Below are 60,948 nucleotides of genomic sequence, written 5' to 3'. Positions count from 1 at the left end.
TCAGCAGTGAAGGGAATAAAAATCAAGATTGTGCTGTAATTCCACTTGATTCTAAAAATCAAGTGCATTTGACATCAGTTTGAAACAGAACCTTTATCAAATTCCCCTTTTTAAGAAAAAAGTCAAGGAGAGATGATCAAGCACAAATGATCACTTCATGCATTTTATTGATAGTCTATATTTTAAATCTGCAGTATGACATCTTACATAGGGAAAAAGCTTCTTCCTAAAAGATAACTATTAATAATCAAACCAGCTTTAATATGACTAACCTTTCAAGGTCTTATTTTGCATTAAACAAGTTAATTTTTAGCAGGTGTAAAGCACTGTACAAAAAAAAAAAAATGAAACTGGGTACATTCTCAAATTTTAATACAGGGCTTCCCAAACAGGCGTCTGCTGGCTAGATACTGAAGAAGGGTGTTATGTTCATGTTTAAATTTAAAGAAAATGAGAAACCAGATAAAGCAAACTAACCAAAATAACTTCACTTTGTGCTCCTTTCTGCTTTTTTGTAAGTCTCTCTCTGAGGTCAGGAAGCCCTGGTGTAACAATCACTTTAGTCTTTACAGAACGTACATTTATGTGCTTCGTGTTCAAAGACGTAAAGGCAGCCTTTATTAGTATTCCCCCTGCAAGTCCCTTCAGGTTCTTAGACTTCAGAAAGCTTTCCAAGATTGCTGCCCAGTTCTTTATATGAACCTAAGTAAACATCTATAGCAAAGAAGCTCTTTCTGGGAGAAGATAAAACAGTCAGATACGTATCCAGGCCAATTGTGTACCTACTGAACTTGATACCTGATCACATAGCCCTACATATTTAAAAGCAGCACCAAGGACAAATGGACCTATCAAGAGGTAAAATCCAATCACTGAACAGTTAAAACACATATAAATCAATCAGTTAAAAGAATGTTAGCAGAGGGGCACTGAATGGAGTTAAGGCTGGGCAGCTGGTTCAATCATACATTGGTATTGGAATAAATCTGCAAGATGAGGAACTGATGGAGGAACCTTGAAATAATTAGGCACAGTGGTATTATGGGTTTGCTTTCACTACATGTATTTAAGATCTCACTCAATCCAAGTGACCATAAAGCAGCTTGTGGGTCTTTAGCAAAGAAATACTAATAAAAAACCAAACACCTCATTATAATTTTATTTGAGTGTTAGAGGGTATACCTATTTCCTTCAAATTTGAATTAAAACACCTATATAGAAATGAAAATAATCATAAAACTGATAAACTGTTATTATCCCTTGTCAAGTTCCAACACTTCAATAATAGCTCTATTATATGCTGTTTTAGAAATAAAATGGATTTACTTAAATCAAGTGAGATAATCACTTATTGGGAATATTAGGTATTATTTTAGAAATGTCCAGTTAAGAAATCAATTTCAAGATGCTAAAAAGTTTACAGCTGTTTTCATAGCTTTTTCTTAGTTGTTTATTAAAATCTGATTTAAAAATAAGTTAAATAATAATTCTTTGGACTTTGAACTTTAATTTTACTAATATGCATGTTATATTGATTTACATTTTCAAATGTTTTCAAAAGCATACAATTTACTAAGTTAACTCAATGAATTACAATACTATTATTGAATATAAAACATCCTGAAGAATTCTACTAAGGAAGAAAACGCCCGACACTTGAACATGTGCCTTTTCAATCTCTTGCATTACTAAGGTACAGAATACTTTAGAAAGTAGCAATGAGCATAGTCTTATAAGCCATGAATAAAAGTGCCCTGCAAACATGGTTTCTAAGTACTTAATGTTGGTAATACATTTGACAGGGAAGCCAGTAAGGTAAAACTTAAAAATTCAAATAAGGCAGATTACTTATAAAAGAACAAAAGAGAAGAAAGGGGAGGAGGGTAAAAACATAGTCCATCTTTAAAAGTATCAACAACTACGAGGTACCGCTGTATTCTAGCAAGCTGTAAAAATGGCCTTTTAGGAGGCATTTTGCAACATTCACCTCCCTATCACATGGGTATTTTGGGAACTGACTGAAGTCATGGCTGTCATGGACATTTGGGAAGCAGGTGGTTCAATACTAAGCATATTAAGTGACAATCCTTCATAAATAATTAGAGACACTGAATACTTGCCATGGAGAAGACATATTTTTCCCAGGGGGGAAAATTACCTGAGGTAACACTTATAATCAGTTTCCTAATCTTAAAGTTTGGATAAATTCCAATGATTATATTTTTAGATATTTCATATATATAAAATGGTGCTAAACATTTTTCTTGTTGTTAACTGCCCCATTATTCCCTACATTGCAACACTAATGTGAGCACGTTTCTCAGTTCCCACCTCCATTAACCACTAACACCACTGAGGTATGACTGATGTGTTCTTTTTAGAGCAAATCCTCAAAATTAACAACATGGTTCATCTAGTATTGCTACAAAGTCTGCAAACTTTAAGCCTAACTTGTTCAATCTTGTTTGTAGTAATAATAAACTGCAGCTTTATTAGCTGCTTGAAGTTAAACAATATAACACCTCAAATGCTTCAGACTAATAAGTGTATTTTTAAAAACATATGAAATATTCAAAGAAATTCAGATTTTAGTACTTTCCCCTATACTTTGAACAATGTAAACTCCCAACATTGTTTTATCTTGTTCCTATTACTGCATGAAGTTCCAGGACAGAATCTTTCTTTAATAAAGAAAAAGTGCAAAAATAAAAAATAAAATGTAAAGTCTTTTGCAAGAACATGCTCCCTTAAGGGAACAGGTGTTTGGATGCTGGTAGGAAAATAGATCTTTCTTCTCCACTGTACATCTGACACCTACAAATGACCTTGTCTTCAATGTCCACCAGTAAGTACATATTAGTCATGGGCCTTGCAAAAAAAAGCAAATTCTGTTAAATTTTTTTATCCATTCTACACAGTCTAATGGAAACCAATGAATGCTATTGAAAAAGGTGTCCACATGCACATGCCCAATATGTGCATTCTACTGAGGGCTATAAACTTAAAATTCTATTTCCAGTATTTATGAATAGGTTCAATATCTACCTTCATAACCAGAATTCAGCATGAGTTCTTACCTTAATACTTCACAAATGAGTAATAGAGTAATGCATCTTGGGAGATACCTGTTTTTAGTAACCTTTATGCTTAGAATGAGCTGTTGTTTTTAAAATATATAAAATTAACACCCCCATAATAATGGGACATTTTATACCAAGAAGAAAATGGGTTTGTTTTTAGCCAATCAGACTACCCTGCAGATCTGAAAACCAGATTACATACCCTTAGGAAAGGAGACAAGGAGGCTCACAAATATAAAGGAATTCTGACTTTTACATGGACAATTTTTTTTTAAAAGATAAAATGTATTATATAAGCGCCATAAACAGTAATTTCTGCTTATATTAAAAAAAATAAGTGAAGCTTTGTTTGAACATTATTTCCTTGCAAGAGCAGTACATATCCTTAGCAAACAACTACCACATTTACAAGTTAATTTCCTTGATACTTAGGTAGGATTGAAAGCAAGAGGAAAACATGAAAATATGAGCTTTGAAATCAGCTTTACAGCTAAATTGACAGCAGTTAAGGTAACTAGATAGTTCCTAAATGCAGACTTGTTTATTTTTTGAGTATCTGATTATGCCTGGGTAATCAGCTCACTTTGTTAAAGACCAAGGATGTGTTCAATTCCTCTTTGGACCCATTAGCTTTTTCCAAATAAACTAACAGTCTTCCACAATCAGACTAATCCAAACCCCAACCAGCCTCAAAAGAAAAATTTGGCATGAGTGCTGAGGTTCTTTTCACAAACCTATTGTTACTACTAAGGAAACAAACATAAAGTGCATGTCCCATGGATCATAAGTCAGTGGCCTCATCTTTAAATATGGGCAGCACAACAAATGTGAATTTCAAATAACCCAACATGACTCACTTTCAAAAAGAAAATCTCTTAACTACTCAACTGGTCTTTAAATGTGAAATATTAGGTTGTGTTAAACAGCAATGGAATACTAACAAGTGTGCACTGGTACCTTAAATGACAAATCTTGAAAACAATGCAAATTCGAGACTTTCTTATTAGTATACACATCTATACCAATTTTTATGTTAAAAGTGGTTTACAATCTCCTTCTTCTACCTCTTTTTTTTTTTTTTAGGAGACTTGTAAAAACAACAATGTAAATTGTACTAGGTCATAGTGGCTTGTTTTTTTTAAAGCAAAGCTCTGCCTATTCATTTGTTCATCTACTTCATCTGCTCAAGCAGAATACTGCGCCAAAGATCTCACCATACGAAACCAGTATGATTATACTGTCTTCATGAAAAAGTTTAAATTCTTCCAGAGTAGTAGTCTCCCCGTCTTTCATTTTCTGCCTAAATCCAAGTTAAAACACACAATTTCCATTGGTCTTCAATGTAGTTCAATTCTGCACTCTGACCTTTACTTTGCAATGTCACAGTAGCTGTTCACATACATTAAATAGTATAGATATGTTCTGCTCTTGACATGTACACACTTATAAAAGGAGCCTTGTACTTTGTTTGGTATGATTTTTTTTTTTACTATATTGGCTCAAAAAAGCAGTTGTTTTCATTTCTATGCATGGTACTTTACAATTTGTAATGCATTATTACAATAGTGCATTGGAAAAGTACTGAGCCTCTACAAAATAGCTTTACATTTTTAAACAAATGAATGTGATTTTTTTCACTTACACAAGCATAGGCTTTTTTAATATTTCCACAAGATAAACATCTTAATTAAACTATAAGCTCACTTCTACAGTGTGCCACAGTGATGGGCTTAGGAGACAGTTATACACTTAGAATATCTAACCTTAGGTGTTATTTACACTGACATGTCCAATATCACCTTGCCTAAAAGGTGAACAAATGATAGTCAGCATGTAGCTAAATTTGTGCCAACTAATAACTGGGAATGGTGAAGCTTTAAGCAATTACTTATAAAACATGTACTGTAACTTAGTCTAAACTGATAATTTCCTTAGCCCCTCTCTCCTATGGCATGGGAAACTTTAAAAATCAACATGAAACAGATAGCCACTGCTAAGACAGATCTTTTAAGATAACAAAGGAGAAACTAATAAACATATACAATAAATCATTAGTGTATCAATTACTGATACTGAAATTAGATTTTATGTCCTAAAACATTGCTTTTTAAATATTTCCTTTTATTCTGGAACAGAAATTGGAGACAGGACAATTATTCATTCAGAAAGCAATGACTCAATTCATGTTGCAACTTTACAAGCACCACTCAAAAAGTGGACATAAAGCAAGTGATTCCTGTTTGCCCATCACTATACCAGGTACATAGCTGAGAGCTCAGACCTTAATTACACAACGCTTTCTCTGTTACCAGAAGCTAAGACTGCCCTGCGACAAATAGGACAAGTAGAATTTTCAGATAACCAGCGATCGATGCAGTGGACATGATACTCATGGGAACAGGGTAGTTTACGAAGTTTGTTGCCTTCTGTATATTCTGTAATGCAAACACTACAGGTTTTTAATGCATCATTTTCACCAAAACTTCTCATTGCCAAATTGTCAATCTGTTCTTTGGTGAGTCCTCTAGGTTGGTCATCATCATCCTCATTTAAGAGGAAAAATTGAGCCAGACTAAGGAAGGGCAAAGAGCCGCTTTCATCAAATGTTACTGGGGCCCTGTGTCGAACCTCTCGCCTGCCACCTGATGAGCCTGATGATGAGCTTCCTTCATTACTACCTTCAAATACCTCTGAGCTAATCTCTGAACTTTCACCATTGGAACTAGAACTAGGACTGGAACTAGAACTCAAACTGGAACCAGAACTGGTACTACCACCAGAACCCCCTCTTCCATTCCGTGACTCCGCCCTTTCCATATTTTGACTTGAGATTGAGCCACTAGACTCTGAATCACTATCACTGTACATAAAGTAGCTTAATTCACCAAAACCTGTCATTATTTGCCTTAACATGGTCTGAATTGCTACAGATGTAGTCTCACTTAAACCAGTATTTAAGATTCTACGAATTGGAATTCTGATGGTACTGACATAGGTTCTCACACCTGCCCGCTCAGAACGTGAAAATGTACGCCTAAAACCTCCTCGTTCACTTTCATAAGTGACTGTGTTGTTTGGCGTCTGAGACCTTGACCGAGTTCTGCTAGCTATGCTATCTCTCTGCCGATATTCTCCAGGACGGACTCTTCTTACTTGAAGATCAAGGACTATGGTTGGAGGTCTCTGTCCTGATCCTGTAGATTCACCATTACCAGTTGTGTCTGAAGAACCTGCTCCCTGTGAGGCATTTCTTATTCCGGAAGTTGCAAAAAGACCTCTACTTAGCAAGTCAGGTCCACTTATTTGCTGTCTTAGTGTCACATGGTGCCGGGTTCTAGAACTTCCTTCAGTCTCATTTACCAAAGGATGCTCAAAAGTCTGAGATGAGATACTATGATGAGACCTTCGTGGAATTTCACTCATTGGATGCAGAGGTGACCTACTTCTTTCAGCTCTTGCTCGTGTTCTCCGGTGGTCGGGGCTTCTGCTTCTTGCTCTTCTTTGACCTCTAGTAGATAGGACTTCTGTTAATGCTTCAGTTGAATTGCGTTCTGATCTAGATGGCCCTGCAGATGTTGATTCAGATCGTGGATTTCCCACTTGCCTTTGGCTGTTATCCATGTTTTCTCCATTAGAACGTCTTGCAGATGGCTCATTTTCATTCTCTGGGTTTTGACTCCCATTATTACGGTTTACATTGATCTCTAAGCTGAATCTGAAATCACCACTGTTTGGATTAGTCCGGCTCACTGCTCGCCAAGATTGGTTTCCTCTCTGACCACTTCTTGTTGTATTTCCAGTTTGTCTGACAGAGTTAAGCCAGTCTATTATAGAGTCACCATTAGACACATCATCTGAAGATTCTCCACCTGTTTTTAAAAGAGGGAGAAGAGGAGAAAAGGAACTACTAAAATTAGGAGAATCATGTAATAGTGCTCAGAAACTTTGTATTAGAAAAAGAAAAGAACAGCTTCTGAACAGATTTCAAATTTATAGATTTTTGTAAGCTGTACTACATAGACTTGCAAGTAAAGGCAGGGACATTTCAATTTCATTTTGAAAGAGCAAGCTAATCCAAACAAAATCTAGAGAACTTTCTTAAAGGGAATCTGGAGAAAGTCTATTATATACAGAGCCACTGTGGACTGTCAGAAAACAATATTTTTCAGTTCACTGTCAAGACACTCTTATAATCAAACAAGGTACATACTAGTTAAGGTATAGGGCTAGAATTTTAGTTCAAATTACATTTCTGTCAAATTTTCATTAGCCTGTAACATTTCTTCTAGGCTTTTGATTTAAGTGACTTTGATGAGACATTTTAAAATACAAGACTACTGTAGCCATTGTAAAAATGTAACATAAACAAGGTTTATAGGTTTGAAAATGTATGAATATTTCTTCATGTTACCAAGATTCTTAATTAACGTGAAATTGGACATCAGACCAAATGAATAGTCTGAACCTAGCACAATACATATAATGGCACATTCAAGACCAGACTGTTATCATAGCCTCTTTGGTTAGATAGTGAAATTCTCTACTTCACATTGAGAAAAAAACATCAGGATGTTAGGATGTTTATCCATATCCCTAGCTTCCACCCACTAGATGCTGATAACAAACTCGCAGTATTGACAAACAAAAAATGTCTCCAGGCATGGCCAATGTCCCATAAGGGGCAAAATTAAACCCTATTGAGAACCACCAGGTTAGAAAACACAGCATTTCTTTCTGCTAGTTAGGAACTCATGTTTATAAAAAAGGAATAATTCAGTAGATAGAAGGAAATTTCAATGGATGTGGAAAATCAAGAAAATACTACATTTAAATATGCCACTTCTCACAATGCTCCAATTAATATAAACAAACCAAAGATGAAGCAGAAAAAGACACCCTATGTTCACATTCTTACCAAATATCAAGACAATGCCATTTCTCTTTTTATGAGCAGTTAACTTAGCACCAAATTAATTTATGCCATTTCTGGATAATCTTTAGCTGACATTTACTGTTATGTTTTTTATCCATTCCATCCTCTACCCACCCCCTACAAAGTAAAATATACCTCTATTTTCATCTGAGTTTTGTGGTGGTGGGCCCTCTTTAATTTGTTGTAATCTTCTCAGCAACTCTTCCTCAGTACTTTCACCTGAAAATAGTTTTAAAATGTTTGCCAAATTACAAATAAAAACCAATGACTCTTACCCATCTGAGATGAAAACCAAGGAGTAGGAAACCTGGGTAAAATTCATTTCTTTGGGAGCATGACATTACAATTTATATTTGTACAAATTTCTTGTAGTTTACCGAATGCTTTTGTCTGTATTACCTCATTCATTACAATTGCAAGTCTGGGAGCTAGATATTACTATCTGTATTTTAAAACAAGAAAACTGAGACTGAGTGAGAGACTGACAGCCTAACAAATGGCAGGACCAGAAGCCCAACTTAGATATTCTGAATGAAACCTGGTACTGATGATTCAAAATGTACTTCCTTTCACTAACACCTGACCTTTTAAAATTTAAGCAATCACTCAAAGATTAGAAAAATTAAATAGAGATAAGAACTATGGGAAATAATGAATTTTAACTATGATCAAATAGGACCTAATAGCCAAGCACAAAGTTCTGAATAACTGGTAATTTTACCGAAGGCTAACTCGAGGATTATGATTGGGATATATTCAGGGAATCAGAAATAACAAAACAGAGTAAGTTTGTCCTAGGAACTAAAATTCCCATTAGCTCTTCCATAATTAGACTCATGCCTAGAAGTTAAATAAGCCAACAAAAATATGGTTCAGCCCAGCCAGCATGGCTTAATGGTTGATCAGCGACCTATGAACCAGTCAGGGCACATGCCCAGGTTGTGGGCTCAGGTTGTGGGCTTGATCCCTAGTGTGAGGTGTGCAGGAGGCAGCTAATCAATGATTCTCTCTTTTTTGATGTTTCTATCTTTCTCTCCCTTCCTCTCTGAAATCAATAAAAATAATTTTTTAAAAAAATTGTTCAGCTCCACTGTTACCTTTTTTTTTTAAAGCACATTTTAAAAATATATTTTATTGAATTTTTACAGAGAGGGAGAGGGATAGAGAGTTAGAAACATCGATGAGAGAGAAACATCAATCAGCTGCCTCTTGCACACTCCCCACTGGGTATGTGCCTGCAACCAAGGTACATGCCCTTGACTGGAATCGAACCTGGGACCCTCGAGTCCACAGGCCGATGCTCTATCCACTTAGCCAAACCAGTTTTGGCAGCTCCACTGTTTTCAAATCAGCTCACTATAAATTCATAATATAACTCATAACTAAAAATATTATATAGGATAATTCCAAATATAAGTGAACAGAATCAAGTAATAAATATAGTGAATGTCATTCTATATACCTTGCATTAAAATCATACTTCTTAATGGCTAAAGAAACTGATTTTCAAAACAGGCTATTTTTTAAAAGACCAACAAATTACATATATGAATTCTTAAACCACATATCGCTTACCTGGGGTGCCTAGCAAATTGTTATCCCTCATCAGCCTATAATCATCTTCACTCAGGTTATTCACAAATTGATAGAAAGCTTCTTCCCGATCCAATCGGTCCATCTGACTTCTGCGCTGTGCTGCAGACTGATCACCACTTCCTTTATCGTTAGAATCTGAGCTTTCCATCTTGATGAACAAGTGGAAATTTATCTAAAAGGAGAAAGGAAATCAATCTTGAAAACAGAAGTATGTGTTCTATAAAACATTTTCAACTATGTGAAAATCCAGAATATAGGTCAAGACGTAAATTTTAAGACCTCATCTGAATGAAATTTCATAATAGAAAAACTCCCCAAAGGCCCTATTTTACTAGGAAAAGACTAGGTCAGGGATTGGCTAACTATGGCCCAAGGGCCAAATTAAGCTCTGGTGCCCATTTTTTCTTGTTGAGACCCACAAATGGTTTTTACACTTTTAAATGTTTATTTTGAAGGAATTTTTTATGATGTGTGAGTTATATGAAATTCAAATTTCAGTGTTTATTTTATTGAAATAGTCATATAGGTTCATTTACATATTATCCATGGCTTTTATGATATAATGACAAATTTAATAGTTGTGACAGACTAAATGTGGCACTCTTCACTGCTTTACAATGGTGATCTGGGCATTGTTAAGTTGTAGTGATGCAATTATAATTTGACAGCATTTCAAGTGCCATGTACATCACCATACTGTGACATTTTTGAAGTTACAGGTGCACACTCATCAAATCAAGAAGGTGGACTTAAAATGCCACCCTTAAAGGCAAAGAATATGGATTATTTTATCAGATTAGATGTAAAGATTGTTTATTATGCAACATGCAACGGCACGATAACTGTGCTTAAGTAATGAAATATATGTTGATATTATCAGACTAATGATATTATCATTCCTAATTCACAGGGAAGCTACAGTGTAAAAATTAGAAAACTTAAGATAAAAAAGCTACTCACAAAATATTTCTTCACAAAATTAAAAAATAAGACTTCAACCAAAGTAAGTTTCCAGTGGCTCATTTGCTGGCTAAGCAAGGAAAATCATTTATTGATGTTGAGTTAGTTTGCATTTGATGGCAGAAGCTAAAGAAATGTGTACAGAGAAAATACACTTGTTTAAAATTATTAGTGTTTTGATGCCTACAGTTGCTCAGAAATTTGAATATATTGGGACACATCAATAAACAATTGAAAAACAAGGCAGCAAATGATTTTGAGTGGTTTTTCTTGGCTCATTATAAGTCCACAACTGTAAGTGATACTATTCACTGTTTATTCTAGGAGTCAAGTGCTGATTATTCAAGGAGTTTGAGATGTAGAAGTAGCCTCTATAAATCTGCATGGAACCACTACCGGTGATAATGTTTTCAAAGAAGTTGAGAAAACACTAATGCAGCACAACCTGAAGTGGAATTTGCTAAGATGTATTACAACTGAAATAGTGGTAAAATGTGTAAAACAGAAAAACACCTGGTTAGATAAATTTACAAACCTTGTGAAAATGTAAGATATTTAAGTCTATGGTTATTCACGATATTATTCATCAGCAGGGAGTTTGCAGAAAATATTTAAATCCATCATATTATTGAACCAATAGTGTGAATGGCGAGCTTCATTATTGTGGACTTAACCATCATCATCAGTTCCATGAATTTTTGCCAGAAACAGAAACTAAGTATCTTACTTCATCACTTGTTCATTTTGATGGCTTAGCATTGGTAAAATTTTATTGTGATTTGTTGTACCCAGGCCCAAGATCGAAATTTTTTCCCAATGAGACCACCCTCAATTACCATTACAAAACAACAGTGTGGGAATTTAGCTTTTGCTAAAGAATTCGTAATGTTCTTAATGAATCCAACCTAAAATAACCAGGCAGCCCAGTCTGTGTGGCTCAGTGATTGAGCATCACCCTATGAACCAGGAGGTCTAGGTTCCATTCCTGGTCAGGGCAAATGCCCCAGATTGCGGGCTTGATCGCTGGTACAGGGTGTGCAAAAGGAGGCAGCCGATGGATGATTCTCTCTTATCATTGATGTTTCTATCTCTTTATCCCTCTCCCTTCCTTTCTGAAATCAATAAAAAAAAATTAAAATTTCAAGGCAAAATAGTGCTTATATGTAAACTTATCCTGCAGTAAGTCATTTCAATAACACTGGAATCACAAAGTCAAGCTGCTTTATATGCACTTCTTTGTGCTATCAAATAAATGAGAGCTGCATTCCCATACAAATTAGTAGATATATTTTATGAGCACAAACTATAGTTCCAGAAGTATTTTTTTAGACCTTAGTACAGGGGTCCTCAAACTTTTTAAACAGGGGGCCAGTTCACTGTCCCTCAGACCGTTGGAGGGACGGACTATAGTTTAAAAAGAACTATGAACAAATTCCTATGCACACTGCACATATCTTATTTTGAAGTAAAAAAACAAAATGGCAAAAACACCCGCATGTGGCCCGTGGGCCATAGTTTGAGGACGCCTGCCTAAGTGCAAATAAAAATAAAATTTCCTTATTTCAAAATCCATTTAACTAGGTCTACCAGTTAATAATGCAGATTTTTTTCAATAGATGGAGTTACACATATGTTGATATATAGGCAATTTGATATGTATGCTATTTTGTTGTATCGACAGCAAGCTTCAAAACTTCATGTCAAATCTGCTGAAGGTGTTAACATCATAGATATTTTTACACTTAAAAATGTAGAATTTCGTGCCAAAAAGGAAGAGCATTTGCGGGAAGTTTTAATTCATTACTTTATTTTGAAGAAAAAGTTATCGTATACTTTGGGAAGCTTATGGTGAACATGCTCATCTCAAGATACTTGTGAAAGCTGGTTTAAATGCTTTAAAAATGATTATTTCGATGTGAAAGACAAAGAACGTCCAGGTCAACCAAAAAAGTTTGAAGACCAACAATTACAAGCATTATTGGATGAAGATGCGTGTCAAACTCAAAAACAACTTGCAGAAAAATTACATGTTGCTCAGCAAACAATTTCCCATCATTTACAAGCAATGGGAAAGATTTTAAAGGAAGGAAAATGGGTGCCACATCAACTGAACGAAAGACAAATGGAAAACCGAAAAGTCATCAGTAAAATGTTGCTTCAATGGCATGAAAGAGTCTTTTTTTTTTTGCATAGAATTGTGACTGGCGATGAAAAGTGGATTTATTTTGAGAATCCCAAATGCACAAAATCATAGGTTGATCCAGGCCAACCATGAACATCGATCGACTGCAAGGCCCAATCTCTTCGGAAAGAAGACAATGCTCTGTGTTTGGTAGGATCAGGAAGCTATGGTGTATTATGAGCTTCTAAAACCAGGTGAAACCATTAATACTGATTGCTACCGACAACAAATAAATAATTTGAACTATGCTTTGATCGTGAAATGACCAGAATGTGCCAGAAGACACGGAAAAGTAATTTTGCTTCATGATGACACACCATCACACACTTCAAAACCAGTTAAAGACACGTTAAAAGATCTTGCCTAGGAAGTATTAATCTACCCGCTGTGTTCACCAGACCTTGCTCCTTCAGATTACCACTTGTTCCGATCGATGGCACACACACTTTCTGAGCAGCACTTCAAAATGTATAAAGAAGTGGAAAATTGGGTCTCTGAATGGTTTGTCTCAAAACAAGAAAAGTTCTATTGGGATGGTATCCACAAATTACCTAAAGATGGGGGAAATGTGTAGCTAGTGATCGACATTACTTGGAATAAAACACTTTTGATGTTTCTCTTGAAATTATCGTGTTTTCTTTGATTACAAAATCCGCATTATTAACTGGTACGCCTAGTAAGTGTGCAACTGAGGAGCTTCCACCTAACCTTCAATTGAAAGTGATAACTGCAGTGTAATGATATGTTAAAAGGTAAAGATGAAGAGAAGAGTCTAACAGAATTCTATAAATACTTTCTAAGGGATGAGTATGCTTCATTAAAATTATATGCTTCTGGCCCAGCCGGCTTAGCTATGAACCAGGAGGTCACAGTTCAATTCCCGGTCGGGGCACAGGCCCAGGTTGTGAGCTCCATCCCCAATATGGGGCTAGCAGGAGGCAGCCCATCAATGATTCTCTCTTATCATTATCTTTCTCTCTCTCCTTTCCTTTCTGAAATCAATAAAAACATATTTTTTAAAAAAACTATATACATCCGGATTGATTACATAGCAATACCTATATTGTGAAAGGACATTTTAAAGATAAAATATGGAAAATCTCATTTTATGTCAGGAGCACTAGATGAATACCTGCACATGATTTTGATGATAAGGAATATGTTTAACCCCAATTAAGAAAATGTTAACCCCAAAGAGAATGCCATTTTTAAAATTAGTAGACTTATATTACAAAATATTGTACTTGATTATTATTACACTAGAGGCCCAGTGCATGATTGAATCATGCACGTGTAGGGTCCCCTACATGCTTTCGCTTTCGATCACGGGGGAGCTGGGTGCCTGTCCGCTGGTGCACCAGGCGCCAGAGGCTTCTGAAAGGCCTGCTGCCTGAGCGGACAGGCACCCAGCTCCCCCGCTTTTGATGGTCCGCTTTTGATGGTCCGCGGCGGGACGTGAGCTCGCTGTCCCAGAGGCCCCGTCCCTTCTGTGCCGCAGCACAGCCATGGCGCAGACGCTGAGCTCGTGCTGCCGCTGGCGACGCAGCTCAGCGTCCCGCCGGCCCAACCAGCCACCCAGCCACCCCTAGTCCCGCCCCCCCCGCACCTCCTGGCCAATCATGGGCATAGCGAAGGTATGGTCAATTTGCATACTTGTCTATTATTAGGTAGGATTTTGAGTTCTTAATTTTTTTGGAAGTGATGGATAGGTTTATATCCTTGATTGTGGTGATAGTATCACAGGTATTTGCTTATGTCCAAACGCATCAAATTGAATTCATTAAACATGCAATATTTTGGTATATTAATTATACATAAATAAAACTCTTAAGAAATGTAATGAAATCACACATTTCCTCAAAAGTTCACATCCAACAAGCTATAAAACATCTACATAATTCCTAGAGTTGATTAACTGTTCTGCCTTCTTACTGGAACCTGTGATCTTGGAGAGATTGTTTTTAATTTTTTTTATGGGGAACCCTTCACAAAGGCAGGGCTGTTTAGTCCTTGAAATCCTTGTTGGGATCCAATCCTTCATCATTCTAATTTCTGAAGCATGTTACTATGGATGTGAAACTCATTTATCTGCCCATCTCCTTCCTGTAATTCAACATCATTTATACTGCTCTTAAAAATCGATGTCTTCTTATTTATTTCTAAGTTGCCTCTAGAAAGGGTATGAACTATTGCTTTTGTTGATTAGAAAAATAATTTTTCAGAATTCTGTATACCATGCTTCCCAAAATCTGACTTATTTGGGGGAAAATATGCACTATGAAACATCTCTACTAACATTTATTATTACTATAAACTCAGCATTAAAACTGCATTTTACTTTGTTTTTTACATTTTAAGTTTTATCAAGAAAAACTTGGTGGAAATTTGGCTTCTCTCTTTATATATCAATAACTACATAATATGCTCCAATTTTACTTTTTTTTATCAGCAACGCAAAAAAATTACTACCTGGCCTTTTACAGAAAGTTTGATAACCTCTGCTCTAGATACTACATAAAACTGGCCCAAATTCTTAATTATCATTCACTACTTATATGGCCTTAGGAAATACTAGCAGATTTCCACACACTCTAAATTAACTGGTGGTAAACAATCTAAAATTCCATCCAACTTCAGCTGGATCTTTTTAAGTTCACAATGACAAAATAAAAGTTAATCCCATGAGCATATGATAATCTGATTTGTAGAAAAAAAAGGAAATCTATACATAATGGTACCAGGATTTAATGTCACACACAACACATGAAATTATCTGGATGTTCGTAAGTCAATACTAAAGAGAAAAATAACAACAAACCTTGCAGATATAAAAAATAAAAACCCTAGTCTCTACCTGTCTGCTGAACCTAAACAAATTTTAGTTCAGACATGGGGGCACATCTAGATTTCCATCTTCCCTTAGATAATTATTCTTAGAACTATCCTATCATTGTTTAAACAAATGAGATGAACACATCAAGGAAGGGGTAGGAAGGATAACCTTAACATTTTTTGAAAAAGCTTTCTAATCTCATGACTAACAATCCATAATTTTGGTAAGACTAAACTATAGACATTTCTGAAAGATGTTGTTTTTATAGTAACTTGAAACTTTAAGATGACTAGAAATCAACAGCTTAAATAAAACATTCATAAAAGTTACATGGGCCAGCCAATAGAAAAATTAACAAAAGGAAACCACATTTTTCCATATGTAGCTAACTAATATTATTTGGTATTGATAATAGTAAGCAGCTAATTTTTTTTAAATATAGAAAAGCACAAAGGAAAAAGTACTTTAGCTGCAATTCCTCAAATCAAAGAAAACCACATAAACATCTGGCTACTGTACTTAAGCAGTTACTATTTTGAATGCTAATAATATGAAAGTTATGAAGTAAGTCCATTTGTGAAGGACCAATGAGTTCTGAAATTCAACAGTAGAGTTGAAAGGCTTTAAAAATATAAATCTTTCAAATAAGGCAAAAATGTCTGATTAAGTTCTGACATTTTAAGGACATGAACCAAAAAAACAAACAAACATTAAACTCATGTACCAAGCACTGTTATGGGACAGATTTTTAAAATGGTTTTGAAAAAGAGTACCTAAAACAAGAAAGGGGTCTTGTACTGAGTATGTGGGAGAGTTGGTATAATAACAAGATGTAAGATAGAGGCACTCAAGTTCTATTTTGTTTCTATTTGATTCAATAAGAAAAATCACCTTCCAACTGGAAATAGTGGCAAAAACAAACTTTTCAAAGAGAGAGTTAAGAGCCTAAATTTCAAAACTTCTAATGATAATCTTTGAGAAATAATAGAGAACAGGAGATACTAAAATACTAGACTTTAAAAATATCTAATCTTCAAAGAAAGTGACATGTATAGACTATAGCATAGCAAAATCTGACAATAAACCCAAGGGAAAATTCTTCAAACATGTACAAGAATATGTGTTCACCAGAAGTAGGGATCATTGCCAAATTAACCTCATTTTCTTCACATAGGGGTGTTTCTCAACCTTGGTTTGCACATGAGAATCACCTGAGGAGCTTTCTCTGGGGTTGACCAGACAGCAATATTTTTACAATTTCACAGTTAATTATATTGTGCAATCAGGGCTGAGAACCATTAAGACAATACTGCTGACTAGTCTGATTTGGTTTCTATACAGAGACCAAAAAGGTTTTTCATGCTATCTTTATGAAGAAATGTGGGCTAGAGCAGTGCTTCTCAAACATCAGCAAACAAACTGAATCACCTGAAAATCTTGTTAAAATGCAGATTCTAATTTGGTAGATTGGAAGTGCAGCTTAGAACCTGCATTTTATTTGTAATTTTAAATTTTTTTTATATTTTTATTAATTTCAGAAAGGGAGAAAGATAGAAACATCAATGATGAGAGAGAATCAATTGGCTGCCTCCTGCATGCCCCACACTAGGATTGAGCCTGCAGCCTGGACATGTGCCCTGACCAGGAATCAAACCATGACCTCCCAGTTCATAGGTCCATGCTCAACCACTGAGCCATACAACCTGGGCAGAACCCGCATTTTAAATAAGTCTCCAAGTAATGTTATCGCTTTTGATGCTAGAATCAGTTTGAGCAACAAGGACCTTGAGGACAATATAGTTTAAGAGATTCACATTGAATACCACCCTCAAAGATTATGGACCAATGTTACCTTGAACATTTTACTAAGAGTTATACAGCTAAAATAACTCATAGTAAGAGTACTACAGAGAAAGGGAAAAACCTGTCTGGGCAGTTCACATGAAGATAACCTGGCATTTTTAGTTAACAAAAGTTAAATAAAAAGCCTGGCTGAAACCGGTTTGGCTCAGTGGATAGAGCGTCGGCCTGCAGACTGAAAGGTCCCAGGTTCGATTCCAGTCAGGGGCATGTACCTTGGTTGCAGGCACGTCCCCGGTGGGGGGTGTGCAGGAGGCAGCTGATCGATGTTTCTAGCTTTCTATCCCTCTCCCTTCCTCTCTGTAAAACATCAATAAAATATATTAAAAAATAAAATAAAATAAAGTGTATCTCCCCAAAATGAGAATTAAAAAAATAAATAATAAAAAGCCTGTTTGACCTGCCTGCCTATGAAATCTAACATAGTCCTACACTGCTTTCACAGACCAGTGTTCAATAAAGGTATATAACTGTCTCACTGCAACCTTCTGTTCACACTATATGTGGACTATCTGAAACATTTTAAATACCTGCAGAAGAAAAAGGGACAAACAGAAGAAAGTATCTAGAGTAACCAAGATGATGACAAGCCAGGGAACATCATAAAAGAAATGGTAAAATAACCTGGAGATGTCTAGTGTGAAGACAAAAACGGGCACGATTACTGTCTTCAAATATTTAGTTATAACATGAAAAAGTGACAAAATATAGGGTCAAACTAGAGCCAATAGTTGAAGAAACATAGAAGCATATAATTCATTGTTTTAATACAATAACCTAACAAGTAAAATTGTCCCAAAGTAACCTCCTGAAGCAAGCAAACTACCCATTTCTGGAAATATTCAAGCAGAGGCTTTATATTAAAGAGGGGAATCCTTATCAGGTAAGAATTTGAATATACTGATTTCAAAAGACCCTTTGGACTAAAATGTCATTAAGTCAAATGGATTAAGTATCTTGGTTTTCTCTTCTGGGCTTACAGGTCATATTTATTTTTCCCCTTTTTATTGAATATTTTAGGGTGACACTGGTTAACAAAATTGTACAGGTTTCAGGTACACAATTCCACAACACATCATCTGTACACTATATTGTGTTCACCACCCAACTCTCCTGCCATCACCATGTATCCCCACTATACCCTCTTACATCTCCTCCCCACCCACCAATCACCACACTGCTGTCCCAGTCCATGAGTTTTTTTCTCTTTTCCTTTTTTGCTCAATCCCTCCACCCCTTCATATCCTCCAACAGCTGTCAGCCTGCTCTCTATCTATGAGTCCGTCTCTATTTTGCCTGTTCATTTTGTTCATGAGATTCCACACGAGTGAAATCATGACACTTTCTTGACAAACCAATTAACTTAGGTTGCCCCATCCCAGCCCTCCTACCATCACACTTCTACTAATGCTGTTCCCTCAGCCCTTTTTTAAGTTCTCCCCATTTCATTCACCCTTCAATGTTCCATGAAATCCTATCTAAGTAATTATTACTATTTCACCTAGCAATTTTTTGCATTCATCTCTGCCCACAGCATTTGTCTGTGCCATCAAAGTGGCACTTTGTGCCTGATATGGTCTTTTATATATTTAATATATAGCTTACTTATCCAACATAAAGAAATCATTTCAAAATGTTATCAACATAAAATCAGTGAAGTGTTTTACATTCTTTTTTTATAACAAGTCTCTGAAATCTGGTGTATATGTTATACTCACAGCACATCTCCAACTGGATGCTAAATTAGCAATTGTTCAATAAAAACAAACATAAAAATAATAAATTAGCAATGGTTCAACTGAAATGCAGTTCTATCAAAACAACAGCTTGTTTTATGAAAAAATATTTTACACTGCTTTAGTTTTTTATTTAACTTTATGAAAATTAAAGAAAATTTAAAGTTCAGTTCCTCAGCTACCCTAGTGACATTTCAAGTGTCCAGTAGCTACATGTGCATTTTGAAAAAGGAAATCCTGAAAGTAAGCAATATTCTAAAATGCCTTGTAAAATAATCTTACACATACCCAATGAGCCTGGTCTCATTTTAAACAGTTCCTTCACCACTTAAGTGGCATATACTGGAAAATGTAATAAATATAAACCACAAGTTCAGCCCCTGGAAGATGTAATGGCACTGTTTGTTAAGTGAAAACGAAAGGTTAAAGATCCAAGCCATAGATGTCAGAGGACCACAGTCCAAATGATCAAATACATCTCTTTCCATTTTGCTGTGAAAATATTAGTGAAGAATTATGTTAAAAAATTGTAGTACATTTCCAATTTAACTACTAAGAGGAAAAAAAAGAATCCCTACACACCCCTGGGCTCCTTCTATCATCATAAAAGAGAAGAACTTCAATCTATTATCTTACTGTCAGTTATAATATTCATGTGCATAAATCAGAAATTTTGGATTGAGTATACAATTAGCATCAGCCACTTTTAAACTTAAATCCTATCCTATATAATAAAATCCTATTATGCAAATTGACCAGCCAGAGGAACCACCGGTCGCTATGTTGCACACTGACCACCAGGGGGCAGACACTCAACACAGGAGGTGCCCTCTGGTGGTCAGTGTGCTCCCACAGGGGGAGTGCCGCTCAGCCAGAAGCCAGGCTCATGGCTGGTGAGTGCAGTGGAGGTGGCGGGAGCCTCTCCTGCCTCCAACTCCAGGGCAGCACTAAGGACCCCAAGGGGGATGTCCACCTGCTGGCTTAGGCCTGCTCCCCAGAGGCCTCTAGTATTTCTATGAAAAACTTACCAATAGAACAATTTAAGAGAAAAAAAATACATAAATGTTCTTAAATCACTTAGCTCTCCCCCTAACTATAAGCAATACCCACCACTCTATATTTACACAGTCCTTTCACCTATATTTCATTTAATCCTTACAACAGTTGTATGAAGAACACCTCACTACCTCTATTTTACAGATATAAGAAACAGAAGCACAGAGAGAGGAAGTGATTACCAAAGGCTATGTGGCTAGTAAGCAGAAAGAGACAGTACTTAAATCCAGGTCTTCTGATCCATATTCAGTCAACTTTCCACTAAATGGACAACTGCCTCCCAATATATTCCAAGACTATATATTTTAAAATACATTCTATCAATCCCAATAGACATATTTCAAGTGTTCAATGTCTCTATGAGCTTTGTATACTAGGTTGATTCCTCATTTAAAAATTTCCAAAGTGATAAAACACCTTTATAAGTACTATACACCCAGCAGGACTTAACTTTTGAATCAGTCAACTGTTAGTGTATCTGTTTTAAATACAGTTGTCCCCTAGATAAACAGCATATTTTATTAACCTTATCTATCTCGGCATACTGTGTACCAATGTATCCAAATCCATTCCTGGAAACAAACGGCCAAATTAGAAATTTTGCCCAGTCATTTCAAAAATTACTCACAATGTATGACAGTGCCGGGTAAATTTAATTCTGAGGAGAAAAATCCAACAAGAAAACCAAACCTGAGATTTATTAACTGTAATTAGAGAATTTAGAACAGATTATATTTACCTTGAGAATTTTAAAGCATTGTTAGTCATTAACATATATTAATATAAATTACGCAGACTACTATGTTTCTGACCACTGCTAAAAGCATTTCATTTAATCATCCTAATCCATTTACTCCAATGCTTAAATATGTAATTTTTATGGGGTGAAAAGTCACTTAAGACATTTTGATCAGTACTAATAGGTTGGACACGTGGTGCTAAGTATAAGTACACACATTATATTCAATGGACATACTGCATCTTGGTACCCAATTATGGAGACTTAAGGGAACAAAATGTACTGTTAACAAAATGACAGTCTTTACTAAACTGAATTCTGAAATTCAAATGCTTTTTTGAGTATCAATTTAAAAATAAGCCACACTTACTAAGTCTGGAAGAAATACCATCTTTTTCAAAACAAAAAGGGAGGGAGGAATCAAGGTAACCTAATATCAACCAACTACTAAAGTAGTATCTTGAGTATTTTCATGTGTTCATACAAACTCCAAACTAAAAAGTGTTCTAAAGTAGAACATGCTGATTAAAAAAAAAAACAAAAAAAACCCGACATAGGTATCAACATACAAATGTGTCATTGAAAAGAGAAGGGCAGATATCATTCTGTTTGCAACAGAGATTCATTAAAACTTCAGAATAGATGTAAATTAATGGCATACTATCTGTGTCAATAAAGAAAATGTTAGATCATTAATACCGTCACCAGAAAAAAATATAATGCAGTTAAAAAAAATCAAGTCACAAAGAACTATCACATATGTAGTCACCAAAAGTGTTGGGAATTCTTCATATATAGAATGTTTAATTAAAATGTTATGGCATTTGGCCCTAGCTGGTTTGGCTCAGTGGATAGAGCATCAGCCTGTGGACTGAAGGGTCCCGGGTTCAATTCCGGTCAAGGGCACATGCCTGGATTGTGGGCTCGATCCCCAGTAGGGGGTGTGCAGGAGGCAGACGATCAATTATTCTCTCTCATCATTGATGTTTCTATCTCCCTCTTCCTTCCTCTCTGAAATCAATCAAAAAATACATTTTTTAAATGTTATGGCATTTGTAACAGACAAATGAAAGGTTGATAACACCCAGGATGGCTTTTTTTTATTCCATGTACTTCATGGTCTTCAGCTGTGTAAAAGAACAAACAAACAAAAAAACAGGAATACTGGGTTCTTGTCTTAGCTGTAACATTAACTATTACTAGATGTGTTAATTTGGCCAATTCAGTTAACCACTTGTGCCTCAGGTTCTCCATCAATATTAGAGTATTGGATTATTAAAGTATAAAGTACTTTCCAGTTCTATGAATTCATGACTATGAATAAGACTAGAGGCCCAGTGCACGAAATTCATGCACGGGGAGGGGGTTGTCCCTCAGCCCAGCTTGCACCCTTTCCAATCTGGGACATCCCTCTCACAATCCAGGACTGCTGGCTCCCAACCACTCGCCTGCCTGCCCAATTGCCCCTAACCACTTCTGCCTGCCAGCCTGATCACCCCTAACCACTCCCCTGCCAGCCTGATTGATGCTTAATTTCTCCTCTGCCAGCCCGATTACCCCTAACTGCCCTCTCTTGCCAAACTGGTCACTCCTAACTGCCCTCCCTGCTGGCCTGGTCCCCCCCAACTGCCCTCCCCTACAGGCCTGGTCCCCCCAACTGCCCTCACCTGCAGGCCTGGTTCCCCCAACTGCCCTCCCCTGCTGGCCTGGTCACCCCTAACTGCCCTCCCCTGCTGGCCTGGTCACCCCAAACTGCCCTACCCTGCTGGCCGGGTCCCCCCTAACTGCCCTCCCCTGCAGGCCTGGTCCTCCCCCAACTGCCCTCCCCGCTTGGTCCCTGCGACCCCTGGCCGGGCGACAGGCCCAAGCACTCCAGCCTCGCTGCTCAGCCCTAGACATCCCAGAGGCAGCAGAGCAGCGAGGCTTGACCCGCTACCCGAGTGGGCAGATCCCGCCTCTCCACTTGGTCCCCATGACCGCTGGCCGGGCCAACAGGCCCAAGCACTCCAGCGGCGGGGCTGAGGGGACTGGGTGCCACCATCTTGTGGCTATGGGTGCCGCCATCTTTGTGAAGGAGCGACAGTTAATTTGCATATTACTCTTTTATTGGATAGGATATAACCAAGGTCACATTACAGTATTAAGACAGAAAAAAATAAACCATAAGAAACATAAAAAACTAGGACGTAAGATAAAAAGCTATGATTTTCTCACTCATGTATTTCAATCTCCCTTTTGGTCACTTATCTGTTTGAAAATAAAGCACTCCCCTTTTAAAAGCAGGGGGAAGCTGATGCTTCACTGCCTTTACTTATTTATTGTATGATACCTCTCACCACCCACACAATTTGTTGATTATTTCCAGCATTGGCCTATCAGAGGATGCTACCCAGGGCTCCACCACTGCTGATACTATTGCAATATGAGATTATAAAATATTATTTGTATGGCAATGTTAGCTTAGCCTCACTTATATTCTATTTCTACCACTTGAAAAGGACAACAACAAAAATACACAAAAGGATTCAGAAATGTCCTTCGTATGTCTAATCTCTTTACAAGTCTACTGACTTGCAGCTCACAATTTTGACTATTACTCTAAAACAGTAAGATCAAAAGAAAGTCAACAAATCAAAGACAGAGATCAAGCCAAATGCTGCCAATTCATAGGAGCAAGTTAGTTTTCAAAGGAAGCCATTATGACATTTCAATTCACTCAAGTACTTGAGATGGAATTTCATCTTCTTCGATTACCCATTTCACTGAGGTGCCTCACTACATTAGAATTTGGTCTTATCCACACAAACTCCATTCTGACTTGCTTTTCATTATTCCCAAGAAGTAAAAAAATTACTCAAAACCCAGAAGTGTCATGTATTTATAAAAAAGTTACTAAAGTAAAATTACTGATTACTAGCAATTTTGGTGATAATTGGTAAATAAAATACTATTTTTGAGGACACGAGTTTTCCATCAAAAATTAACTTTTTAAGCCCTAGCTAGTTTGGCTCAGTGGATAGAGCAGCAGCCTTTGGACTGAAGGGTCCCGGATTCCAGTCGAGGGCACATGCCCAGGTTTCGGTCCCCAGTAGGGGGTGTGTAGGAGGCAGCTTGATCAATGATTCTCTCTCATCATTGATGTTTCTATCTCTCTCCTTCTCCCTTCCTCTCTGAAGCCAATAAAAATATTAAATAAATAAATAAGAGTGAAGCCAATGTTTAAAATTAGCCCTGGCCGGGTGGCTCAATTGGTTGGAGAGCCTCTTCCTGTACACCAAAAGGTTTCAGATTTGATTCCCAGTCAGGGCACATAACTAGGTTGCAGGTTCGATCCCCAGAGTCAGGGTTATGGAAGGCAACCAACTGATGTTTCTCTCTCCCTTCCTCTCTCTCTCTATCTAAAAAAAAAAAAAAAAAAAAAATCAATAAAAACATATCCTCGGTGAGGATAAATAAAAATACATTTAAAATCACTTGACTAAAAAAATAAATTATCTACATAAATGACTTGTTATATTATTTGAAGAAATCAATTTTGTGTTACAGAACCAAACATGCTGACAACTGTGATTCCTGAACCTGTGTTTCTAAATAGAAATGATGACAAAGGTGACTATATATCCCGTTTGTACAGTAGCAGTCTATACCTGTTGTCCTATAGTACTTAATAGGAACCCGGTCCTCTTTCATTCTCAAAACCCAGTTTGAATAAATTATATGGCTACTTAGATGTAACTGACGGTAACTTTAGGGAATAAAAAATGAAAATTGTAATTAAGAGTTAACTCCGTCCTACAAGCAAGTGGAAGAGCAAAAGGAAAGAGACTTTTCATTCCAGAAAAGATTATTGAACACAATATTCCCCCCCACACACAATAAGTTCATCACCATGCAAATGTTATAACAGAAGCCCAACCTGTAGTCATGAAATTATTGCAGAAGGTCCACGAATCTATATACACACCACACACTGTCTACAGCTATTTGTCTCAACATATGTAGGTGCTATTATGACTAAAGAAATTAAAATATTGGGTTGGAGCACTAAAATACAAGAAAATGGACAATAAAATATTGACTATATGTATTCCAAACAAAACCACAAGTTCATAAGTATATTCCCAAATCGTTCAAAATTGCCAAGATTTTTTTTTTAAATCTAATAGATATTTCTTTTGATAAAAGGTAATATGAACTGCTTGACTTTCTGGGAAACTTCCATATTCAAGGTTGAGAAAAATAGATACAGAAGTACTATTGCTTTCTTATATTGGTTGTCAAAACCTCAAGGGATTAAGTAAACTGGCTACTTTTTAAATCTTTTGTGTTACACAGAAATGTTAAGGAATTAGACAAACAAAAAAGAAAAACACATCCCAGCCCAAGGCCATGGCCCAAAATTCTAGCACCTAATTGATCTGGGTTTGCCAGGACTTTTCACATTGTAATTGGTTTCATATTGTAAGTTGTAAATTAAGGGGGCTGGTCCATGACTAGGGCTGTGGAAAAAGTAATATACACATTATACTTCCATGAATGCAGATGCACCTTTGACCTACTGTGTTACTTAAGGCTTCATTACATATTCACTAACCTGAAAGAATATATCCAACCAGCCTAATATTTGTAGATGTTATTTCATAATTAAGCCATTTCACAAAACCATTTCTGATTTTAAATTATCAAATTATACAGTAATAGCTGAAACAGGGGAAAAAAGGAGGGGGGTAATTGCTAAATAAGTCTCACCTGCTCCACAAAGCAGATTCTCTTTAAGCTTTTGATGCAATATAACCTATAGATTTTTTATTACAACCTTCATTTCTTTGCATTTCTGATCTAAACAGAGCAATTAAGTCTAGAGGCAAAAAAGTTTAGTGACTTCAGGCATTAGACGGACCTGGGTTAAAATGGGGGCTCTGCCACTTATTAGCTATTTAATTGAGGACAAATTATTTAATAACCTCTTCCCGGAGTCTCAGTTACCTCAGTAAAATAGATAACATCCTCATGAAGCTTTGCTGTGATGATTATAAAATCATTCATGTAATAGCACAGGACCTAGCACATAAGCACTCAATACAAGTTAGTTATGAATTTAGGCTAACTACCCATCCCAGTTTGCTTGAGACAATCTTGTTTGTGCCTGTTGTCCAAACATAATTATTAATAATGTCCCTTTTGCTCTTAAAAGCAACCCAGCTAGGGCAATAAATTATGTGGTTACTTTAACGATGATGATTAAAAGAGTTAATACCAATTAAAGTATTTTATATCAATTACTTTTTGAATCTTGAAGGAGAAAAAAATAGAACACAAAATAATGTAAGATCATGTTCCTGTAATCAAGTCTACTGATATTTTTAGCTATTCAATGAACATATAAACAGTATTTATTTATACCCATCTTGTTCATTCTGTTCTGCACAAGTACTAGTAAACTTCAGACATTATTTTAAAACAAGAAAATTCACAGATAAAGCACTAATGAGTTCCAGCTACTTAGGAACACTACCCTTTGAATTACCAGTATAAACATCCATTCTCATCATGAAGTATGCCCAACACCAACTAACATGTATCAAATAAGCCCATCCAATTACAGGGTCTGCAAAACTGAATATTTTAAAACATGCAATCTATACATAAATAATCAGGAGACGCAACAAAAAAATAAATTACCTGACTGTTATGACATAGTATTGTAATACAATAAACTGGATTTTAGTTTTCTTCACACTCTGCTCTAGAAAAAAAAAGAATCCATTATTCTTCCTCTTTTATATTTTCTTTGAAATACACATTTTAAAAAATACACATCATATATATTGTAGTCTCTCTCACACACACAACACACACACACACAAACGCACAACTATCCAATCTAATTCAATATTAAGATATTTGGGGAGACTGAGGTTAGAAGGAACCAGGAATCTTATATTCTAGATATAAGATTTCCAATCTATCGTTTAATATAAGCTTGCTTAAAATAGGCCTTACTTTATCAGACCAGTAATTACTTTCATATTTTGATACTTTTGAGGACTTACTGGGAACTTTACAGTTACCTCTGTAAAGTAGTCCTAGCAGTGGCCTAGGCCTAAGGCAGAAACTAAAAAAGTATGAAAGAACATCAGGATGAAACATTTTTCAGTAAGAAAAGTGTGTCCTAAAATCATATTTTAAAAAGTATTTAGATTGGTCTTCCTGAGTACTTTATTTTTACAATTTAGAAAAACGAGTTTTTTGGGGGGCGGGGAGAGGGAAACTAAAATTGTGCCTGCCTGTTCTCAAGTAATCCTGGATGAACATAATGTACCTGATGGGATGATATGAGTAGTTATTTTGTCTTTAATCATGGAGAATGAAATAAATGATTAGTAGTTAGTAGTACGTTTATTTCTTCCTTCCTTCAATCACCCAAAGATATTGTGGTTAATTCTCATTCAGGACGTGCAGGCTCCTTATTTCCAGCAAAAATTATTGTGGGGCAAAAGGTGGATGACAACCCTATATAAATGCTTCCCCTTGCCCCCAAACGATAGAATGACCTAGATAATAAACCTGCTAGGCCTCAGATTCGAGGACTAACCTGTGGAATAAGTATGGTGAAACTGTCTAGGGAAGGAACGTGGCTGTCTCCTCCATCTTGAAATTAATCAGCATAAGGGAAAAAGGGACTGAGTATTCAGGAAGCAGAAGCCCAACCGGTTAATACTAGTTGCTAAAGCTATGGCGTACGTGGCAGGTACCGCCCGCAGAAGCCAAGACCCTTAGGCTTTTTTTTTAGGGGGCGGGGGTTGGCTGATTGAACGGAAATTAACTTGAAAATCATCTGGCCAAATTCCTCCCTTTACAAGGGTAAAACAACACGCAATTGCTCTTCCCTCCTTTTTTTGGGGGGGGGAGGGGAGGAGGGAAGGGTGGGTATCCTTACTGTGATATCTGGCAAAGGATATTCCAGGGTTATTCAAGCGAGGGAGTAAACCACATTTGCCTCAGATCCTCAGGGAAGATGTCATCATGGCCCCAGGGGGCGCCTAATTGATAGTGCCCTGCATGAGTGCTCAAAATGAGGTTTTGCAAATCCTGTGAAGTCTCAAGGCCCAAGAATTCCCAGCATCTGACTTACAGCAGCCAGATTCCCCCCCCCGCCCCCAATCCCAAACCCCAGCCCACCGAGTTAAAGGGGCGGAGAGAGGCAAAGAAAGTCTCCAAAGAACCAAGGAGAGAAAACCCTGAAAAGATTAAAAGATTCTCACGCCTGAGGCCAAACTTGAAAATCCCCTCCCCCAAATTCTCAAGAATGCAGGGTCCCGGCTGCGGGTAGCGCGGCCACAAAAAAGAAATATTTCCCCAGCACCATCCCCTTCGGAAAGCTGTCGACTATACACCCAACTAAAATGGCAGCGGCGACTACGCCACGCAGCCCCCCGCAGCAACCAGCGCCTGGGGTCCGGAAGCGGCGCCTAGCCTCCTCCACCACAGGCCACTCAGGCCATTTTGAGAAAAAGCGGCAGCCGCAACTCCGCTGTCTTCCTCTCGCTCTCCATCCATTTCTCAGAGGACCCCCAAAGCTTCACTTACTCGGTTTTAGTTGTTGGAATCCGAGTTGGTTGGTAAGGCCGCCGCCGCTGAGGCTCCTGCGAGCCTCTCTTTTCGCCGCTCTCAGACCCGCCTCCGATGAGTCGCTGGTTGAGACCCGCCTCTAGCCCAGCGCCCGCTCGGAAACGTTGCTCAGGCAGCCATTATCTCCCCCATTGTTACCAAGCAGCGGCAGGAAACGACTGCCCACAACAGGAAGTGATGATGCCTTATCCAGGGCCTCAACCTCCCCCCCCCCCGCCCCTCAGCCTATTAGCCAATCCCAGGCGATTCCTCGAAAAGGCTTGGCGGGAGGAGGGAGGACCGCCGACAAGACTACGCGGCAAGGCGGGCTCCGGGCTGGAAAAGGAAAGCTGCTTGTGATGCCCACAGTGTGACAAGCCCCACCTTCCTCCGCCATTTTGAATTGTGGCGAGAAATTAGCGTTCTGAGAATTGTGGGAACCTTTGCTTTCCCATTTTGAAAACTGAAGCACGTCACCTTCTAATGGCTTAAAGCCGTTTTTTCAGAGAGCTAAAAATGTGATATTAGTTTAACTTGAGGTCGCTTCACACAATTAATCCAGACTAGTTCATACACCATCCTACCTTTTATTCAATGTATATATTTATTAAGCGCCAACTGTATGTTAAACACTGTTGTACACGTTGGGAATACAGCGGAAATAAAAACAGACCAAAATACGAGTTCTCATAGACAGAGAGAGAGAGAGAGAGAGAGAGAGAATAAAAGTGAGAGAGAGGGGTGAGAAAGAGCTACGAATTGCAATTTCAAAAAAAGAGTGGTCAGAGATGGGCTCTCAGATGGTAACTCCTGAACTACTTGAAAAGGGGCGGTGATTGTAAACGGGTGGGAAAATCTGATAACGTTGGAATTTGTGAAGGGCAGTTAAGGAAGGTCTTCTTAGGAAGTAATGCCTATAGGAAATTCCAGAATAAGCCACACAGAATCTAACTCCCAGTTTCACAGTTAAAGAAAAACAACATTACCCAAGTTTTTAGGATGTTTCCATGTTTTCCCATTTTTCTGTGTTTTTTTTTTTTTTCAAGTAACACTCGAGCAATATTGGCTTTTCTTCCGATTTTTTTCGACAAACCCAACCTCTTCCCACCTATACCATTTTACATAGGCTGGAATATTTTTCTTCTTATCTTTCATCTCATCATACAAGCCTCTTCTCAATTGTGGTTTTCCCAGAGAAGACGTCCCTAACCACCCTATTTAACATATCAATTTCTCCATCTCCTTACCTGCTTAATTTTCTTTAAAGCACTTAATCTTAAAATGTATTATTTGTGTACCTCAACTCTTAAGAGCAGTGAACCTCTTTTTTTTTGTTGTTCACTGTCACATCCCCAGTCAGCTCATAGTAGGCCCTCACATAATTTTTGAGAGAACGCTTCCTCAGCATGAAGGCCATTTTATCAGCCTGGGATATAAGTATTTTACTCCAAGCAGTTCCCCAATATCCCTCATAAGCTCCTCCTCCACCAGCTTTCCAGCAGGCTTGATCTTGTCATTTTAGACAGTACGAGAATATGATTTAAGTGCTGTGTGTCTACTCAGTTTTTGTCTTATATTACATAATCACATACTAGAACTTTTACCTAGAATGTGTAAAAGGAATTCTTCAGTATCTTGCAATGTTATTAAGCCTGACATTGAGCTTATGGTAATAACATTACCAACTCCTTAACACATTCTTAAGGCAAACATGGCTTACCATAAAATATCATAAAAGAAGTAGAAGAAAATGTAAGCGAATATGTGTATAACCTTGAGGATGTAGAACTTTCTAAATATGACACAAGATCCATAAGTGGAAATACTACTAAATATGACTTCATAAATAAAAGTAAAGCTTCTGAATGTCAAAATGTAAGGTTAGTAAAGTTAAGAGACAAATAGTAAACTGGAAAAAAAAATTTCAACATGACATATGACAGGTATGGGGTAATACTAGTTTATGATAAAATTAAAAGACAGCATAATTGACAAAAAATGCTAAATATGTGATAAACATATCTGGCTAATATCACTAGTCCCTAAAGAGCTATTATAAATTGATTTAAAAATAAATACCACAATTTAAAAATGTGAGAAGGACATGGATAGGCAATTCAAATGTTCAACCTCACTAGTAATCAGAAATAAAAATTAAAATAGGATTTCTCTTTTTGTCCCTCAGAATATCAAAGAATAAAATTCTGATAATATTGTTGATGAAAAGTCTATGAAATGGGCACACTTGTATGCTGCTGTTACAAATTGATATAATATTTTTGAGGCAATTTGTCAATACGTGTCAAAAGCCTCAAATATCCATACTGTTTGACCGACAAGACACATACAGAAATGTATTTTAAGGAAAAGAAGTGGACAAAGATGTATGTAATGTTAATCATTGAAATAACAGTCCTAGCCAGTGTGGCTCTGTGGATAAAGCATCAGTCCTTGGACTGAAGGGTCCCAAATTGGATTCTGATCAAGGACATGTACCTCATTGCAGGCTCAATCCCTGGCCCTGGTTGTGGTGCATGCTGGAGGCAACCAATAGATGTGTCTCTCTCTGGCACATCTACTTTTCTCTCTCTGTGTCCCTCCCCCTCCCTTCAATTCTCTCTAAAGGAAAAAAAGCAATGGAAAAATATCTTCAGCTGAGGATTAACAACAAAAAGGAGAAGAAGAAGAAGAAGAAGAAGAAGAAGAAGAAGAAGAAGAAGAAGAAGAAGAACTACTACTACTACTAAAATATAACTATTCAAAAGTAATTACTTAATTACTTTAAAGTACATCTGCATAACAAACTCCTACACAGCCATTGAAAATTAGTAGCTAGGTCTAAATATGTCCAGGTATGTTATTAAACTAGAGGCCTGGTGCACGAGATATGTGCACTGGGGGGTGATGTCCCTCAGCCCAGCCTGCTCCCTAAGCCAGCAGTCAGACATCCCTCTTGCAGTCCGGGGCTCTCGCAGTCCGGGACCCCTTGCTCCTTACTGCCTGCCTGCAGAGGAGGTGGGAGAGGCTTCCACCACTGCCGCTGCACTCGCCAGCCATGAGCCCGGCTTCTGGCTGAGCGGTGCTCCCCCTGTGAGAGTGCACTGACCACCAGGGGGCAGCTCCTGTGTTGAGCATCTGCCCCCCACCCACCATGGTCAGTGCCTGCCATAGCAACTGGTTGTTCCACCGTTCGATCAATTTGCATATTACACTTTTATTATATAGGATGAAAACAAGCAATGTATGAAATTACATGCATGTAAGCAATGGACGCAGACAACAGGGGGTGAGGGTGAGGGAAGAATTGGGGGGTGGGGGGGACAATGTGGGGATAAGGACACATTTGTAATACCTTAATCAATGATGGGGAAATTTTTTAAAAATGAAAAAATAAATTACATGCATGTATTTTTATATTAAAACTAGAGACCTGGTGCATGAAAATTCATGCACTCAGGGGGATCCCTCAGCCCCGCCTGCACCTTCTTGCAGTCTGGGACCCCTCAGGGGATGTAGACCTGCTGGCTTAGGCCCGCTCCCCGTGGGATTGGACCAAAGCTGTCAGTCAGACATCCCTCTGGCAGCCCAGCTGCCACCTACAATGACACCTACAATATGTATATTTATTTAGTTTAGAAACTACTTCTAATGTCTAAGTAGCTTTTTAAAATCTTTTGAATAAGTATCACTGGCTCAAATCAATTTAATTGGAAAACAAATGTCTGTCTCTTAGTGCTTCCATTTTGTCTCAGTTAGATTCTTTAGGAGTTCACAATAATATTCAAGATATAAATGAATCATAAATGTTTTCTTCGGTTTCCCTGAGGAAGGGGATAAAAGGATGGGAAAAGACAAGTGAAAGGTAATCAGTAATTCATTTTATTCAGTTAAGTCATTCATTCAACAATATGTATTGTGTGCTATGGCACTGTGGTAGACCTTGGGGCTGTCAATATAAAAGATATAGTCTCTGTCTTGAGGAAGTTCACAATTCAGAAAAAGAGAGGTATCCTACAAGGATATAGTTCATCTACAGTCATTTTGTAAAGATATGTGGAACCCAAAGCTGATGTGTTGGTTCTACTGTAGGGGCCCAGGCAACACTTTTAAGGAAGTCACCCACAAGCTTGTATTTATAGAATGTCAGAGGTTTTAAAAATAAGTGAAAGATTAGAGAGTGAAGCACATAGTGTAAGAGTAAAGCCCTTCTATTCCTTACCATATTTAGAAAACTTAAAAAAAACCAACATCATATATTCATCGTAGACTGGTAGAAAAGATTACAAATGCTTTCATTACTCACACCTCAATGCCATATTTGTGTTTGCATTGTTATTGAAAACCTAGTTGCTTTAGAACTCAGTTTATCTCTTTGAAAAATGTATATAGTGATATCTATTGTTCATCCCACAAATGACTTGTAAGTTAATTAATGTGGTTGTTCTCCAATAACATATACTCTAGAAATAGAAAGTATTATTGAAAATATTTAAATATAGTAGAAATAAAATATGTATTTATGTCTAGTTAATTAAATGAGTAGTAGGGGAACTCAGTATATTTACTGTCATGCCTTTTTTCTAGCGATTATAGACACAATGAAAGGTGTCTCTTTACATTATATGATTTCTGGGAATATAAAAATAACCTGTCTAGTGAAGTAATGTCAAGCACCTTATGTTTCAAAACATGAATGTTTTAGATGCTCTAGTTAGAAAACAAAGGACAATTTTCCAACTCATGCCAAACAACTAGAAAGTAATCTTCCTGTAACAACTTGAGTGTACTATTGCAGGGAGAAGAGGCTTTTCAATTTAGAGAAGCCTTATCGTATCTCCAATTAGTAATCTATTTATTTAATTATTTAAACTGTGAAAATAAAATGTTGACTATGCACTGTCCCTGGCATCAAACAACTATGTAACAAATTTCTCTTTGAAGACAGAATGACTCTGTCCATGCTTTTTATCTCCATCCTCCTCAGTCACCTTAAAAACCTCAAGCCCATCTGGTCCTATACCCACCTAAATTTTCATTTCCATACAGGTCAGCTATAAATCCACTTCCATCTCCACCTGCACTGTTTTGTACCCTCTCAACATTTTCTGAACTCTTTGGACCTTGCATTCAAACCTAACACACTCCCGGCTTCCCTAGTCTCTTCATAGAAAGGTCTCTCCTCAGCACCCTGACTGAAAAGCTCCAGCTTCCAAAAGACCTCCATTCCCCCAAAACTCACTGAGAAAATAAACAAACAAAAAACCCAAGTGCAGACTTTTTTTTCCTCGAAAAGCTTTCATATCTCAAACTCAGATGAGGAGATGGGTGAGGCCTTTAAATAAAGTGCAGACGCCTAGGCCTCATCCTAGGATTCTGATTCAGACATTTTAAGAACTTAGGAATCTACATTTTAAATAAACTCTCCAGAAGGTTCAGATGCAGGTTATCTGTAGAGAAGTGTTTGAAAGATGGACTTTAGTAAAAACAATAATAGTTACCCTTCTATGTGTCTCTACTATGTGCCAAGAACATTATGTACATTATATCATTTAACTCTCATTAAAAAAAAAAACAACATTGAAAAATGTTATGAGCATTTTATAGTTGAGGAAAATGAAACTCAAAGCAGCAAAACCAAAATATACATGAGATCACACAACTAGGAATTAATGGAGATAGGTTTGTATTATAAGTGCATGCTGCTCCTAACAACCCAGATCTCCTAGCTCCTAAACCAGGGCTTAAGTAAATAATACATGAAAATAATATTTTCTTAAAGATGATTAAAAGATAGAAAGCCCAGCTTAGCTGGAAATTTTATTCATTAGATGTTCTGTATATCTTACAATACTAAAGATCTTGAATGGGCATGGTCTTTTCTAATACATTCTCTCTCTCGTTCGCTCGCTCTCACACTAGATTAATTCTTTTTTTTTTTTTTTCCTTTTTGGCAAGACAAAAAGTACTTGGAAATACCTAGGGGCAAAATACAATCTCTGACTTCAGGAAAGCCTGGGCAGTGCTTATCTGCTTCTAAGAACTCAAGATGATCTAGCTGTGATAAAATGCCTATCAGTCTTCCATAGCTCTATATGTCAAGGAGAAATAGAATTCTGTTTTAAAGTATGCCTTACTACCTACATATAGAAGTAGAAAATAAAATTAATATTTATTGGGGGCTTAAAATGTTGTGCTTATGTAGGCAGCACATATACTAAAATGTGCCAGGCTCTGTATTACCACTAAACAGTCCTCTTATTTCAGGCTCACAAGAAGCATGTGACGTAGGTATTAGTATACCCATATTAAAGTTGGGAAAATTAAAATTTAAAGTAACTCTATCAAGCAATACAGCTAGTAAGTGAAGGAGCCTTGGATATGTACTGAGTCTGTTACTTTAGAGTCCAGGTCAGGTGCTTAATCCCTCAATTAAACCTATACAACAAGCATGTCAAACATGTGGCTCGCGGGCCACATGTGGTCCACAACTAATATTTTTGTGGCCCAGGGATTATAACAGTATGTAAGAAACGTTTTAATAAAAATTTCATAACTTAATTTTTACAATATCTGTTATACATAATTATTAACAATGAACTACAACATTCGCTAATGACTGATTACTATAATCATGTTGTATTCATTTCCCTTACTCACCTTACGCACAGGCACACCATTTCTCTCCACTAATACTAGCAGTGAATATTTTAGTAGCCGATGGCCACATCATTAGTCTTGTACTGACTTGCTTGGTGTGTGCAACAGGAAATATTTTGCTTTCGGAGAACAAGGAAAATAAGTTTATTTGCGTTATACTTATTAATTTGTGCAGTTATTCAGTGTCTAGTACTAGTAGGTTAATGTTCAAGAAAAAATATTAATTTTTATTAAAATGTTCTATTATTTTGTTATGATTACTCATTTATTTCAGCCCTTTGTATTCAGCATGTCTCTATCAAAATAAACTTATGTTCCTATGAAAATTGAAGCTTTTGTTTTTTTTGTGGCCCACATAAACTTAAACCTTGTTTCTTTAGCCCATGTTAGCCTTTGAGTTTGACATGCTTGCTATACAAACTAACCTTTCAGACAAATAGTACCCTTTAGACAGAAAAATAACTGCAAGTGGGTTATTAAAGAGACAATTCCACATGATTCAGAATAGGGAGTGGAAGAGAGTATTTTTTTATGACATACATCTTTACATTTTTTTATTTTTCACTTTTTTATTGTTTAAGGTATTACATATGTGTCCATATTCCCCATTGCCCCCCACCCTACTCCCATACATGCCCTCACCCCTCCGCTGTCTCTGTCTATTAGTTATGCTTATATGCATGCATATAAGTCTTTTGGTTGATCTCTCCCCCTTATCCCAACTCTCCCCTACCTTCCCTCTGAGGTTTGAGCATCTGATAAATGCTTCTCTGTCTCTGGATCTGTTTTTGTTCATCAGTTTATGTAAGGGAGTATTTTTATTTGGATGCTTTTGCTTTCTCCATGGAGCACAGGGCTAGCAAATTCATCCATTTCTCACACATGAAGGACACACTACCCTTATAGCCATTTCACATTGAGTGGTAGCTGACCTGCACTAGTTTGAACTCTAAGCAAAGAGAAGCAAATACCTCGCTCTCTTTTTTACTCAGTGCACTATCTTCTCCATCATGGTCTCTCAGCTACTCCCATACTGGAAAACACACTTGCACTTTTGAAGGAGCGCCTATTATGTGAATCTGCCTACAAACCCTCATTATTGACAAGGATTCTAGATGCCAGAGTCTTGGGTTTTTTTGTTCTGTTTTGAAGTAAATCTTCTACAAAAACGATACACAGTGACAAAAATATCATAATACTAAGACACAACTAGATTTCCTACCTTCTTCTTTGACTCAGAACTTGATTCAGCAAGAAGCCTAAAGTCATCAATAGAATATCAGACAGGCAGCAGTGTAGCTGGACTGGTCAATTTCCATTAGTTAAAATTATGCAGTTTGACTGACTTTTAAATAAATAAGCTCAAAGCCAACACAAGATAAGGTGAGGAATCTAAGTGACACAAATGTAGTTAGTATTAATTAGGTCTTACCCTGAGCAAAGTTGCCAGAGAGACAAAGTTTATTTTGGTTGTCCCTTCAGAATTTCTGCCCCAACTAAATTTCCAAGCATCTACCTCAGGAATCTCACTATCAGTATTTAGCCAACTCTAGTTAATTTCTAACCATATTCAAAAGTTTTGTTATATCCCCTTGTTGTCAGTAATTTTCCCTTTAAATTGACTCACCTTTTAAAATATAAATATGACTTGAAAAACTACAGGACTTGAAAAAAGACATAGAAGAAGATATAAACCAATGGAAGAATATACTGTGTTCATGGATTGGTAGAATCAACATCATTTAAATGTTAATACTACCCAAAGCAATCTATAGATTCAATGCACTCCCCATTAAACTACCAACGTCATATTTCACAGACCTAGAACAAACTCTCCAAAAATTTATATGGAATTTAAAAAGACCCCAAATAGCCACAGCAATCCTGAGAAAGAAGAATAAATTTGGAGGGATCACAATACCAGATATCAAGCTATATTACAAAGCCACAGTTCTCAAAACTGCTTGGTACTGGCACAAGAACAGACATATAGACCAATGGAACAGAACAGAGAACCCAGAAATTGACCCAACTCATTATGCTCCATTGACAAAGGAAGCAAGAGCATACAATGGAGTCAAGACAGTCTCTTCAATAAATGGTGTTGGGAAAATTGGACAGATACATGCAAAAAATAAAACTAGACCACCAACTTACACCATACACAAAAATAAACTCAAGATGGATAAAGAACTTAAATGTAAGATGGGAAACCATAAAAATCTTGAAGAATCCATAGGCAGCAAAATACTAGACATATATCGTAGCAATATCTTTACCAATAGAGCTCCTAGGACAATGGAACATAAGAATATAAACAAATGGGACTACATCAAAATAAAAAGCTTCTGCACAGCAAAATCCATCAAAAAAGAACAAGAAAGCCTACTGTATGGGAGAACATATTTGCTAAAATTATATCCAATAAGGATTAATCTCCAAAATTTATAGGGAACTCATACATCTTAACAAAAAGAAGATAATTCAATCAAGAACTGGGCAAAGGACCTAAATAGACACTTCTCAAAAGCTGACATACAGAAGGCCAAGAGACATGAAAACATGCTCAAAGTCACTCATCATTAGAGACATGCAAATCAAAATGACAGTGAGGTACCATCTCACATCTGTCAGAATGGCTATCATCAACAAATCAACAAACAAGTGCTGGAGAGGATGTGAAGAAAAAGGAACCCTCATGCACTGCTGGTGGGAATGCAGACTGGTGAAGCCACTGTGGAAAACAGTATGGAGTTTCCTCAAAAAATTAAAAAAGGAACTCCCATTTGACCCAGTAATCCCACTTCTAGGAATAAATCCTAAGAAATCAGAAATACCAATCAGAAAGGATATATGCATCCCTATGTTCATAGCAGCACAATTTACAATAGTTAAGTTTTGGAAACAGGCTAAGTGCCCATCAGCAGATGAGTGGATTAGAAAACTGTGGCACATCTACACAATGGAATACTATGCTGCTATAAAAAAGAAGGTACTCTTACCATTTGCAACAGCATGGATGGAACTGGAGAGCATTATGCTAATCGAAATAAGCCAGTCAGAGAAAGATGAGTATCACATGATCTCACTCGTTTTTGGAATATTATGAACAACATAAACTGATGAACAAAAATAGACTCAGAGACATAGAAGATCGAACAGATCATCCAACCTCAGAAGGAAGGCAGGGGAATGGCGGGGGGGGGGGGGGTGAGATCAATCAAAGGACTTGTAAGCATGCATATAAGAATAACCCATGGACACAGACAGTAGGTGGGTGAGGGTATGTGCTGGGGGGGGTGGGAGTGGCCAGGGAGAATTCAATGGGAGAAAAAGGAGACATATGTAATACTTTAAACAATAAATAATTTTTTGAATTTATTTTTATGTTTTTATTGTTTAAAGTATTAAATGTAGTAGTACATATATTTCCTTTTTTCCCCCAATTATCTTCCCCCAGCCTCCATTACCCCCCCTATCGTGTGTCCTCATCCCACCCCCAGTGTCTTGTGTCCATTAGTTGTGCTTATATGCATGCATACAAGTCCTTTGGTTGATCTCTTTCCCCCCCTCCCCAACACTCCCCATCCTTCCAACTGTAATTTGACAGTATGTTCAGTGCTTTACTGTCTCTGTATCTATCTTTTGGTTCATCAGGTTATAATGGTCTTTATTTTCCATAAATGAGTGAGATCATGTGGTATTTTTCTTTCATTGACTGGCTTATTTCACTTAACATAATGCTCTCCAGTTCCATCCATGCTGCTTCAAATCGTAAGAATTCCTTCTTTTTTATAGCAGCGTAGTATTCCAGTGTGTAGATATACCACAGTTTTCTAATCCACTCATCTGCTCATGGGCACCTAGGCTGTTTCCAAAACTTAGCTATTGTGAATTGTGCTGCTATGAACATAGGGGTGCATATATCCTTTCTGATTGGTGTTTCTAGTTTCTTGGGATATATTCCTAGAAGTGGGATTACTGGGTCAAATGGGAGTTCTATTTTTAGTTTTTTGAGGAAACTCCATACTGTTCTCCACAGTGGCTGCACCAATCTGCATTCCCACCAGCAGTACATGAGGATTCCTTTTTCTCGGCATCCTCAACAGCACTTGTCTTTTGTTGATCTGTTGATGATTGCCATTCTGACAGGTGTGAGATATTACTGCATTGGCATTTTGATTTGCATCTCTCAGATAATTAGTGACTTTGAGCATGTTTTCATATGTCTCTTGGCCTTCCTTCTCTCTTCTTCTGAAAAGATTCTATTTAGGTCCGTTGCCCATTTTTTTATTGGATCATTTATCTTCCTTTTATTAAGTTGTATAAGTTCCCTGTAGATGTTGGAGATTAAACCTTTATCAGTGATAACATTTGCAAATATGTTCTCCCATACAGTGGGCATTCTTGTTTTGTTGATGGTTTCTTTTGCTGTATAAAAGCTTTTTATTTTGATGTAGTCCCATTTGTGTATTTTCTCTTTACTTTCATTGCCATAGGAGTGGTATCTGTGAAGAAATTGCTTCAGCATATGTCTGAGATTTCTCTGCCTATGGATTCCTCTAGTATTTTTATGGTTTCCCATCTTATGTTTAAGTCCCTGATGCATTTTTAGTTTATTTTTGTGTATGGTGTAAGTTGGTGATCTGGTTTCATTTTTTTGCATGTATCTGTCCAATTTTCCCAACACCATTTATTGAAGAGACTGTCTTGACTCCATTGTATGTTCATGCCTCCTTTGTCAAATATTAATTGAGCATAGTGGTTTGGGTCAATATCTGGGTTCTTTATTCTATTCCATTGGTCTATATGTCTGTTCTTATGCCAGTACCAGACTGTTTTGAGAACAGTGGCTTTGTAATACAGCTTGAAATCTGGTATTGAAATCCAACCTACTTTGTTGTTCTTTCTCAGGATTTCTGAGGCTATTCAGAGTCTTTTTTTTTATTCCAGATGAATTTTTAGAGAGTTCTTTCTAGGTCTGTGAAATATGCCATTGGTATTTTAATGGGGAGTGCATGAGATCTATAGATTGCTTTGGGTATTATGGACATTTTAATGATGTTCTGTAAGTTCACTATTGGTGTATAGAAATGCTGTAGATTTCTTGGCATTAATTTGGTATCCAGCTATGTTGCAAAATTCATTTATTAAATCTAATAGTTTTTGGATGGAGTCTCTAGGGTTTTTTTATGTACAACCCCGTGTCATCTGAGAATAAGGACAGTTTTACTTATTCTTTTCCAATTTGGATGCCTTTTATTTCTTCTTCTTGTCTGATAGCAATGGCTAGTACTTCCAGTACTATGTCAAACAGGAGTGGTGAGAGTGGGCATCCCTGTCCTGTTCCTATTCTTAGGGGAAATGGTTTTAGTTTTTGTCCATTGAGTATGATGTTGACTGTGGTTTGTCATATATGGCTTTTATTATGTTGAGGTATGATCCTTCTATTCCCACCTTGCTGAGAGTTTTTATCAAAAATGGATGTTGGATTTTGTCGAGTGCTTTTTCTGCATCAATTGATATGACTATGTGGTTTTTATCTCTCAATTTGTTTATGTGATGTATCACGTTTATTGATTTGCGGATATTGTACCATCCTTGCATTCCTGGGATAAATCCTACTTGGTCATGGTGTATGATCTTTCTGATGTACTGCTGGATCCGATTTGCTAGAATTTTGTTGAGTATTTTGGCATCTATATTCATAAGGGATATTGGCCTGTAATTCTCTTTCATTGTGTTGTCTTTATCTGGTTTTGCTATTAGGGTGATGCTGGCTTCATAGAAGGAGTTTGGAAGTGTTCCTTCCTCTTGAATTTTTTGGAATAGTTTGAGGAGGATAGGTTTTACTTCTTCCTTGAATGTTTGGTAAAACTCCCCTGTGAAGCTGTCTGGCCCGGAGCTTTTGTTCGCTGGTGGCTTTTTGATGACTGCTTCAATTTCTTCCATAGTCATTGGCCTATTGAGATGTTTAGATTCTTCCTGATTGAGTTTTGGAAGGTTTTATTTTTCTAGGAATATGTCCAGTTTGTTGGAATAAAATTGTCCATAAAAATCCTTTGTATATGGGTGGGGTCTGATGTTATTTCTCCTCTTTCATTTCTGATTTTGTTTATTTGGGTCCTCTCTCTTTGCTTCTTGGTGAGCCTGGCTAGAGGTTCATCAATCTTGTTATCCTTTCAAAGAACCAGCTCTTGGTTTTGTTGATCTTTGGTATTGTTTTTTTGGTCTCTATGTCGTTTATCTCCACTCTGATCTTTATTATTTCCTTCCTTCTGCTTACACTGGGCTTTTTTGTTGCTCTCTTTCTAACTCTTTGAGTTGTAGGGTTAGGTAATTTATTACCATTGTTTCTTGTTTTTTGCAGTAGGCTTGTAGAGCTATGAACTTCCCTCTCAAGACTGCTTTCACTGTGTCCCATAGATTTTGGATTGTTTTGTTTTCATTGTCATTTGTTGCCATGATGATTTTTATTTCTTCTTTGATCTCTCTGGTAACCCAGTCATTGTTTAATAGCATGCTGTGTGGTCTACATGTGTTTCTGGATTTTTTAAATTGTAGTTGATTTCCAGTTTTATGCCACTGTGATCTGAGAAGATGCTTGATATTATGTCTATCTTCTTGAATTTGAAGAGACTTTGCCTGTGACTCAATATGTGGTCTATCTTTGAAAATGACCCATGTGCACTTGAGAAGAATGTATATTCTGTGGCTTTGGGGTGAAATGTTTTGAAGATGTCAATTAATTCCATGTGGTCTATTGAGTCATTTAGGATTGATGTTTCTTTGCTGATTTTTTGTTTAGAGGATTTGTCCAATGGTGATAGTGCGGTATCAAAGTCCCCTGCTATGATTGTATTGCTGTCAATCTCTCCCGTGATATCCTCCAGAAGTTTTTTTTTTTTTTTTTTAATGTATTTGGGTGTTCCTGTATTGGGTGCGTATATATTTACCAGTTATTTCTTCTTGTTGGATGGCTCCCTTTAGTATTATGAAGTGGCCTTCCTTATCTCTTGTTATGTCCTTCATTTTGAGATCTAATTTGTCAGATATAAATACTGCTACCCCAGCTTTTTTTTCATTTCCATTTTCCTGAAAAACCCTTTTCCATCCCTTCACCCTCAGTCTGTGTGCGTCTTTTTTTTCTGTGGTGAGTTTCTTGTAGACAGCAGATATATGGGTCATGTTTTCTTATCCAATCCGTTACCCTATGTCTTTTGATTGGGGCATTTAATCCATTTACATGTAAAGTTATTATTGATAGGTACTTGTTTGTCACCATTTTTATTCTTTACCCCTTTGTTCCTTCTTTACTTCCAATTTCTTTCTTTCTTTCTTTCTTTCTTTCTTTCTTTCTTTCTTTCTTTCTTTCTTTCTTTCTTTCTTTCTTTCTTCTTTCTTTCTTTTTTGCAGCAGACCATTTAGCATTTCTTGCATTGCTGGTTTGGTGGTAATAAACTCCCTAAGTCCTTTTTTGTCTGTGAAGCTCCTGATTTCACCCTCAATTTTGATTGATAGCCTTGCTGGGTACAGTATTCTTGGATTCAGACCCTTCCTTTGCATGACTTTGTATATTTCATTCCATTCCCTTCTGGCCTGATGTGTTTCTGTTGAGAAATTGGTCACTAGTCTGATAGGGGATCCTTTGTAGGTAACTTTCTGTCTCTCTCTGGCCACTTTTAAGATTATTACTTTATCGTTGGTGTTTGCCAATTTAATTATAATGTGCCTTGGTGTTGGTCTGTTGGGGTTCATTTTGTTTGGGACTCTGTGAGCTTCTTGGATTTTTGTGGGTTTTTTCTTCCCTATATCAGGGAAGTTTTCTGTCATTATTTCTTCAAACCGGTTTTCTATTTCTTACCCAGTTTCCTCTCCTTCTGTCACCCCTATTATGTGGATGTTGTTTTGTTTTGTGTTGTCCCAAAGTTCCTTTAGGCTCTCCTCATGCTTTTTAATTTTTTTTGTAGAAGCTGCTCTACTTGGGTATTTTTTCCTACCTTGTCTTCTAGCTCACTGATGCAGTCCTCTGCTTCTTCTAGTCTACTCTTGATGCTTTCTATTGAGTTCTTTACAGCAGCAATGTCATTTTTCATTTCTTCTTGGTTCTTCTTCATTTCTTCTTGGTTCTTACACATATTGTTGAATTTGTCTTCCATTATTTTCATCCATGTTATGACCATTTCTCTGAATTCTTTCTCTGACAGGTTGCTTGCCTCCATTTCCTTTACTTCCTTTTCTGGTGATGCCTGCTTTTCTTTCATATGTGGGCTGTTTCTTTGTCTCCCCATGGTCTCTCTTCTCCGTGTGTCTGGTTATGTAGTTTTCTCTCTTCTTTCCATGAGGGAGTGTAGAGCTTCTCTGAATCTGCATGCTTGCACCAATTGGAGACCAGTGTTTTTGGGTTCGCAGCTGTTCAGTGGGTGCTGTAGTTGTAGATCCCCCGGGCTTTTCAGGCTCCCGATAACATCCACTTTCCCCTTCAAGATGGCGTGGTGTCCGTGCCAAGCCGGTCAATCCAGGAGGGAACCCAGCAGCAGTGTGGGCTGCCTGGTCATGGGAGTCCCGTGCAGCAGTCCCCCACAGTCTCCTGGAGTATAGCTGTCCCTCAACTCACCAGCAAACACTCCCCGTGCGACCACACACTCTACCTTTGTTTTCTCACTCACACACTATCTTGCAGTCTGCCTTCCTGTCGGCAGCCATCTTCTCTCTCTGACCAATAAATAATTTTAAAAATTATAAAATAAAGTGTAAATATGTTTATTAAAAATTATTTTCCATCACTAGTATAAATGGAAAACCTGTATCATGCTATAAATGGAGGACAATGAGAAAAATCAATACATAATTAGTAAAATACATAATGTACATCTGAATATCACCTAAGATCATGCTGAATACACTTAACATGCTAATTAACATACACCTTGTTTATGGATTGGTCTTCCTGGCCTTTAGGCCAATGCTGTGCAGAGATCACTGCATTACATTAATTTCTTTCCAAAATAAGCCAATTGTATAGTTTTTCCTCTTAGTGCTCAAGCCTCCTTGGTGGCCTATTCCAAAGTGACAATTAGTTCAAATTGAATAAGCTAACATCCAGTTTAGGAGAAAGGACTGAAAGATTGTGCCAGGTAATAAATACAGATTTTAACTTTTGCTTTCTTGAGATAATTTGCTGCTTTTTTTCTTGAAACCAGTGATCTCCAAACATCTAAATCACTGATGCCAGAGCCTAACCTGGCAAGTCTGATTCACTAGGACTCAGGTGGGATCCAGATATCTGTATTTAAAAACAAACAAACACACCTCCCAAAATAATTGAATGTGCAACCTGTTTGAGAACTTTGGTATAACCAAAAGAGAGGTCTTTTGGGGGAGCCAAATCAGATTGTTGGGAAAGATATTTTCAGGTGGGAATACTTAATGGCATTTGTCAAATCACCCTGTAGGCAGTTACTACAGGCAAGGCTAATTCTGTAGATTTGAATACCTAAAGAAGAATTTAATTGGGAGCTAACATGGTTTGTTATTTTAAGAGAATTTCAGAGAGAGAGAGAGAGAGAGAGAGAGAGAGAGAGAGAGAGAGAGAATTTTGAAGAAGTAGTGCCACTTAGAAGAATGGGAAATAAAAAGCCCAAATTATACACAAATATTCCAATAAAGATGGAATAGTTGATAATGTGGCACTTGCAAATCAATTGAATCATAAATTACTTTTTCATCAGTGATTTTGAGACAAGGAGTTACCTTTGAATAAAATAGTACAAAAATAACATCCATATATATGAAGCTCCTACAATTAGTGAAAATGTACATTGGTCCAAACTTTTGAAGTAAAATTTAGCATTATAGCCCAAAAGCCTTAAAAATATGTGTGTTTTTTTTTTTTCTCTGACCAGATCCCTTCAGGACCCATTTTACTGCTTCTTCTCTTTCTTCTTCTTCTTTTTTTTTTTTTTTTGAGTTAGTTTTGTTTAATTTTCAAATTTTTATTTTCTCTGTGTGTTCTTTTTTTAAAAAAAATATATTTTTTATTGATTTTTTACAGAGAGGAAGAGAGAGGGATAGAGGGTTAGAAACATCGATCAGCTGCCTCTTGCACACCCCCTACTGGGGATGTGCCCACAACCAAGGTACATGCCCTTGACCGGAATCGAACCTGGGACCTTTCAGTCCGCAGGCTGATGCTCTATCCACTGAGCCAAACTGGTTTCGGCTCTCTGTGTGTTCTTTAATTTAGTAATTCTACAATTAGGAATTGATCTTGAGGAAATAATTATATAAGTGCACAAAGCTTTATATATAAGACTACTCATCAAAACATTGTTGTTAATAACAATGCAAAATAGAAACAATCTAAATATTCAGAAATATAGTATTGGTTATATAACTTATAGTACAACTGTACAGTGAAATGTATTTCAGAAATTCAATGTGATTATGTCTGCCTATATTTATTGGTATTGAGAGATATTTATGATATGTTATAATATGAAAATCCTGGTGACAAATATAGTATGCTCCTTTTTTAAAATTTTATTTAGAGAGTGAAGAAGAGAGAGAGAGAGAGAGAGAGAGAGAGAGAGAGAGAGAGAGAGAGAGATCTATTGGTTGCCCTGAACAGAAATCGAACACACCACTTTTTAAAAAATATATTTTATTGCTTTTTTACAGAGAGGAAGGGAGAGGGATAGAGAGTTAGACACATTGATGAGAGAGAAACATCGATCAGCTGCCTTCTGCACACCTCCTACTGTGGATGTGCCCGCAACCAAGGTACATACCCTTGACTGGAATCGAACCTGGGACCTTTCAGTTTGCAGGCCGACACTGAGCCAAACCGGTTAGGGCCGAACCCACCAGTTTTTGTTGTACAGGCCGATGCTCCAACCAACTGAGAGACACATTGGCCAGGGCTAGTGGGCACCTTTTAAAATATGTATAATAATATCTACAAAAACATCTGGCTATAGAGTCACCAAAATATTAATAGTGTTTATTTCTGGATGGTGGAATTAAAGGTAACTTTTGTTTTCTTATTTATATCTTATGTATTTGACACTTTAGAAAAACTTAAGTATATGAACTTTGTTGTGAATTAGGGTATTTGTTAATAAATTATGGCATAATTCAGGATGGAATATTATAGCACCATTAAATGGTTTATTTTAGTTTAATGACATGGAAAATGTTTATGACATATTGTCAATCAAGAAAAATCAGTTTATTAGATGATATACATAATATGATTTTAATTTTGTTTTATGATTCTAATTTTATTTTAAAGACATATTTTGTAAGTATGGGTAAAACAAATCTGGAAAAGTATATATTTAAATATTAACATATATTTCTAAATACTGGCATTATGGGTTATTATTCCCTAAAGTTTTTGCAAGAAACATGCATTAGTTTTGCACACAGAATAAAAATAAATAAATGTTATGGAAGAGAAAGAGATTTTTATCTCTACAGCAATCAATTTTTACCTTTCTGTGTATCACAAATTGTCCATTAGACTGTAAGTATTATGTGTGCAGAGATTAGGTGTTTTTTTAATTTTAAAAATATATTTTATTGTGTTTTTTTTTTTACAGAGAGAAAGGGAGAGGGATAGCGAGTTAGAAACATCGATGAGAGAAACATCGATTAGCTGCCTCCTGCACACCCCCTACTGGGGATGTGCCCACAACCAAAGTACATGCCCTTGACTGGAATCGAACCTGGGACCCTTCAGTCTACAGACTGACGCTCTATCCAATGAGCCAAGCTGATTAGGGCTAGGTGTGGTTTTTTTTTAATTGCCCTTGGTACTTATTTCCTGCCACATAGTATTCTGCGTTCAATAAATGTTGACACTGCATTTGGGCATGTGCATATATATATATATATATATATATATATATATATATATACCTATGTGAGTATGCATATTTAAATATACCAATCTCTTTTGTATCACTAGTGAGAAAAAAGTGAAAGGGAAATTTTTGAAAAGTGCTATAGGTCTACAGGTCTTTTGCCATTTTGGGGCTAGGAAAGCACTTGCCAAGGCTAAGAGTACAAAGTTACCATTAAAGATTTGGGGGCTCATATTAGTCAAGTGTTAATTTTAGCCCAAGCAATTATTTTCTAGTACCATCTCTGTATGGGTGATGTTGGGTCTAGCCCAAATATCCCAAGGTTCTAGTAATTAGCCTGTGTGGGAACCATGCCAGAGTCGCAGGACAGTCAAGGCAACTCAGAGCATGAAAGACCTTGTTGATAATATGCCGGATGGCCAAGGCCACTCTGAACATGGGAATCTTAATCAGAATGTTCAAGGCTAAGATACCATAAATAGGTGCATGGACAATTATGGTGTACTGTGCACGCGTGCCTTGCTGTAGCCAAAATGATTGACGTAACTATTGGCAGGAGGCCTCTTTTATCCCAGTGGTATAATACGTTACTGACCAGCCAGTGTACTGCTGCTGCTGTGAGAGGAGTACAGGAAAGGCTGGGGAGGTTGGAGAAGCTGCAGAGGCAGAGAGCTCAGGTGCTGCTACTATGTGAGGTGGTGAATCTTGGGGCAGCGTGCAGCTGCTCAGGTAATAACTTTGGGTACAGAGACTGATGTTGGTATTTGGTTTATCAGCTGGTGTGCAGCTACCTGTATGGGACATTGCTATGAAAGACTGTTTTGTCTGATGGCTTTATGGCCACTTGCTTCTATAATAAAGGCTTTCTTATATACATCCACAACCTCTCATGGTTTCTACATCTACCACCTGGCGTCCAAGAAGGTCCAGCCCCTGGCAGAGGGGCTCAGCCTCAACAGTTAGTGCAATGGGCAGGGTTTGAGATGGATCCTGCCCTGACAGCCTGTTTAGGCGGTTTATTGGAAATATTTAAATAAAAATATTTGCCACATACCACTGCAACTGGTAAAGAACTCTGTATGAACTAAAGAGACCTAAGTTTCTCTTGCATTCAACTATAGCACCCATGTCTTCTATATCCTCTAATCTCTGCCATTATTGCTCCTACCACTCATGCCATAATTTCCTCTCTGCAACTCCCAAGTACACCTGGAGTTAGAAATGACAGTGGCAAAGGGCATGAACTTTGGAATGGCATGATTCATGCCACAGGTGAAATTATGACTAGAACCCAAAAGACTATAAAGACAATCTTTCTGTATAATTACTAGGAGCTCTCCATTTATCAGCAGGATTGAGTTGGCTGATGTAGCTGACCCAGGTATTTCATCCTTGCACACCCCTTATTGAACTGTGTGCACTTCTGTCAAGAAGGATATCCTTCCCAGTCAGTTATTGGTATCATTCCTAAGCAAGAAGAAGCATGATTAACTGTACACTTTCTGTTCAAGTAACGAGGTAGTCTCATCAAATAGTATTCTCCATTACTAGATCCATTTGGAAACCTCATCTTCTCCTCTAATTTGAAATATAGCACAATGATTTATTCATCTTCCCTAACCTGGAGCCCAATTTCAACCATCTCTAAGTGAGAAAGCACTACTGTATTTTTAAAAATTGTATTGGCATCCAGGGTCAAAAGATATGAGACTCATAGCTCCATTATTTGCAATGATTGGAATTTTAAATGTGCCACTACAAAATGTGGTATATTTATATATAATGGAATATTATTCAGCACTAAAAAAGAAGGACATTCTGATGCACACTACAATATGTAAGAACTTTGAGGACATTATGCTAAGTAAACTAAGCCAATCATAAAAAGACAAATACTGTATATGTTCAATTATGTGAGATATCTAGAGTAGTCAAACTTATAAAAACAATATAGGCCTGGCTGGTATGGCTCAGTGGCTGAGTGTGGACCCATAACCAAGAAGTCACTGGTTCAATTCCCTGTCAGGACACATGCCCAGGTTGAGAGTTGGATCCCTGGTAGGGGGTGTGCAGGAGGCAGCCAATCAATGTTTCTCTCTCATCGAGGTTTCTATCTCTCTATCCCTCCCCCTTCCCCTCTCTTTAAAATAAGTTTTAAAAACATAGAATGTTAGTTTCCATGGGCTGAGGAGGGGAAATGGCAAGTTGCTGTTTAAAGGGTACAGACTTTCAGTTTTACAATATGAAAAAGTTCTGGAGATGGATGGTAGTGATGGTTGCACAACAATATAAATTTACTTAAATTTAATTGAACTATACACTTAAAATAGTTAAGATGGTAACTTGTATGTTATGTGAATTTTACCACAGTTAAAATTTAAAACAAAGAAGTAAGAATTCGATCCGTAGTGGGAGTGGAAAGTGGACTCCAGAGAGCTCTGAGCAGCCCCATCGCAGTTACTATCCTCCTAGTTACCATTACACCCTGGAAGGAGCTGTAGCTGCTGAAGCTGGCCCCAGTCACTATCTCCGCAATCTTGAGCAGCGAAGCTCATACCCAGCTGCTGCCCCCCAGAGCCTCCACCCTTGGTGCTGCAGACACCAAGTCCTGCACCACAGGCAGCCCAGGAGGTCTCACATTGGCGGAGCCTGCCAGTGGGGACAAGAAGGTCATTGCAACAAAGGTTTTTGGAACAGTAAAATGGTTCAGTGTAAGAAACGGATATGGTTTCATCAACAGGAATGAAATCATGGAAGATGTATTTGTACACCAGTTTGCCATAAGGAAGAATAACCCCAGGAAGTACCTTGTCAGTGTAAGACCGTGGTCGGCAAACTGCGGCTCACAAGCCACATGCGGCTCTTTGGCCCCTTGAGTGTGTCTCTTCCACAAAATACCACAGCTGGGGCGAGTCTATTTTGAAGAAGTAGCGTTAGAAGAAGTTTAAGTTTAAAAAATTTGGCTCTCAAAAGAAATTTCAATCATTGTACTGTTGATATTTGGCTCTGTTGACTAATGACTTTGCCGACCACTGGTGTAGGAGATGGAGAGACTGTGGAATTTCATGTTGTTGAAGGAGAAAAGGGTGCAGAGGCAGCAAATGTTACAGGCCTTAGTGGAATTCCAGTGCAAGGCCGTAAATACGCAGCATACTGTAGCCATTATACTAGATGCTATCCACATCCCAGGGATCCTCCACGCAATTACCAGCAGGATTACCAGAAGAGAGTTGGGGAAAGAACGAAAAATCAGAGCATGCTCCCGAAGGCCAGGCCCATCAGTGCCAGCCCTGTGGCAGGCGAAGGTTCCCAACTTATTACATGCAGAGACCCTATGAGCCTCGACCACAGTATTCCAACACTCCTGTGCAGGGAGAAGTGATGGAGGGTGCTGACAACCAGGATGCAGGAGAACAAGGTAGACCAGTGAGACAGAATATGTATCGGAGCTATAGACCATGGTTCTGCAAGGGCTGTCCTCACCAAAGACAGCCTACAGAGGATGACAATGAAGAAGATAAGGAAAATGAAGGAGACCAGACCCAAGGTCAGCAGCCACCTCAATATCTGTACCCCCCACAACTTCAATGATCAATGCAGAGGCCCAGAAAACCCTAAACCACAAGATGGCAAAAAGACAAAAGCATAAGGAGACTAAACCACAATTGGCAAAGAGACAATCCACCAGCTGAGAATTCATCCACTCCTGAGTATGAGCAGTGTGGGGCTGAATAAAAAATGCCAGCTTACCATCTCTACCATCACCTGGTTTAGTCATCCAACAAGAAGAAATGAATATGAAATTTCAGCAATAAGAAGTGAACAAAAGATAGGAGCTGAAGACCTAAGTGCTTGCTTTTTTTGCCCATTGACCAGATAACTAGAACTATCTGCATTATCTATGAAGCATGAGGTTTTTATTATTTTTATCTAAATACATCTCTTTTTGGTAAGACAAATGTGTTTTTTATGAAAAAAAAAGGCCTGGTTTTTCTCAATACACCTTTAAAACTTTTTAAATTGTTTTATATCTGGTCAAGTAGAGATTTTTAAGAACCTTATTTTTAATTTGTAATAAAAGTTTACAACTTGATGTTTTTAAAAAAGTCAACAAACTGTAAGAACCTGTTAATGAAGGTCTTAAATAATAATAAAAAAATAAAAAATAAGTAAAAAAAGACCATTAAGATGGTCTTGTAAGTCAACAGACTATTACTGAATAGCTTTTCACAAGACATATTTCTACTCTGAATTCAGAGAAACAGGGAATTCTTCTTAGAGAATCCAGAGTCCATCATGAGAAACATAAGGCTGAACTTAGAAGGGACCTAAACATTAGGAATGGGAGGGATAAGTAACACAAATTGAGGTAGTTACCCTGAAATATTTACTGTTCATTAGACACAAGATAAAAAACAATCAGGTCATTCTCACAATCCTAAGAATGGTCCAGAAGCAGACTTATGTCATTTTAATTTGTCATTGTATTTATCACTTTAATTCATTTTTATTTTTAAAAATGCTTTTTTGAGAAATGATTGACACAGTGATTAGTGCATACATATAAATTCTGGGCAGAAGGAAGGAAGATGGCAAATGGCAGGAAGGTAGGGAGGGAGAGTGTGTGATCAGGTGAAGGAGTGATAGAGGTGAGTGTGGACGTGTGTGTGTGTGTGTGTGTGTGTGTGTGTGTGTGTGAGTGAAATAGGGACAGTTAGACCCTGCAGTTCTTCCAGGGGGCTTCCAATCCAGGCAGTCTTAGACGGCAAAACCCCGCGGCTACTGCAAACACTCCAGGGAGGACACCAGCGGCACAGAGACCCCGCCATCTTAAAGAACAGAACTTCTTGAGACTAGAATCCTAGCTTCACCACCACCCAGTCTGGTCTTGGAAGCAAACCAGGACACTACAGCCACTCTGGTAGAAGACCTGCCACCCCAGCTACAGATGCGCGGACCCTGAGACCTTCACCTCCAAAAGTGCACCGCTGAAAGCAGTAAGTACAACCTCCCTGTCTCCAGCACCAGAACTCAGGATTTTCTGCATTCCCAGCCTGTAGGCACCCAGGCACTCTACTACCCAGGCAGTGCTTGGGAACTACTGAGAGCCCTCGAGAGTGTGATTCTGCACAGTCAAGGGCACGCGGCCCTACAGTAGAATTTCTGAACTGCTTCTTCCTAAATAACTGCTCACAGACACCCCAGGTGTGCAACTTCAGTGCCAGGGCCCCTCAGAGAGCTTCAGGGATCTGTGCAGGCAAACACACCACCAGTTCATGCACATTTTCAAAGCCGGCAAACTCATGGCCACAGACAAGGGAAGGCACCCTGAGCCCATATATCCACAGGGTTCTCTGGGGAGCTGCTTTGAGTCCCTGCTGGGTGGGATACTGTACAGACAAGGTCGCGCTGCCCCACAGCAGAAATTCCAAAACCCCTCTTCCTAAATAATGGCCCACAATTACCCTACCTGCTCAACCTCAGTGCCAGGACCCCTCAGAGTGCATCAGAGCTCTGCGCCTGTAAACACACCTCCAAAGAAGCGAATTTCCAACAGGCAGGCACCTTGAGCTCATCTACACACAGGGTGCTAGTGGGAGCCACTGTGAGCTCTCCCAACAGACGGTTCCTGGATGCCACTGTGAGTCCCCACTGGACACATGCGATTTCAACTAAGGGTGCAAGACAGCAAAAACTGGAACACTCCCCTCGATATCTGCTGACTTCTAGACACCACAGTTGTGCCTCTCAAGCTTGCAGGCCTACATAAAGAGAACCCAAATAGCTCAAGTAGGGAGCTACACTAGATTACCAAGCCCAGGATAACTGAGAGATTACACCAGTAGCACCATCCCCAAAAGAACCTGGGTAGCAAAGCAAGTGGATCTACAACTAAAACATTACAGAAAAACATGGGAAGACAAAAAGGCAATCCCCAAAGGAAAGAAAAAGAGGAATCACCAGAAAGGGAGTTAAATGATATTGAGGCCAGCAGCTTATCAGAGAAAGACTTCAGAGTAATGGTTATAAGGATGTTTAAACAATGGATGACAAATACACACAACTCAATGAAAACTATAAGGAGCTGAATGAGAATGTCTCCAGCATGAAAAGGAATCAAGAGGAGATGAAGAACGACATAGCTGCAATAAAGAACACAGTGGAAGGCTTAAAAAGTAGAATAGAAGAAGCTGAGGACCACATCAGCGAATTAGAGGACAAAGTAGGAAAAAACTCACAAACACAGCAGCAACTGGAAGGAAGATTTAAGAAGCAAGAGGAGAGCCTAAGGGAGCTTTGGGACAACACAAACTGAAACAATATTCACTTAATTGGGATACCAGAAGGAGAGGAAGAAAAGCAAGGAATAGAAAACCTGCTTGAAGAAATAATGACAGAAAACTTTCCTGATATTGGCAAGAAAAAAACCATGCAAGTCCAAGAAGTACATAGAGTCCCAAACAAGTTGAACCCCAAAAGATTGACACCAAGAAACATCATAATTATATTGGCGAACACCAAGGACAAAGTAAGAATCTTAAAGGCTGCCAGAGAGAGACAGAAAATTACCTACAAGGGATTTTCTATTAGAATATCAACCGATTTCTCAACAGAAACACACCAGGCCAGAAGGGAATGGAATGAAATATACAAAGTGATGCAAAGCAAGGGTGTGAATCCAAGAATACTATACCCAGCAAGGCTATCATTCAAAATTAAAGGTGGAATCAGGAGCTTCACGGACAAAAAAGGGCTAAGAGAGTTTATCACTACCAAGCCAGCAATGCAAGAAATGCTAAAGGGACTGCTGTAAAAAGAAGAAAGAGAAAGGCAAGAAGAAACACAAACACTAAGGAAAAATATGACAACAAACATGTACTTGTCAATAATAACATTAAACGTAAATGGATTAAATTCACCAATCAAAAGCCAAAGGGTAGCTGAATGGATAAGAAAACATGACCCATATATTTGCTGTCTACAAGAGCCCCACCTCAGAGCAAAGGATTCCCACAGACTGAGAGTGAAGGGATGGAAAAATATTTTTCAGGCAAATGGAAATGAGAAAAAAGCTGAGGTTGTGATACTTATTGCTGATAAAATAGACCTCAAAGTAAAGACCATAATAAGAGATAAGGAAGGCCACTACATAATACTAAAGGGAGCAATTCAACAAGAAGATATAACTCTGGTAAACATATATGCACTAAATGCAGGAGCACCCAAATACATAAAAAGTCTCCTGAAAGATATCAAGGGAGAGATCGACAACAATACAATCATCGTAGGGCACTTTAATACACCAATGACATCACTGGGTAAATCCTCTAGACAAAAAATCAGCAAATAAACAGCAATTCTAAATGACACACTAGATCAGATGGACCTAATTGACATCTTCAGAGCATTTCACCCCAAATCTATGAAATATATGTTCTTCTCAAGTGCACATGGGACATTTTCAAAAATAGACCACATATTGGGTCACAAGCAAAGTATCCCCAAATTTAAAAAGATTGAAATCCTATCAAGCATTTTCTCAGACCACAATGCCATAATATTAGAAATAAACTACAATAAATACATTCCAAAAAAAACAAAACACTTGGAGGCTGAATAGCATGCTACTAAACAATGATTGGGTTATCAATGAGATCAAAGAAGAAATTAAAAACATCCTGGAGACTAATGACAATAATAACACAACATTGCAAATCCTATGGGACACAATGAAAGCAGACCTGAGAGGGAAGTTTATAGCTCTATAGGCCTACCTCAAAAAACAAGAAAAAATGGTAATAAATCACTTAACTCAACAACTCAAAGATTTAGAAAGAGAGCAACAAGAAAAGCCCACAGTGAGCAGAAGAAAGGAAATAATAAAGATCAGAGCAGAAATGAATGACATAGAGACAAAAATAAAAACAATACACAAGATCAACAAAACCAAGAGCTGGTTCTTAGAAAGGAAAACACAAGATTGATGAACCTCTAGCCAGGCTCACCAAGAAGCAAAGAGAGAGGACCCAAATAAACAAAATCAGAAATGAAAGAGGTGAAATAACAACAGATCCCACCAAAATACAAGAGATTGTTAAAAAATACTATAAAGAACACTATTCTAACAAACTAGACAACACAGAGGAAAAGGACACATTCCTAGAAAAATACAACCTTCCAAAACTTACTCAGGAAGATTATAAAAATCTCAATAGGCTGATAAGTATGGAAGAAATTGAAGCAGTCATCAAAAAGCTTCCAGCAAACAAAAGCCTGGGCCCAGACGGCTTCACAGGGGAATTTTACCAAACATTCAAGGAAAAACTAAAACCTATCCTCCTCAGACTATTCAAAAAAATTCAAGAGAAAGGAACACTTCCAAGCTCCTTCTATGAAGCCAGCATCACCCTAATACCAAAACCATATAAAGACAACACAATGAAAGAGAATTACTGGCCAATATCCCTCATGAACATAGATGCCAAAATCCTCAACAAAATTCTAGCAAATTGGATCCAGCAGTATATCGGAAAGATCATACACCATGACCAAGTAGGATTTATCCCAGGAATGCAAGGATGGTACAATATTCGCAAATCAATAAACGCGATACATCACATAAACAAATTGAGAGATAAAAATCATATAGTCATATCAATTGATGCAGAAAAAGCATTTGACAAAATCCAACACCCTTTCTTGATAAAAACTCTCAGCAAGGTGGGAATAGAAGGATCATACCTCAACATAATAAAAGCTATATATGATAACCCCACAGCCAACATCATACTCAATGTGCAAATCTAAATCTATTTCCCCTAAGATCAGGAACAAGACAGGGATGCCCACTCTCACCACTCCTGTTCAACATAGTGCTGGAAGTACTAGCCATTGTGATCAGACAAGAAAAAGAAATAAAAGGCATCCAAATTGGAAAAGAAGTAAAACTCTCCTTATTTGCAGATGACATGATAGTATATATAGAAAACTCTGAAGACTCCATCAAAAAATTATTAGACTTAATAAATGAATTCGGCACTGTAGCAGGATACAAAATTAATGCCAAGAAATCTATGACATTTCTATACACCAATAGTGAACTTACAGAAAGAGAGACTAAAACGGCAATCCCATTTACCATCGCACCAAAAAAATTCATATACCTAGGAATAAACTTAACTAAGGAGTTAAAAGACCTATATGTGGAAAACTATGCGACACTGAAAAAAGAGATAGAGAAAGTCATAAACAGATGGAATAACATACCATGTTCATGGATTGGTAGAATCAACATAATCAAAATGTCCATACTACCCAAAGCAATCTATAAATTCAATGCACTTTCCATTAAAATACCAATGGCATATTTCACAGACCTAGAACGACCTCTCCAAAAATTCATATGGAATAAAAAAAGACCCCGAATAGCTACAGCAATCCTGAGAAAGAAGAACAAACTAGGTGAGATCTCAATACCAGATTTCAAGCTGTATTACAAAGCCACTGTTCTTAAAACAGCCTGGTACTGGCACAAGAACAAACACATAGATCAATGGAATAGAATAGAGAATCCAAACATTGACTCAAACCACTATGCCCAATTAATATTTGACAAAGGAGGCATGAACATACAATGGAGTCAAGACAGTCATTTCAACAAATGATGTTGGGAAAATTGGACATATACATGCAAAAAAATGAAACTAGTCACCAACTTTCACCATACACAAAAGTAAACTCAAAATGGATAAAGAACTTAAACATAAGACGGGATACCATAAAAATACTAGAGGAATCCACAGGCAGCAAAATCTTAGACATATGCTGAAAGAACTTCTTCACTGATACTGCTTCTAGGACAATGGAAGCTAAAGAGATAATATACAAATGGAACTACATCAAATAAAACGCTTTTGCACAGCAAAGGAAACCATCAATAAAACAACAAGAAAGCCCACTGCATGGGAGAACATATTTGCCAATGATATCAACGATAACGGTTTAATCTCCAACATTTACAGAGAAATCATACAACTTAACAAAAGGAAGATAACCCAATCAACAAATGGGCAACTGATCTAAATAGACACTTTTCGCAAGAAGGCAGAAGGAGGGCCAAGAGACATATGAAAACCTGCTCAAAGTCACTAATCATCGGAGAGATGCAAATCAAAACAACAATGCTGTACCATCTCACACCAGTCAGAATGGCTATCATCAACAAATCAACAAACAACAAGTGTTGGCGAGGATGCGGAGAAAAAGGCACTCTTTTGCACTGTTGGTGGGAATGCAGACTGGTACAGCCACTGTGGAGAACAGTACAGAGTTTCCTCAAAAAACTAAAAATAGAACTCCCATTTGACCCAGTGATCCCACTCCTAGGAATATATCCCAAGAAACTAGAAACACGAACCAGGAAGGATATATGTACCCCTATCTTCATAGTAGCGCAATTCACCATAGCTAAGATTTGGAAACAGCCCAAATGCCTATCAGCAGATGAGTGGATTAAAAAACGGTGGTATATCTACACAATGGAATACTATGCTGCAGTAAAAAAGAAGGAGCTCCTACCATTTGCAACAACATGGATGGAGATGGAGAGCATTATGCTAGGTGAAATAAGCCAGGCAGAGAAAGATAAATATTACATGATCTCACTCATTTGTGGAATATAATGAATGACATAGACTAATGAACAAGAATAGATCCAGAGACTGAGAAATATTGATCAGGACCTCAAACCTCAGGGAAGGAGGGGGTCAAAGGGAGAAAGGGTTAGAGATCAACCAAGGTACTTGTGTACATGCAACAAGCCTAATCAATGGACACAGACAACAGGGGGGTGGGGCACGAATTGGGGATGGGGGGTAATGTGGGAATAAGGACACATTAAAAAAATAATAATAGAAATAAAAAATTTTAAAAATAAAAAAAAAAGAAATTGTGAGGTAACCGGAACCCCAAGGATGCTTGAGAACATCTTTCTTGCCATACTAGCAGTCAACAGCTGTACGGTAAGAATACCTGGGGCAAATGTGGAAGTATTTTGGACTTATGTTCTTGACTCTTCATGGGTAAGAGCCCTTACGAGGGCTGATCCCCCTCCTAATGTAGTCACCAATAATACCAAATACCTTGGTCATCCAGGAGGACCATGGGTGGGGCAAGGAAGTATAATTACACAGGGGACTCCACCCAGCTTCCCTTTTGTATGACACCAAATCAAACCATTGCTCCTTTGTATGTAAAATTAAAGAGAGGTTTTTGGCTTGTGTGGAAACCAAAGAAAGGGACTACCACTACATGCTCCTGGAAGAGGTGTAGAAAATGTAGCTAAGACCCTGTCTATACAAAAAGAAACTGGCAGACAGTTTGAAATGGAATTGCCATGGCCTAGAGCAAAGAATATCCTTACATGATATTATTCTACAATGTCATTATAATTTTTGCCAGATTTGTATTACCCCCATTACCTATAATAGTACCTCGCACCCTTGGGGATCAATAAAAAATCATCTTTTTGGTGCTTGGAGTCAAAGGTAACACATCTCTAGATATTTTAGAATTACAACAGCATAATATACAATTATCCCAAACAAACTTACAAACTAATTCTTTGAATGTCTGGCAGCAATTTAAAAAGGACATGAAAGGGTTTAATCCCTTCCACTGTGTAGAGGGACCACTGGGACGGCACCTGAGCATTTTATATTGGTCCCTTTTGCCCTTTTGGCCAAGAGGGACTGTCTTCTCACAATCCAATTTTCCACAGCTGCTGCCTGAGCTTCTGTTCATGCCAAGGTTGAAGCCTTGTGATGGCTGGTACCATGGATCTTTCTCTCGCCCAGTGGGGTGAGCTGGGCTTCCTTGGAGAAGAAACCTGGGTTCCACAAGATACGTGATCAGTGCTGGGACTCTGTCAGCAGGTGAGGGGATCCCAAGGCAGTTGCTGGGCATGGAGGCCATGGGGACGTAGGCGACCAAGGAGACAAAACTAAACCTCACATCACCCTGCTTGGCCACGGAGGATGGCTGGTTAGCCAGAGACGGGTAAGATTCCTCAGGGAAGGAACACCCTAAGACAGGCACAGTCGCAAAGGGGCCATCAAGAGAGAAATTGGGGGTCAACAGAGGTGGGGCACAGACCTTCACCCCCCCCAAGTTTGCAGGGGCCTGAAACCTCACCCCTGCTGAGGGAGGTCTCCTGCCCCCATGGCTGCTTAGCTTCCCATGCCCATCTCAAATCGGGACCCAGGTAACAGAGACTTGGCCAACAGCAGCTGCCCTCTCACTGCAACAAGACTTGATGGAGATGTCTTGCATCCATGATGCGGGGAACTGGGGTCTTTGATATCTAAATCCAGTCTAGCACCAGGAATGCTCAGGGCCTACTCAAGAAGGCAAATAATCCTTTCCACTAATATTTACAGGGTAAAATAAAATGGTTGTTAGAGTATTAAATTTGACAGTAAAATAGTAGTCAAGTTTTCAGACTAATTTAAATTGGCCAATTGAAATAAGCGACTATTCTTGCAAAATCAATTGTACTGGACAAAAATATCTGTTCCTAAAGTGTTAACTAAAATTTTTATTGGTAGTTCATCTCATGGTAAAATTGCATAACATATAATGAACCTAAAGCAGTCACATTTTAGTGTAAAAAAGTAAAATTTAAAAGCTATCAAGATTACAGCATAAAATTTCCAAAAGCCTCCTAATATTTAAACCAAAAATGGGGGGATAGTAGGAGAATATCATGTAAGGAAAAATATCCTGTAAATAAATTACATCTAGAAAGTTTTTACTTTAGAAAATTAACTTTCATTTGTAATGCTAACAGCAAGACACCCAGGTAAAACATACATGGTGTCAAAACAAGCCAAAGGAAAATCGTTTGGGCAAAAAATGAAAAAGGATCACAAGTCAAATTTATAGAAAAAATTCCTTTATTAACTCTTGGTAGAGAATATGTTTGTATGTTTTCAGAAAACAACTCTGAGACCATGTGGATTCCTGCAACAGAGAGGAATTGACAGGAGTGCTCCAGCCATGAAGTCAGAAGAGAAATAGTCCAGAGATGGAAGACGCTGACAATGCCTTGCCATACTAGCAGTCAGCAGATGTGCATCACTGCAGATTTCCCCGGACCAAACCAGAGAGGGTCAGACCTGCATTACCACCATTTGTCCACCATCCAGAAATGAGATATCATTGCTGTTATGTACACATAAAGAACTTTTGGACATAGAAATTGGGACTCAAAAGAACTGTTGGCCCAGAAAGAAACTCACTATAGACTGATTCATTTGCCTCTCAGCATAACCATTAATGCTTGTCTCATTTTCGGTTTCTATAAGTGTATTCCTAGTATCACATGAGCTCACTCATCTAGGGGAAAAGATGAACAACATAGACTGAAGAACAAGAACAGTATCGATCAGACTGTCAGACCTCAGAGGGAAGGTAGGGGAGGGTGTGGATAAGGGAGATAGATCAACCAAAGGACTTGTGTGCTTGCATATGAGCCTAACCAGTGATCACGGACAACAGGGGGGTGGGGTCATGCATGTGGCGGGGTTTGGGATGGGAATGGAGGGAGGAGTTGAGGACAAATATGTGATACCTTGATCAATAAAGTAATTAAATTCTGATGTTTTGACATATGTATATCACAATGAAGTCCCCAAGTCAAGATAATTAATATATCCATCCCCCCAGGTTTCCTCATCATTTCCCAAACACGATCCTCATTCACTCTCTATAGATTATTTTACATTTTGAGAGTTTAATATAAATGAAATCAAAGAGTAAGTACTTTTTTTCTGACTTCT

At 37.8% G+C, this 60,948-nt stretch overlaps 1 protein-coding gene and 1 pseudogene across 2 annotated transcripts; one reads left to right on the top strand and one right to left on the bottom strand.

Moving 5' to 3' along the window:
• Positions 1-332: 332 nt before the first annotated feature.
• Positions 333-28,746, bottom strand: RLIM (ring finger protein, LIM domain interacting). 2 transcript variants are annotated; one of them, XM_028135655.2, is made up of 5 exons: positions 28,566-28,746; positions 26,658-26,721; positions 9,589-9,781; positions 8,149-8,232; positions 333-6,949 (listed from the first exon to the last, which is right to left on the bottom strand). In XM_028135655.2, the coding sequence occupies exons 3-5, from the start codon at positions 9,755-9,757 to the stop codon at positions 5,367-5,369; spliced, it is 1,836 nt and encodes a 611-aa protein (XP_027991456.1). In that variant the 5' UTR covers positions 9,758-9,781; positions 26,658-26,721; positions 28,566-28,746; the 3' UTR covers positions 333-5,366. The 2 variants fall into 2 exon arrangements, with proteins under 2 accessions (XP_027991456.1, XP_008157095.1); XM_008158873.3 differs by lacking the exon at positions 26,658-26,721.
• Positions 28,747-30,515: 1,769 nt separating this feature from the next.
• LOC103301883 (Y-box-binding protein 1-like) lies at positions 30,516-50,845 on the top strand (annotated as a pseudogene).
• The last annotated feature ends 10,103 nt before the right edge of the window (positions 50,846-60,948 follow it).

The sequence above is a fragment of the Eptesicus fuscus genome, chromosome 1 (genome assembly GCF_027574615.1).
Source record: "Eptesicus fuscus isolate TK198812 chromosome 1, DD_ASM_mEF_20220401, whole genome shotgun sequence".
Classification (NCBI taxonomy): Eukaryota; Metazoa; Chordata; class Mammalia; order Chiroptera; family Vespertilionidae; genus Eptesicus; species Eptesicus fuscus.
Note: the sequence above shows the minus strand (reverse complement) of the source record. Positions and strands in the feature narration are given on the sequence as shown.

Excerpts from the sequence above, each read along its gene's own strand:
- RLIM (XM_028135655.2), bottom strand. The coding sequence starts at position 9,757 with ATGGAAAGCTCAGATTCTAACGATAAAGGAAGTGGTGATCAGTCTGCA. Across the intron at positions 8,233-9,588 it reads CAATTTGCTAGGCACCCCAG|GTGAAAGTACTGAGGAAGAG; the intron begins GTAAGCGATATG and ends AACTATTTTCAG. Across the intron at positions 6,950-8,148 it reads AAACTCAGATGAAAATAGAG|GTGGAGAATCTTCAGATGAT; the intron begins GTATATTTTACT and ends TTTTAAAAACAG.